Below are 70,262 nucleotides of genomic sequence, written 5' to 3' on the forward strand. Positions count from 1 at the left end.
AATTTTTTTATTCAATTGAGCAATAATAAAAATACGTGAATTTTTTATAAAAAACAAGTAAAAGTGCTATAGTTGGACATGCTTCTTGATAGTAATTTAAAGAAAGTAAAAACACACTAATTTAGACAGAAAGATTTTATACTTACAAAGTTGATAGTAAAAGTGATATGTTTGACTTCGCAAACTTCAAGATATTTTTTTCTTACACTAGTCCAGATTCTTTGCTTACAAAGGTGTTTCTTTTGACAATCAATTTTTTCAAACTTCAATGTCATTTTTAACTTTAATCAAGATAATTTTTTTAAATTGTTGCTTAAGTTACTATCGACATTGATTGTAGTAAGGTTACTCGACTTATTAAAAATTCAACATTTTTTTTCTTTGGTTCAAATTTTTTTTATTAAATTTATTGCCCGTCATCCCAGATTTACTGATTGTGCTCTCTTATTATTATAGTTGTGTTGCTTAGTCATTGTGAAGAAAAAAGTAGGGAATTATCTATGAAATTTATTGGGTTAAGGGAAAAGTTGTAAGACACCGGCAATTAAAAAATAGAAAAGTTGCAAAGGTGATGAAATGGAAGCAGCGATGGAATGGAGGTGATAGATGGAACAAATAGAGATGTTTTTAGCATACATAGATTATTAATGAGTTATTACTAGATATTTGATCCGTGTTTTATCGTGAATTAGATATTGAACAACACATATAGGGAGGATTGTGGAATCATTGTTCTTTACATCATCGAGATGATATTGAACAACAAAGAGATATCATAATAGATATAATTCAAAATAGCATAATCATATCGAACCAAGATTGCAACGTGGATTTTGAACGACTACATGATACAAGTTAAAGGGAAATGTACACCCTACTTGCACTCAAGTCGTACTTGAATCTAATGTGTTTAGTGAGACTACATAATGAATACATGTCAGGGCCTCTTTTATTGATTATTGTTTAGTGATTTTTTCAGAAATGTACACTTTACTTTTTTTGTTAGTTTTTATTCTTTTCTATCCTTAATTTTACAAAAACTATTTTATGCATTGAGCTCATGTTAGGCCCGACAGGCGGGCGCTTTATGAGCCTGGATCATTCGATGGATGTCATGCGCACTAGTCTTAAAACAACCTTGTACTTTAGGTAAGTAACTAACATTTTGTCTTTTCTTGAAATATGTATTAATATCTTGTCCTTTATTGTAGATCTTTGCCTTAATGCATCTTCCATCTTTGGCTAGTGTGGTAAATCAAGGTACAATACTTGCCAAAGACGATGAGTTTCCTCTCTTGGTGAGTTGGACAACTTCTTTAGAGATGGTATCTTGAGATTTTCGTAAGAAGAAATCATCAAGCGACTATTCTAGACTTTTGAATGAGGTGCAGGACGATCAGGTAAACATTATATGTATAGAAATTGGATTTAATGATAGTTTTACATGTACTTTTTTTTATAGGATCGTTCTTCTTATAGGTTATATGGAAGCCATGTAAAGGTATCAAATTGCCTTCATATTTGAATAACCAACTGCCAATATCGATATGCATAACATTTCTTATTTGTTTTAATGAGTGTTTTGCATGTCGACCTGATTTATGTTGTAGGTAGCTTGGATTAACGGAGGTTAGATTGAATTTGAAAGAGTTACAAAAAAATAGTGTACAAAACGAGGTGTAGGGGAACTAAAGGTATATTGGAAGGAAGGTGAATTTTTTAAGTATATTGAACATTGGAGATGCAGGAAAAATTATGTCATCGAAGATCCCTCTCACCCTTTTCACTTTGTGTGGTTCATCAAAAATCCCTCTCTTCCCCGGCACCCTGTGCGGTTATTTCCTCCTACTTCTAGCTCTTCACCTCAAGTTTCTCAGGCTATTTTTACTTTGTTATAATTTTTTTGTGCTTTGACCTTTTTTAATTATTATTTTCCCAATATATTATCATACTCGATTGTTTCATCTTTATTCATATTTGATTCTCATAATTGTTATTGTCTTGCAATAATAACAGTACATGCACCAAAACTAACATCGAGGCAGAGTGGTTAATTCAATGTTTATTAAAGAACTCTAAAACGCGTGGGGAAAGTACTGTAGCTTTCCCCACGGTTTTCTCCGCCAAAACATATATTGTCTCTGCAGTTGAATGTCTTACTCGCTTTCCCACAGAATATATTACCACTGAATAAGTTTGGAAGAAACGACATCATGATTACAGCGTCTTAAATGCTTTGAAAAATCAGGCTGTCATTTTTTTGTTCCCACTGTTTTTCGATCTTTGTGTTTCTTCTGTGGAGTTCATAAGATTCAAGGAATTATTGAATTGTCAGACATCTTATCACCTTTGAAATAATTAAAAGGAAGAGGCAATAAACTTATATGTTACACGTCTGCAGGTTCTTTAATTTAGAGAGTGTCAAGTCAACCAGTCTTTTTAATGCTGCATTAAATGCTTTTGGGTTTTATTTAGATAAAGTAAAGCTGCTAATCTTTTTAGTGGTGCCTTAGATAAATGTGGCGTGTACATGCTGTTCGGTTTTGATTGTTTCCTGTTCAGTTTTGGTTGGGATTTCTGTTCTGGTTAGTGTACGTGCTTGGCAGAGAATTCTAATTCTTTTATTTCATGGGATGGTGCTGTTTTGGAGTGCTGTTTTTAGCTGGCCGATTATCTCAGCTCTCACCTCTCTACTCCCACCTCTCTTATAATATTTGAACACATTGTCAGCTCTCCTCTTCCCCAGCCAAAAGCCACACCAGCAATCACCATCCACACGACAGACCAGCAACAACAGCAAGCATCTCCACCGTGCAAACACCATCCTCACGACAGACCAGCAACAGCAGCAAGCATCTCCCCCAGGCCAGGTAGCTTCTTCTCTTCTTGCTTATCCAGGCGAATCATGCATCTCTCAGCTCGGACCTCTATAGTAGAGTCGAAGTATACTAAGTGACGGGCGAGAACAAAAGCATCACAGCTGGTCCACTAATCCATCCAAGCTGACCAATAGCCGAAGCCAAGGAGAGAACTCCGGACCCTATAACAGCTGTTATGATGTGAGCACTTGCAGTCCACACAGTTCCTGTTTGAAGAAACAACAAAAGAAAGACTCAGGATAAAAAACACGACCATATGGCTAATATTTTTTCTTCTTCTTTCAGAGTTGTCCAGAATGTTAAATAAAGAAGAGTGAACTTACCAGTTCGTTTGGGGCGGCCATCATCATCAAACCACTTGGAGCCACTTCGTGGATTGCTGTCAATTGAGACGCTGAAAACCTGGTGAGGGAGTTGGTTCTTGGCGGGTGTGTTCTCACCCACTGCAGAATGCATGAGTAGTTAATTACCTGTTGCTTGCAATCTGCTTTGCCAAGGGAGATAGCCATTTCGTTAATTATTCTTTTCTGATAATTGTTGACAGTTGGTTACATATATTTGGTGCTCCATTTCATAAGCTCTGCCGATGGAAAAAGCCTGCTTCAGGTTGAGTTTTTGTTTGTTCATGTTTTTTAACTCTGCTCATCTTGCTGTCTGCGTATTGTGCAAGGGCTGTGCTCAGTGATTTTCGACGTTTGCATCAATTAGCCACCTGGAAAGGGGCTGATTTTTATTTCATTAGGCATTTTCTAATATTTGAACACATTATCACCTCTCCTCTTCCCCAGTTGAAAGCCACACTAGCAATCAACATCCACCGTTGTTTTTCTGCATTCTCCAGTAGCTGGAATGGATCACCAACAGCTCCACCGTGGACCACCATCTTCACGACAGAGCAGCAACAGCAGCGAACACCTCTCCTAGGCCAGGTAGCTTCTTCTCTTCTTGCTTTTCCACAGAAATCATGCATGAATACTGTCAAAAAAAAAAAAAAACCCTGCAGAATACATGAGTGATTAATTACCTGTTATTTGCAATCTGCTTTACCAAACGAAATAGCCATTTCGTTAATTATTAATTTCTGATAACTATTAACAATTGGTTACATATATTTGGTGAAAAAATAATATTCACAGCATTAACAAAAACAAACCCGTCTTCTCCTTTGTAATTTCGCGGACTACAGTATGGAAAAACTAACTAAACCTTCTATAGTTGTTTCTGAGCTGGATTTTATTTTTTCTCCTCTCTGGTCTGATAATTATTAACATTTCGTTACATATATTTGGTGTAAAAATAATATTCATCGCATTAACAAAAACAAACCCGTCTTCCCCTTTATAATTTCACGGACTATAGTATGGAAAAACCAACTAAACCTTCTATAGTTGTTTCTGAGCTGTATTTTATGTTTTCTACTCTCTGGTCAAAATGTACTAGCCCAAACAATAAAGTAACCAGCTCCATTTACATGTACCACGTAAAGAAGTGAGCTTTTCCACAAGGAATTATTTTTTTTTACAGAGAAAAATACAAACTTTCTAAGGAGAGAGGTTTTGGGTACTTGAATCGAGCTGTGGTCTGGAGCTGAGAAAACGGCACTCACAACTGGTGAAGTTTTCGCCTTTTCTCTAGGAAAATTGGTAAAGGAAGGAACTTTTATTTTTTGCACGATTCTGTAGAGATTTCAAAGTTTGGAGTCAATTGTAAGAGAGGTTTCAGGTTTTGGGACGTATCACCTTTCCGCATTTACGATATGTTTGGTAGTCTGTTTCTTTATACAGCTAAGGTGTGAACTTGGCCCTGGTACATGAATGCTTCTGGAGTTCGAAAACTGAGGGGATCAAAATTTAGGATTTTAATGTTCGTATTTGTGCAATTTGTATTTGTATGATTAATTGATTGTAGGAGGAATCTGGAGTTGAAGTTGTGTTTTTTTTTTTGGCATTGAGGAAACTTTTTGCTTTCCAGGCAAAAAAAATTGGTTGCTTGCTATTGCTGGTTTAAAATTAATAGGGAGACGGGCTGTGGGGGCTTAAAGATTTAAAACATGGGTCCGTGTGTCTCTGAGTAGGATTTCTTAGAATGGAAGGAGATACCAAATAAATGAGATCCTTCGCCTTAACTTCAACATGGTCAGTTGCAACTGTGCTGACAATCTTTGTAGTTGTTTCGTTGATTGTGGAGCGCTCAATTCACAAACTAAGTGATCTAGGTGGCATCGTCTACCCACTATATAGTAATTTTCTTCTTTTCTCATCTGTTGTTCCAGAGGTTGTGTTTTCTCATTGTTATGATTTAACAGACTCACTTTGACATGCGATGTTTGTGTTTATACAGAATTTGATTGTTGTTCTTTTCTTTCATTCTATTTAAAGTCCAAGGTCTAGAATGAATTCTCTTAAGATTTTATTTATATATTTGAGCGCTTTGAAACTTCAAGGCACTTTACTTGGTTGTTGATTTCTGCCACTACTTCTTTTCCCATGTTTTGATGACTTTGAGTTGCGAAATAGCTTTTATTTCTTTTTTTTGGAGCGCTTTGAGCTTATACTTCAGTTCCGCTCAATCTGACATCATTTAATTCCGTTGAATCTGAAATCATTTAATTGCACTAATTAGTCTCCAAGTGCATTTTCATAAGCTCTGCCGATGTAAGAACCTGCTTGAAGTTGAGTTTTTGTTTGTTCATATTTTTTGACTTTGCTCATCTTGCTGTCTGCATATTGTGAATGGCCTGTGCTCAGTCATTTTTTACGTTTGCATGAATTGGCTGCTTGGAAAAGGACTGTTTTTTATTTCATTAGGCATCAGGTGTCTTTGAATTTGTGTCTGATTCTGCAGTTTGGTCATGCATCCTTTGTGGCTCTTTTCATCATTGCCATGTTCTTCAAAACAGGAGCTTCTCTGTTTTCTCTTTTCTTTTTGGTTTTGGCAGACTGTCTTCCTTTCATCAAGCCCTAGCGCATATGGTTTAATTTTCTTTTCTTTATCCGTCTTCGTGCGCCCATGTCAAATGCATCTGTCTCACACCACATTCTGGGTTCTGTGCTTTTGTTTGTTTGGCAGTTGTGCATGGTGATCAGTTTTGCAAAAAATCAGCATTGCGGACAATTGTTTTTCTGCATACAAAATCTTATGCCTTAGCTAAGCTTTGGGGACTTCTTTTGTCGGTTTTTTAAAATATTTGCACAGATGTTTTTTCATTACATGCCGCAATATAGAGTGGCATATCATTTTTGTAATTATATATGTTTGTGTGGTGAGTAAGGTGGCTGTTATGTATACAAATATTGCTCAGAAAATATTGGTGGTTCGGCATTGGATCTAGACCATTACAGTATGTTAGTCATTTCTTTTTTGTTTTTAAGTACGTAAGCCTTCAACTACCCCAAGAAATCACCAGTCTGTGTAAATATAAGGAGTGAAACTCATCCTTGAAATATTGCTGTTAGAGAGGTGCTGATCATGTGAGCTGCATACCATTTGTTGGATCCAGATAAGAGCACAGAACATCTAGATACACCTGGAATGATAGTCAACATCTGGAGGAGAATGGCAAAGAAGCCACAAAAGGAAGGGAATAGACAGAGAGAAGGAGTCAGAAATATGTAACCAGAGGCTGCACACAAGAGAATGTTGTTGCATATGGTGAAGAATTTATGCGTTGAGTGGTGGGATTCAATCACTGGACAAGATTTGTGATCGTTAATGAGACCCATTTGACAAAACTTATGATTTGCTGTGCTTTGAACATTGAAATACAATTTTTTTTTTTGTTGAGGTTGTGACTGATTTGTTAAAAGGAAAGTGGGATGCCCAGTATATATATATATGGAAGGGCTAAAAACTGGTGTAGCAGAGGAGTGACCGTTCAAAAGCTAAAAAATCAAAATCTTAGCGAGTATAGATGTTTAGTGCTTACTGCTTAACTCCTTGGTTTTGGAACTGCTCTACTAAGTTTGCTTCTTGAAACTTCATCACAGATGCGATTCATGAAACTGTAGGAGCACAAAGTATATAAGAATAATGGATTCATGGAACTGTTGGAGCACAAAGTATATAAGAATAATGAAAACAACAGTATGGCCAGTCATTATGCAAACAACAAAAAGAAGCAATCGTTGCTCATTCGCTATTCTTTCACACTGCTTTTGAAACAAATTACATGCGCATTCATTACAGGCAGCAAAAAAAAACTAGCTTTGCTCATAAGTATTAATTTTCAAGACACATATGATTCATTATATTCAATATTAATTTATATATCTTTCTTAGCATCACAATTGAAGCTTGGATTATATTATATTAATTAAGACATATTTTTAGATATAGGCGTTGGCTTTTCCATGGTGCTTGAGGGGGAATTTTTTTTTTTTAAAATATCCTTTTCCATCTGATGTAAAAGAGAAATTCAAAGTATTCAATGGTGTGTACAAATAGACACTTTTCTGCATAACTGCCATATATGTGTTGATGATGTGGGTGACATTTCATAAAATGATATGGGATTTATACTTTTGTGATGGGGTTAGGTTAATTATTATTATTTGTTTAGAACATGAGCTTGCAATAGATTTCGCATACATAATGATCATGTCATGAAAGCAGATCACAAATCCTTAAGTTTTTTAGCAGTATTTACATATGTTAAACTATGGATTATAGTATAGTTTTGAAAATAAAAAAATTCTTGCCCTATGTTTTAATTTTAAAAAATTTTGTTTTTAAAAAATTACAGAGATTATAACCCTTAGTCTTTGCAATTCATACGATTTTGTTTTGATTTTATTACTTTCCTTTGTGTTTTTTCTTTAGCACTTGCCAGGATTGTGATAGATTGTAGAAATTATTCCTCTTATTCTTTGCAGTTTAAACGATTTTGTTCTGGTTTTCTTACCTTTTTTCCTTTGTGTTTCTTGGAGCACTTACCGGAGTTGTGATACTAATTTCGTTTGCCTGATTATGTTGCCTCATCTCTTATTTTTATTTTTTTTTGTTCTTTCATGCCTAATTCTCCAAATCTTATGCCCCATGTCTGTTTATTTTTATGCTTGCATATATTAATTAAAATTTAACTTTGTTTTTCAGGTCTTTTGAAGAGACTCCTTTTATTTATCATCAGTATTTTCTCAGGTTTTTTTTTTTTGCCTCTCTCTTATTTACTTTATCCATTTCTATTCCCTTGCATGCTTAATCATAGTTATGGTATTTCTATATTTAGCAACACATAATGTCTTTTTTTAATTGCTTGATTTTTAATTGTTATATCTTCATCCTTTCCTGAACCAACGAGTTGTGTTTTTAGCCAAGCCCACCCTATCATCATTTCTTATGATATATCATAAATTTCAGTTTAATATCATTTCTTCACCTTGCAAACCAGTTCATCTTTAGCCAATACTTTATTTCATCATGTTTTTTTTTTATCCCTGTGTTTACATGGTTTCTTTAGAAAGTGCATGTCATTAGGATTTTCTTTATCCCCGTGTTTTCCTTCACTTGGCCATGATCCTGTGCTAATCATGGTTTTTTTTTTTCCTTTCATTTGCCTTGGTGTTTTATTTGCATGGTTTATTTAGAGCAACAACATGGCAAGTCCTCACGGACATGTTCAACCGGATGAGTATGTGCCATCTTCTCTATACTCACAATTTCTTTTCAATAACTATGAAACCCCTGTTGATAGAATCTTGCTATCCGATAACGCAAGCTCTTCAAATACACCATCTGCTCCACAACATACTCAAGGGGTTGGCACTTTGGTTTGTTCACGCCAGCACATAGATATACAAACCGCCTTCTCCTTATCAAGGAACATAGTGCAAACTGAAAGTAATGAAATTAATGCAGCAAGTCTATCCAATCCTCCACAATCTACCGCCCTTGCTTCACTTCACTGTGATGATATAGTTTCAAATCATGAATCTGAAGGATTCTCTGAGGAAACCCTTAATCATCAATCTACTATAGGCCAGGCATCATATCAGAAAAAAAAAGGCGTATGTAATTCAATCATGTACCTTTTGTAGCTATTTTCCTTTTATTTATGAATGCCTTTTTTATACCATTCATTCAAGTCTCTTAGCTTTATTTTTTACAGGTTATTTAATTGAATACATTGATTTTGGGGATAAAACATACAAGTGTAGCCATTGCAACGCTCTTTTTTGGTTGCAAGAACGCTTAGCCCGTTCAGCCAAAACAAACCCATACTTTACACTTTGTTGTAATAATGGGAAGGTGGTGCTTCCTGCTCCACAAGAAACACCTAATTATCTTGATAACCTTCTTAACCCAAACAATGGTTCATCGTCCAAAAAGTTTCGGCGTGAAATTCGTGCTTATAACTCAATGTTCGCTTTCACGTCCATGGGCGCTGTGGTGGATCATTCTGTTAATTCTCGGCCTGGATCTTATGTTTTTAAGGTCAATGGATATTGCCACCATCTTATGGGTTCTCTTCTTCCCATGGATAATAAAGACCCCAAGTTTGCACAACTTTATATTTTCGATACAGATAATGAGGTTTCTAACCGGCTGCAACCATTCTGCAATGAAAATTTTCAATCAATGTTGGATAGTCAAATTGTTGTTGGTCTAATCAATATGCTTGATTCATCTAATCAATTGGTTCGTTTGTTCCGTCATGCTAGACAAAGGTTTGGGGATGTCGAGGTTCCAGAATTCAAGCTTCGGTTAATTGGTAAAAGAGATGATGACTCAAGGCAATACGATGATCCTTCTTTAAATGACATTGGTGGTTTAGTGGTTGGAGACATTGGTCATTGTCGATCTGATCGAGACATAATTATTGAAAGTTTATCTGGGACACTTCAGAGGATCTCAAAGCTTCATCCAAAATTTATGTCCCTTCATTATCCACTTCTTTTTCCATATGGTGAAGATGGTTTTCACAATGATATTCCATTAGCTCATCAACAGCAGCAACCACCTAAAAGAAGGCAAAAGGTTTCAATGAGAGCCTATTATGCTTATTTCATTCATGAAAGAGAAAAACAAGAAAGCACTCTCATAAAAGGTGGACGATTGTACCAGCAATTTTTAGTGGATGCATTTGTTAATGTTGAGGAAGAACGTTTGGATTTTATACGTGCAAACCAAGAAAATCTTAGAAGTGAGCATTACAAAGGAATACATGATGCTATCACTAGAGGTGATATTGATGGATCAACTACAGGGAAAATTATACTTCCATCATCTTTAACAGGAAGCCCTCGGTATATGGTTAATAATTACCAAGATGCTATGGCCATATGTAGATGTTATGGAAATCCTGATCTTTTTATCACATTTACCTGCAATGTTAATTGGCCTGAAATTCGCCGAGAAATTAAAAAAACAAGAAGCTATCAGCCTGAGGACAAACCTGACATCATATCAAGGGTGTTTCATTCCAAGCTAATTGATATGATGTCATTCATCAAATCCGGAAAACCTTTCGGGCGGACAATTGCTGGTATTTCTATTTTATTTCTTAAATTTCAAGTTTCTATTTTTATCCTTCTACAAACATCTGTTTTTACTTCTTTACGTGCCTTTTCTCTTTTTAGATGTTTGCGCTGTAGAGTTTCAGAAAAGAGGTTTGCCGCATACTCATTTGTTAGTTTGGCTAGCTCCAGAATTCAAATTTCATTCACCTGAGGATGTTGACTCTATTATTTCAGCTGAAATACCTGATAGGCATCAAGATCCTATTTGCTATGATATAGTTTCAAAATTTATGATGCATGGTCCATGCGGCGCTGCAAATCCAAAGGCTCAATGTATGGAAAAAAATAAATGTTCCAAACAGTTTCCAAAAAAAAACAAAGATGCAACCATCTTCGGTGAGAATGGCTTTGTTTACTATAAACGACGCATGCAGCTTATGAGTCACATTGTAAAAAATGGCATTTCCCTATCAAATTGTCATGTTGTCCCGTACAACAAAGAGCTTTTACTTCGATACAATGCACACATTAATGTTGAAATTTGTTCTCAATCTCTGCTTATCAAGTATCTTTTTAAGTATGTTAGCAAAGGAGCTGATCGATGCAGAATGGTTATGAAAAAAGATACTGATGATGAAATACAAGCTTATCTAAACTGTAGGTTCATTTGTCCATATGAAGCAGTATGGCGGTTATTCCAGTTCCCAATCCATTCAAGGAACCCAGCTGTTGAAAGACTTCAAGTCCATCTGCCATTGCAACACCATGTGTTTTTTTCAGGTAATCAATCCTTATCATCAGTTCTTAGAAGACCTGGCATTCATAAGACAATGCTCACAGAGTGGTTTGAGCGCAACAGAGTTGATGTCGATGCACGAGATCTATTTTACTCACAGTTTCCAAGCAAGTATGTTTGGGATGCTAAACAAAAAGAATGGATTATTAGATCACGTGGATTTTCCCTTGGTCGCATTGTGTATGTCCATCCTGCAGCTGGGGAATTGTATTTTCTCAGAATGTTACTTAATCATGTTAGAGGAGCTAAGAGCTTTGAAGACTTGCGGCAAATCTCTGGTACAATGTTTCCGACTTTTCAACTTGCATGCAAGGCTTTGGGACTGTTAGGAGATGATAAAGAATGGTCAGATGCATTTAGTGAGGCTATTCCAACAGCTTCTTCTCCGCAGCTAAGGCAACTTTTTGTTAATATTATTATGTTTTGCGAGGTTGCTGATCCAAATAGTCTTCTCGATCACTTTTGGCACTCTATGCATGATGATATTGAATATCATTTGAGATCTTCTTTTTCAATGTTGAACGTTCGTTTATCTAATGACGAACTTAAGAACTATGTGCTATATGAACTTGAACAACTTTTCAATGCTTCCGGGACATCATTAGAAGATCATAAACTTCCAATGCCAAATGGTCGATTGATGGATGAAGTCAGGAACAAACTTTTAAGGGAAGAGCTTGACTATGATCTTGCTGAGCTTAGAAATAACCATTCATTGGCTATGCCACTTCTTAATCCATCTCAAAGAAACATTTATGATTCTGTTATTACATCTATACTACAAAAAAGACAAGCACTCATATTTGTTCATGGTCATGGTGGAACAAGAAAGACTTTTTTATGGCATACAATTATTAATCGGGTTAGATCTGAAGGTTTAATTGTTCTTGCTGTTGCCTCATCTGGAATAGCTTCTCTTCTGTTACCTGGAGGGCGAACAGCCCATTCTAGATTTAAAATTCCATTAGAAGTTAATGAGAGTTCAACATGCGAGATTAAACACAACACTCACCTTTCACGACTACTCGAGATGACATCACTCATTGTTTGGGATGAGGCTCCAATGAATAATAGATACTGTTTCGAAGCTTTGGACAGGTCACTACGAGATATTCTTAAACTTAACAATCCATTTGGTGGCAAGTCTGTCTTATTAGGTGGAGATTTCCGACAAATTCTTCCTGTTATACCTGGAGGGACAAAAGAAGAAATAATTAATGCTTCTTTTACTACCTCATTGCTTTGGTCTGCATTCACATTCCTCACTTTGAATGAAAATATGCGACTATCAGCTAATGGTTTAAACCCAAGTCAAAAGGATGAACTTAGACAGTTTGCAGAGTGGATCCTTTTAGTTGGTGATGGACAGATATGTGATTTGGCTGTTTCGGATGATCATGATGCATCATTTATCAAAATCCCATCTGAGCTTCAAGTTCAAGTCACTGATTCTCCAATTGCAGCTATTGTCTCTGCCATATATCCTGACATTGAACAGGCTCATCTTGATCCATTCTATTTTAAAGACAGAGCAATTGTTACACCGAAGAACCTAACTGTTTCTGAGATTAACAATTTTATCCTTGATATTATACCTGGTCAGAAATACAACTTTCTTAGTTGTGATTCTATCCAAACAACTTCTGGTGATATTGACAACATTGATTTATTGTACCCAATTGAATTTATCAACCAGCTTGACTTTAACGGTGTGCCCCAACACAATATTTCTTTAAAAATTGGCACACCAATTATGTTGCTTCGAAACCTTAGTCCATCTGCTGGTTTGTGTAATGGAACAAGGCTTATTGTTACACAACTTGCCGAACGAATTATTGAAGCCCAGATTATTACCGGTTCTAACATTGGAGATCGAGTATTTATTCCACGAATTGTCTTTCCAATTAATGATAAAAAATGCCCCTTCACAATCAAACGGAGACAATTTCCTATTAGGCCTTGCTATGCTATGACTATTAATAAAAGCCAAGGACAATCACTTAAGATTGTTGGTGTCTTCTTGAAAGAACAAGTTTTCAGTCATGGCCAATTATATGTTGCTTTATCAAGAGTTACATCAAAGAATGGACTTAGAATCATCTCCTTCGATCATGAAGGAAATCCATCATGTTATGCGAGAAACATTGTTTACAAAGATGTCATTCAATTATTACCAAAAGGTAATATTTGTATTCATTGTTATATCTTTTGTACGTTCAAATTTTCTAATCACAAACTTGAACATCTATGAGTCTTCTTGCAACATTAAAAAAAATCATGTTTAGTTCCATTTTAACTATAATATATTTAAGTTTTTGCTTCTTTTGTTTTTTGCTGCATGCAAACAATAATTTCTCATGCTCCTCTATTTTTCATAAAGTTTTTCCATGCTTTTTTCAGGGTAGTCTCTCACTTCGTCTGCTATTTCTTTTTCTGCTTTGAATCAACGCCTTTCCTCCCTGCCTTTGCTGTTTCATGTAAGTAATTTTTTGCTTCACAACCCTTAGTCCATGCAATGCACATTTGATACATTTTGTCAATATCGCTACCTACAAACAACAATCCAATCTTTTTTAGATTTCCAGATCACAAATCTTATTTTGACAATCCAATCTATTTATTTCTCATGTTATAAGATTTGTTGTTCATACTACATAGAAACATCTCGATCCCTTGATTAACTATATTTGACAAGAATTTTAACTTATGAAATAAATATTTAGAAACTATGCATATGGTGTTTGTGATGGCTGCGCTATCTTTCAATTCTCCACTAAAAATTAAAACATCATCAACAAAACATGATAGCCATGATGGACCTATAGATTAGTAGCCGTAGACTTCATAAACTTTCTCTAAAAGTCACTTGAAAGAACGGTGGCATAAATATAAAATTAAAATCACAAATCTATTAAATCCACCATCTTCTTCCTTTAGTAAAAACTACCTCCTTTAAACCTAGAAAGCCACTTGATAAAATCATATGAACAAAAAGTGAAATAATATCAACACCGTCTCATTAGTGATGGTCATCTTTTACTTACCTTAGCATTTAGCTTTCATTAATGATGTTCCATTATGGAATTCCATTTTATCTCTTTTCTCTAATGTCCTTGCAAAATTTGAAATCAAAGAATACGTCAATAAAAAATTAGTTTCATGATTTTAATGTCCATTTAAACTCTTCTTTCCCTATTCACAGTCTTTATGTTCCCAAAAAAATTGAATAAGTGAACGTTTTTTCTCTTTTTTTCATGTAATAAAAGCCCACACAAAATGTTGAAAAAATTAGTCTAAAAGACCACTTAATCAATGAGGGTTATTTCTTTCTGTTTTCATATAAAACCATATTTCTATCAACACAATTCTTTCTATTTAATGTATAAGAATGTCTTAGATACTTTGAGAAATTATAGTGTCATTTTTTCTTTCTCTGTAATTACCTTTTCTTTTCCTTCTATAAAATTTATAAACTTGGAATGAATAATAAATTATCTCACATCTCATCACCTTTAAAATTATTAAAAACACATCAAAATAGACAATACACTTAAAGATCTTCAAGTTTCATTTAGAAAAGATCAAACCAGCCACTCATTTTAATAATGCATTGAATACCTTCAGGTTCCATTTAAATAAAGTGAAGCCACGCAGTCTTCTTAATACTGCATTAAATAAATACGACATTCCCATCATTATACACACATGCTTGCCTTTCCGTTTTGATTATTTGCTGTTTTGTTTACATAAAGAGCGTATTGTTCGTTCTTCCCCGTGCAAATATATTCATAATTAGTTATCATTAAATCCTCAACTCTCCATCTTGCTGTTGTTATAATTTGTTTATCACTCATCTCCAATCTCATTCTTTATAAAGCAAGATCCCACATTGTTTTTTAAAAATAAATTTAAATTCAATAACGTCATATTGTATATATATAATCATAGTGGTTTTTGCCAGCTAATTTTTGCAAAACAAAACTCCATGGGTTTTCTGCATATTCCTTTCTTTATAACATGAGTTCTTCCCCGTAAATACTGTGTGTTCTCAACACAATTCATTAAATAACTTTTTACCCTTCATCACACCGTAACTTCTCTGCTTTTCTTTATTCAACAGCTGCTGTAAACTTATTTTTCACTGTTATGTTATACAATTTCGCTTCTCTGTTACTCCACTTTTCCTTATAACTCTTAGCATTTTTTCCTAAAATCTTGACATTCTAATTATCATATTTGTGTTCGATATTTTTTATTTATAAAAATGATAATTACTTAAAGCATTCAGCATGGAAATCTTGCTCCATGAGAATTTTCACAGTAACATCCTGCAATTACCACATATATTCAAAATTTTGTGCAATTAATTGAATCAGAATATTAGTTTAAAATAGACCTCAAGAAAATTTAAATATCAGTAAAAAATTATCATATGCGTCCTTCTATGTTCAAATGCAAGAATGACAATAATGCAACAAGAGACAACCACAAATAAAAAAAAAATTGCAACAAGATAAAGGACAAGCTTTTCTTCACAATATAAATTGCAAAAATACTAACTGATAAAAAATACATCATACGTAAGTTGATTCCAGTCCCAGCAAAAACTTGAGAGCTGCAATATTGCTACAACATAACATCATAGCTGCACTTCATACAACTATCTGATTAGGTGAGTGAATCTTATAGTCCTTTGGAAACTATGTTCAGATATAAAGCAAGTAAATAATAAACACAGCAATAGTAAAAACAGGGATAACAGAGGAATCAAACTATGAATGATTGAATTCTTCAATTTTCTCTATCACTACACACAACTAGATGGCTGCAAAAAAAAAACTCTCAGCACAGTAACTTACATTTAATTAACATGTCATCAACAAAATGTGGATCGTAAGTCAGCACAAAACTAAAGAAAAAACCTGCTTCCAATCTTCGATCCTCTTATCAGCTAACCTCGAATTCCTCCAATTAATTATTCATTCACAATAAACAAAACAAAAACCAGTGCAAATCATTGTTCATTTTTTATTAATTAGATTATTGAACACTTGAAATACCAAAATCCTAACCACAAATCAAACCTCCTATTGCTCCAAAAAGACAATTGAGGAACACCCTGAAAGTTAACTTTCCAGAGTATTCCTAACATTACAAGCTTCTTCTAGATTATCCTGAATGGATCATCTATCCTTAAGGACAAAAATTCCTTCCCAGCATTGGAACTCTTTCTTCGCTTTGCCAAGGAAGTTAGAACTATAGAGGGTAGCAGGAAATTAAGAGAATGGGTTTGATTAAGGAAGAATTGTGTGTTCCCGTTAATGTCTGCGAATGGAGGAAGAAAGTCGTCTGATGTTTTTTTTCTGTCAACAAATGTAATGCCTGGAAAGGTTGTCACTTGGAGGTGCCGAAAGAGTACCTGTTGCATGTTTAGATTTCTCCCATACCCAGACAGCTAATTTTTTCTATGCTATAATTTCTATTGTGTTAGATGAGATTTAAGTAATAATTTTATCTACAACTCTAAAATATCTCAACAAATTTATTTATATTTCTATACATCATGCATATAAAGTTATTTAAATCAACTTAATTTCAGATTGATTAAGCTCATAATTCGACTGCAAATATAAAATTTTAACCAAGCTTTTCTCCAATATTTTAACATCTCTGTACGAGAAATGCTATCACTATTTATAATGCGTGGCTATACAAATCATTTCAGAACACAATATAAAACATCTATTAAACTAATTCTTGATTTTTGTTGTTCCTAACCATTAATTTGTTTCATATACTAATTTCAGCTCTGCCATACATGTATAGAAATAATCAATTGCAATACACATGTATTAATAATCTGACTAACATTTCATGCAAATAAATAAGATTTAAGATTTTATGATGACACTTTTCTGCCATATTATATTTATATTTTCAGATTTAAATTCAATTTGGATTTACTGTTGTCTTTATATTTTAATCTCATGTTTAATTATTGACTCATTTGTTCAATTTTTACTTGCTTTTGTTTTTGTGCAGAGTAATGGCTATTCATTTGCACAACATTAAAAAATATGTTTTCTACCCTTTAATCCGAGCTCGAGTATGTCGTGTTTGGATTCCAAAACAAAATGGACAAGCAACAAACTTCAATTGTCTATTTGTTGATCGTGAGGTATGGAACATATCTACTAATATGACTTTATTATTATTTTGTTCAAATTCTTGCCTCTACATGCATTCTTTTCTTTTTCATCCGTAACTTTTAAGAGCAATCAAAGTATTAAATTGTTGTATAATAGAAATATAATCAATCCCTGACCATCCTTATATTCAAATACTTATATAATCTACTACCAAGTTTGCTCCATTTATTTATCGCCGCACAAATACTTTTATTATTTCTATAGTCTTTCCAAACTTAATAAACTAACCATACCTATGTACAAATGCTAAGAATAATTCATTGATTAACAATAATAGTTTGAAATTCTTATGGAACTACAATTATGCAGCTAAGCCATTCAACTAGATTTACAGATAGAACATAGTGCAATACGAAAAACATCTTAAGTTTTTTCTAATATTATATGAAACAATGATTTTATAAATCAGACCTCAAAACTAGACACTATAATTTTAGCATGCTCAGGTTTACTTTTTCTCCTCATCCATCATTCTGCATATTTTAACCTTACCGTTATCCATCAACACAAATTATTTGCCTTATTTTGATGAACAAGGGTGGTGCAATACAAGGATCAGCCAAATCTAGAGATGTTGCACATTTTTCTTCAATCATTACTGAAGGTGAATATTATGAAGTCAAAAACTTCTACACTTTTGAAAATCGATACATGAATGCTGTTGTTGGTCATGAAGCTGTTATTGATCTTAAGTCTGACACCAAGGTCAATCGCCTCAATTCTCTCCCACTTTCGATTCCACGATATTACTTTAATTTCACAGATTTTGCACATGTCCTTAACAAAGAAAAAGGATCAAGACTTCTCACAGGTATTCTTCATTCTTAACCTTATGTACCCAACTATATAATATGTAGTTTTTTTATTACACTAACACAATTATTCAATTATTTATATAGATGTTCTTGGTAGGCTGAAAGGAATACAACCAATTGAAAAAATTTTAGTTTGGGGCCAAACACTTGAAGATAAAAGAGAGTTCATCATTGAAAATATACGGTTAGTAATAAATTAAAATTATTTATTATATTGAATTCCTTCTAGCATTAGTGTAATATACTTTTATTTTATTTAGAGGCGAGGAGCTTCGTATTACTTTATGGGGTGACATTGCTCGAAGCTTTGACGACGCTTCTTTGACAGAACAGGATTCTCCAATTATCGTTGCTTTTGCTGGTTTTCGTGTCTCTGAATTTAGAGGTATTCTTGCTTCTATAATCAAGGCTGCCATCATTCAATTTTATTAACTTTTCAGTTCATATTTCATAACCTCTTACCATTAAATATACACCAATAAATATGTATTTATTATTTTTTTTTTGTAGGATCTGCAAATCTAATTGGCACTGCGGCTTCACTTTGGTATTTTAACCCGAACATACCAGAGTTATTAGCATACAAACATTAGTAAATTTCTATATTCTTCGAACCTTTTACATTTGTTAAAATCCAATTTACATATTGATGTTTAAATTAATTCTAAACACCTTTTTCTTTATCTTTACGTAGCTATGCTCAAATGCCTGTTGACTTGCACCAGTTGCCTCCATCATCAGGAGCTGTTCTGTCATTACAAGCTCAAATAAATGAAAATAGAAGGATAATAAGAGAGATCCTCTGTATGGACCCATTCGAACACAAGGTATCTATTATGTTATTTTGAAATATTACTTATTGCAAACAAAACAGGACTGTTCAATTATTTCTACAAGAAAATTTGCTTATGAATGACTTAGTGCCATCTTGCATATGCAAAGTAGCTGGTTGCCGCATATTGTTGATTTATTGCTTAACAAAAAAGCAGGAAAAACTTCTTCTCAGGACTCTACTGCAAGGACAAGCTTTCATCGTTATTGTTCTGGCAGCCCGTTTCTATTCATTCAATTTCCAAATATTACAACTAAATCCTATTGTTATAATTACACTACTATTAACAATCAGCAAGACTGCATCACCTTCATTTTTATCAAAAAAAATTGTATGACTTTCTACTTTAAATGACACCTGCAGAATGAAAGATTTACATGCAAAGCTTTCATAGTTGACTATGATCTCTTCAAGGGATGGTGGTGTCAAAGCTGTCCAGATTGCAACAAGCCACTCTCTGGACTCCCTAATAATTTGCGATGCATGGAGCATGACTATCCAACCTCTGCACCAACCCCATGGTTCAACTGATATGCATATCAAAACATACTTGCGTTTTCAGCTGAAACATATATTAACCCATGCTTTTATTGCGTTATTAACCGAAGCTCTTTTTCATATCTTTTAGGTTCAGAATTAATTGCATCGTCAGCGATGGTCAAGATGTCACCAACTTTCTTCTCTCTGGCAAGACAACTGAATATTTTTTCAATGCTTCAGCTCATCATTTGGTGTTCGACAAAAAATTCACTGACCCATTTATTGTTCCACCTCAAATGATTGAGAAATTAAACAAAACAAAAATATTTCAGCTTCGATTTGGAGCATACAAATCTCTTCTCAGCAGATGTGAAATATATATTTGCAACATCTTCGATGACATTCCAGCTGAAGCATCTGTCAGCCCAGCTAGCCCCATTAAAAATGTTGGCACAACAGCCTCAATAACCTCTGCTGCTGGAACTTCCGTGACTTTCATCCCTCCTACATCGAACCCTGCGGATCCCTTGAATGTAGATCAATCCCAAATTCACACTCCAGCTTCACAGCAGCACACCTCTCCACAAATAGACACATTCCATCACAGCTACCATCGCCAGTCAAAAAGAGCACTAACCTTCAATGATGCTGAGCCACACGACAGGTTTGTTTTGCTTCCCTGCACATAACAAATAATTCATGTATTATACCAGCAATTTATCATCCTGCACGCTGGCGCTTCAGTCATCATAAATCTTGATTTCTTATTTCCCAGTGCAAAGATAACACACCGGCCGAATCCAATATCTCATTTCCATCATATGCATTCCTTTAACAATTTTTCCTTAACTGATCTACAGCTTTATAAATAGTCTTCCCTTTCATTCTTAATATATTATTTTGATATCACAATGGTCACAGAGTGATGTTTTAGTGCCTGCCAAACTAATATGCATTCCCTAATATAATATTCATCCCGCTGAATCCTTTTAAGCTATATCATTATTTTTATTCTTACCTTTTTGGTTTCAAGATATTGATCTGCCACACACCACTATCTAATAATTCATCTACATTCATTTCCAGTGGCTTTATTTTCCCTCCTGATACGAGATTTAAGTTTCATGTCCAGTGGCTTTATTTCCAATGATTTTTTCGTTAACTTTGATGGATTATGACTTCTCAGCTTTATACTGCACGATTTATTTTTCCCAGTAGCAATATATTTTTGCGTATTAATTAAATATCAAATAATTTGTATTTAAATTGTATTTTGTACTTTTATTATTAGACAGTGAGAAATTAATAGAATATTGAACAACTTTTTTTTTTTGTTCCTTGATGATTAATTTTTCGTTTACAACACGTGTAACTATCCATGATCATACCATACATGTGCTGGATATTCTTTTACAGTTTTTGCCACAACTCATTTCCTTTAACAGCATTCAACTTGATTCTTGCTGGCACTGCTATATCCAACACTTTTTATTTTATTAAGCACTTTTTTGTTCTAGAATTATTGGATGACGAATATTTTTAATTAAACATGTTACTACTTAACCACAATATTCATTATCTTTTAATCAATTTAGAACCTGCTTGCACAATAAGAAAGTTCTTTATTTTCCCTCTTGATATGAGATTTACGTTTCATCAATTTATAATTGATAAGAAGGTTATGGCAAATTGCCAGCAGCAGCAATAAAGAAACCTCAATAAATTGTTTACACTTCTTCTGCTAATAAATAAATTGTTTTCCCTTTCATTTATACTGTTTGCACTTGCCATTCCTTACGCACTTCCTTTCAATATATCATTCAGCACCCAACTTCCCCAACCAAGACACTTGAAAGATTCTGCAGATTCATCAAAAGAACAACTCTGCAAAGATGATGACAATCCTGCACCACAACTTTCAAAAAAGCAGCACCTCTCCATTTCATCACCTGAAAAGGTAAGCATCTACTTCTAATTACTTTGCTTTCTTTATGAACTCACATGCTCGGCAACAATCACATATTTATTTCTCATTTCTGATTTATCTTTAAAAACATTTAATATTTATTGCTTTACATAATTTATAACTTACAATTACACTTATTTTCTGCAATAGGAAAACGATTAACGTTCAGTTAATCAATGCTTTCTTATCCAACATCGCAACCTGATTGGGCATCTTCATCTTCTGCGTTCTTAATGCAACTTCCCGCTCATTGCCGTCCAATTCTCTATCTATATGTATAGAACCTAAAGTATTTACCTCTGGATGCTTTTGTTACACTTGAATTTAACGATCTCCGCTTAACTTTTGCAACTTACTTTATGAATATGCTGTCTATTCCTATATAACATGTGCAGGAAAAAAAAGTACAAATTTTTAACTCCACTAATAGAGGAACTGCCCCGATGCTCACAACTGAGCTCCTGACAGACTCATCTGAACAAATCGTATTTAACAAACCAAGTCCAGCCAATATTCCATTCGGGTGTCTCTTATCTTTCACCAGCATCAATATACCTGCCAAAACACTCAAACTTGACACATTTTCCGATCCTCAATCCTTCCTTTCTATCAACATTTCGATCAATTTCGTACAATTAATCTTGGTCTCAATCGAACCCTCATTCAACACATCCACGATTAAAGAAATCTTTGCAGGCTACCTCAAATTTGCCTTGGATGGCAAATCAAGATCCAAATTCACAAGAATACCAATGGCCTCAGACCCAACAGCATGAGTTGTAAAAGGACCCAACAAAGAAGTCACGATTCTGGTGGACCAATTATTAACTAAAAAACTCTAAAACGCGTGGTATTTTCACTGTAGTACTCGCTGTAGTTTTTTTTTTTTTTTTTTCGGAGCAGTTTTATTTTTTTTTACTTTTGTGTTTTTTTTTCTGTGACATGTTTTTTTTTCTGTTTTTTTTCTTTTTGCTTTTGTTTTTTTTTTTCTGGAGCATTTTGTTTCCTGCTTTTGTTTCTTTTTCATTCTTTTTACATGTTTGTTTTTTCTTTTTTTTTACGCAAAATTCACTTCTTCTTTTTTAAATTTTTTTTCAAAATTATCTTTACTAATTTTTTTTTAAGTATTGAGCTGGTTGAAAATTTAATTTTTTTCTTTTTTTCTTTAAAATATTGTGAATTGCTATAATGTACTCATACATTGTTTTTTTTTGTGATTTATTTATTTATTTTTAAATGGTCTTTGTAAATTTTAATTTTTTTATATTGAGTTGATTGAGAATTTTAGCTTTGTGATTTTTTTTTATAAAAAAAAAACAATGTAGATTGCTACAGTGTTTCCCCTACATAATTTTTGTTTTGCTGGAGTGTTTTCCCACATATTTTTTTTAAAAAATTATCTTTATCTAATTTATTTTTTCAATATTAGCTTTTCCTATATGTTTTTTTTTTTTTTTTTTCTTTATATTTTTTACCACAATTATCGTTTTTTACATTTTTTTTTTCAGAATTATTTTTGTAGATTTTACTTTTTTTTCTATTAAACTGGTTGAAATTTTAGTTTTTTTTTTTCTTCTTTAAAACACTGTAGCTTTCCTCGCATGTTTATTTTCTCGCTTTTGTTTCCTTTTTTTTTACATTTTTTTCCCATTTCTTTTACCCAAATTTACTTCTCTTTTTATTTTTTTTTAAATAGTCTTTCTAAGTTTTTTTTTTATATTAAGCTGGTTGAAAATTTAACTTTTTAGCTTTTTATATATATAATAAAAAAAAAGCACTGTGAATTGCTACATCGTTTTTCCTCACATAGTTTTTGTTTGGCTGCAATGTTTCCTCCACATGTTTTTTTTAAAATATTATCTTTATCAAATTTATTTTTTCAACATCGAATTCATTGAGAATTTAACTTTAACTTTAACTTTCCCCACGTTTTTTGTTTTTGTTTTTTTAATTTTTTCCCAAAATTATCTTTCTTCTTTATATTTTCTTTATTTTTTCATAATTATTTTTATTTATTTTATTTATTTTGCTATTCAACTGATTAATAATAACTTTACAGACAAACCCAAAATTTTAAAAATTATTATTTTTTGTAATATTTTTTATACAAAAAAATGACCCGCGGCATCGCGCGGGTTAAATGGCTAGTTATAGAAGAATAGGGAAAAGGAATCCTCTAATACTGAGCATCATCTGATACTTTGGATTTATGGTGTTTTTCAGGGCAGTGGCAAGCTTTGATGAGATTACATTTGGTTTTCCAGGTCATGCTTAAAATTCCCATTTTCAAATTCTAAAGTACAGTTATATTGTTCTTAGAGCTAATTAAGTATCTACTGATAAAAACATATTTAATTTTATTAAACATGGATAAGCACGATGGATGTGAGTTTTATATGCTTCTATTATGTTGTATTGTTTTTAAAAAATTGAATTTGTAATAGTCCCTGATTGTTACAAAAGTTTTTGCCTTGGCAATAAGTTTTGAAAATTCTCAACTCATGATGCAATAATTTTCATTTATAGAAAGCTTATATCTTCATTAATTTTAAAATTTATAGGATTATTCGAGATACATATAAGCTATTTTTTTTAGATATTTATATGCCACCATTTGATTTTTCATTGACCTTTCTCGTCACGATAACAAATTTGGAATTTATAATTTTTATTTATTTAAGGTTTATATATTTATTAATTTTAAAAATTTATAAGGTTATTTAAAATATACACAAGCTGCTTTTTTGAATACTCATGTGCCACTATTTGATTTTTCATTAACCTTTGTAGTCATGATAACAAATTGGACTCCTTTCGATAGAAGAATTTATCGGAATACGAGAGGAAGCCTTGTTGAAGAAAATAAGAATGGTTTAGCGTATAATTCAATGGGATCAATATATTTTGTATAAATATTAACATGCAATTCAATGAGTAGAATAATAAAATTGCATAATTATTATGAGCATAAACCACGCTACATTCAATCATTTGCAGTAATGAAGTAAGCACTAAAAATTTAAAAATAATAAAACTAATTTTGAACCCTAAATAAATATTTACATAATTTTTTTTTTAAATACAAGTGTTATTATCATATTTTTCAAACTAAAATAAGGAAAATGACAGGTTATGGGATTCTTTGTAACTCTTATAATTTAGCAGTGTGACATTTTTATCTAAAATATTTTATGCTTATTTTGTGCAAATAATACAAGGAAAAATACAAGTGTTATTGTCAAATTTCATTTATTATTATCTGTCTTTTAAACTGTTATTGTTTTATTATTTAAGAGTTTCTACTTCATGTGTTTTTATGTTTTTCAACTAAAAGAAGAAAAATAACAAGTTATGGAGTTTCTGTCACCCTTATAAAATATTTAACAATTTAGCACTATTTTATTAAATTATCTTATGCTCATTTTGTGTAACTAAACAAGGAAAAATTCAAGTGTTTTTGTCAAATTTCATTCCTATTTTTTGAATTTGTTATTTTTTTTATTTAAAGATTTTATTTTATGTATTTTAATTTTTTCAAATAAAATAAAAAATGACAGGTTATTTGTTTTCTGTTACCATTATAAAATATTTAACAATTTAATATTATTTATCTTAAATATTTTATGCTATTTTTCTAAGAAATGGGTTATCTTATGCAAATTTTACATCACGTGTAGGAAACTCATGCCAGATTAGATTGCTTGGATTCATTAGGGTCCATTTTGACCCGGATGACCAGATTTTTAATTCAAACCGACTGATGGATCCTCGGGCGATCTAGAAAAACCATCGGAAAAAAAGAAAGAGAAAAAAACTAGAAAACAAAAAAGACGCACAGACCAAAATATTCCTCACTCAATCGATCGGATTCTGAAACCCTAGCAGAATCCGAATTGTAATGGCAGACGAAGACGGCATTGGCAGATCCGAGAGTCGACTAGCGTCGATGGACTCGGTGGAGTCACGGTGGGTGTTTCAAGACGACGACGATGACGAGGATGATTCACTGATGGACGACGACGACGAAGAACATAGTCAATTGCGGCGCGGTGGTGGATTAGACTCTGAGGAGGAAGACGAGGAGGACACGGCCGAGCAGCGGCTGATCCGAACTGGTCCCCGCATCGACTCCTTCGATGTCGAAGCCCTAGAGATCCCCAGTGCCCACCGCAACGACTACTTCTACGAGGTGAAAGTGAAAACATTTATTTATTTATCCTTTGATTGAATTTGACAAGTGAAAAAAGAAAAAAAAATTGATCTGGAAATGGAAAATGCGTGGCAGGAATTGGGCGTGGGAAGGAGAATAATACTTGCATTTCAAACGCTGGGAGTTGTATTTGGTGATGTTGGGACAAGTCCTTTGTATACCTTCCATGTTATGTTTAACAAAGCACCTGTTAATGGGGAAGAAGATGTCATCGGTGCATTGTCTTTGGTTTTGTATACTTTGATATTGATTCCCCTTGTTAAGTATGTGCTTGTTGTTCTTTGGGCCAATGATGACGGCGAAGGTACTGGTTATTAATTATTATTGGTTGCCTCTCTAGTTAGTTACTGATTATGGCTTGTAACCATTGTACTGCATGCTATATTTACTGCATTGCAGGTGGCACTTTTGCGCTGTACTCTTTGATTTGTCGCCATGCTAAGGTCAATCTTCTCCCTAACCAGCTTCCTTCCGATGCTCGTATATCTAGCTTCAGGCTCAAGGTCCCCTCAGCAGAACTTGAGAGATCCTTGAAAATAAAGGAGAGACTTGAGACATCACCCCATCTCAAAAGAATGCTTCTCATGCTAGTGCTTGCTGGTACCTCTATGTTGATTGCTGATGGGGTTGTTACCCCTGCTATGTCAGGTCTGTTTTTGGAGTTTATTATAATTAAGTCATGGTTTATATGAGCAAAAAAGCTATTTTAGATTTTTTATGTACTGATATTTTTTTATGTAGACCATGTTTGCTGTCTTTTTCTTTGGTTCCTAGTAGCTAGTACCTTGTGATTTACCCAGGTATCTTTGTCTGTCTTAATGCAGTAATGTCTGCTGTTGGTGGCCTAAAGGTTGGAGTAGCTTCAATTAAGCAAGGTGATCTAACATTCTGTTAACCAATTTTTTTTCATTAGAGATAGGGTTTCTTCCCAACTTTTTATTCATGAATTATTCTTTTGATGACCGGACATTTGGATCAAATCATTTCCTTTCCTTCTTTCTTTTGTTTTGGAAGTTGGGTTCTGGATCTGGACAGCAGGTTATTGTAACCTGGACCGCTGTCAAATTAATTAATTAATTAATAAATAATCGTAACTTTGATAACCTAAAAACTTGTTTGTTGTGTAATTTATAGGAGATCCAAGATAGGGTAATCCTAGGTGGAGTTTGTAATCAGATTGTCCATTGAATGATAGAAACTTAGGTTGTATATTTAGTGTTTGAATGCCAGAAAAAGTAGACTGGGAAGAAGATTTTTTTTGGTCATTTTGTAAATTATTCGAACATAGAATGTCTTTGGAATACATGCCGACCCGGCATCAAAAGCTGGTGCAGGAATAAGCTGTTGTTGTGTGGATAGTTTATATAGCAAAATTGTGCGAGATCAGTTGCTGGTTATATGGTTCAGAAAGCGTTCAATACTACCGGAGCTGATTTATACACTGAATTTTGCACTTGTCTTAGTACCTAGTAGCAACTAGGAGAATGAGTTTTTCTCTATACTAATGCCCTCTGCAACTTAATGATTGTAGTGCTCAGCTTGGGCATGAATCAAGGCACTGGTTCAGTTTGGGCATGGGTGAACTTTCCTAATAGATCATCAATTTGAATTTACACCGTGGATTTGTTGGGCAACCCCCCCTCCTCACTGCCAAAAAAAAAAACAAAAGAAATTTCTTGCATGTTCCAGGTTTTGGAAAACAATTTATTGGAAAATGATTGAAAATAATTCCTTTTTGAAATTAGTTTGACTGCAATCAAATTAGCAAACCTTGCGTGCCTTCTACTACACTGGCAAATTTAAATGTCCTTGCCTTTTGTATTCTTGTTGTTGTGGAAAACTAGCTATAATATTGAGTTAATTGTTTTGTTTTGTTTTGTGCAGAGCAAGTGGTGATGATTTCGGTTGCTTTTCTTGTAATTTTATTCAGTGTACAGAAGTTTGGGACCAGTAAAGTCGGACTTGCTGTAGGCCCTGCTTTATTCATATGGTTTTGTTCTCTTGCAGCCATTGGGATTTATAACCTTGTTAAATATGATAGCAGTGTCTTGAGGGCATTTAATCCTGTTCACATTTATTACTTCTTCAAGAGGAACTCAACTAAGGGCTGGCGTGCACTTGGAGGTTGCTTGCTATGTGCAACAGGTAACACATTAAAGTAGGATTTTTGGGTGCTTGAATGCGATGGTGCTTGCCTTTTTTGTTTAGTGGTACTACGTTCTTATTGATTCCACATGTAGATTTGGTTGGCTCTCTATTTAGTTCACCAAATCATTTTCTTGTTTGTGGTTGGATAATACTCACACTAGCTGTTATGAAGTTCATCTAAGCTGAATAATGTTGGATAATGGGTGTATGAAGCCCATGAAAGAATTTAGGTTAATGTAGCAGGAATTATAAAGTTCATCGATAAATGGTGGTTGTTAGAGGATAACTGGATTTGATTGACCTAAAAAGTGTGATCTTTTGGGAGTTAGTGACAATAAAGATGGGTTAATTTTCATCAACTAATTTAGGAGAGTGCTGGATAGCCTTGCCATTTCTCTTGTTGAATGGAGATTGCATTTGGAATAATCTTGAAAGTATGATGGAGTGGAGTTATGTTGCCAAAGAGTGGAGTCACTTAAACTACTGAGAAACAGAGGATGGATCCCCAAACCTCACTAAGCAGCATACTTTTGACAAATAAAGAAAGGAATTTCTATAAAGAGACAGGCTTGTACATATACCAAGGAAGGAGAAAGAAAGAGTTTAATAGCAACCATCTTACTGTCTTAGCTCCTCAGGTTTGCTTGGGATGCTTACTTAAGGTTAAATATCTATGAACTATAAAAAAACTACGTCTTTATAGGGTTTGATGAACTTCTATTTCAACTAGAGGAATGGGACTTTGTGGAATGAATTCTTTCTTCCTATTGCCATTGCTTTGGTCCGGAGATGGCTTGTAACTTGTATGGATGGCGGCAATGAAAATAGAGATGGAGGTGATTTGTTTTGGAGTGTTAGGCGAAACTCCCCTTTTCTATTGTTTTTCAATGTTTTTATCACCTATACAGTTTGCATAATGCTTCTATTTCTTGTGTTTTTTTTTTTAAATGGAGGGGGAAGGGGATAATATAAACCGGAGTTTCAGTTTCTTTAGGAATCTAAATGATAGAGAATTGGAGATTCTCTTCTTCCTATTCTTAATTCTTTTGTTTGGCAAGTGATCTGATCACAGATGATGTTCTTTGGAAAGTCTGGTGTTTTCTCGTATAAGTCTTTTCTTCGTCATTTTCCCCATTTTGCTAACTTTTACCCTCTTCTTTGTCTCGCCGTTTCTTGGAAGGTACCCTCTAAAGTCTCTAAAGTAAGGGACTTCTTGTTGATGATTTGTTGCAAATAGGAAGGCCTCACAAGGTCTTGTCTCTCAATATTTATGTTGTGGCAACAAATTGATGAGCATCACAGTAACTTATTTTTAAATTGCCCACTTGTGAGGATATGTGGTGCAGATTGTTTATAATGGTGGGGATTCTTGGGTTTCATGTGATAGTGTCAGATTTCATGTTAATCACTTTTGTTTCTGGAGGAAGAAAGATAGTATGATGATATGGTTTTGTGGTGTATGTGTTGTTCCATGCTGTACTAGGTTGGATCAGAATGCTAGAATTTTTTAAAACCAGTACATTTAAGACAATTCTATTTTGGGATAGGATACTTTGCCTCTCTTCTTTATGGTGTCATGCTTCTGGTTCTTTTAGGGACTTTCCCTGGCTGATATTCAGCAGGATCAGGCTATTTTTTTTTTTTTTTTCCATTTACTTTCTTTTTTGAGAGGATGATTTATTCTCCATCAAGCTTTTGTAAATCCCTTTTATGTTAGTATGGTTTTCTCTAATTTAAAAAAGAAAAGAAAAGGTTGAGATGGGGAGTAATTTGCATAATATGAATGACACAATGTCTACTGTTGCAGGGGAGGTATGGCCCATACCTCCAATTCCAAATTTGACAAAAACAAAGGAAGTTTAATTCTTAATGAATTGTCCTCTTTGATTAGAAAATTAGTAGCAAATGTAGCCTTCATGAGAAAAATAGGGCCTTTGCATGGTTATCTGGTGCTGGCAGGGATTGAGAGATCTTGACTTGAGGTGTTCCTAGCAAAGACAGAATAAATTTCAATACCAGTTTTGTCTATATAAGTTTTTTGCTGTTTAGCAGAGCTCTCTTAAAGCAATTGTTCTCAATCAATGGCACAAATTGTGTAATGTGGAACTTGTAAATAATTCACACCAATTTAAAGAATGTCCTAGTCTTAATTAAATGATGAACTTGGAAGGTGATGTTTGCAGCTGCACTGCTCTTTTATGATTGCTGCTGATGGCTTCTTCCTTCGCTGTTTTTTTAAGGATCTGAGGCAATGTTTGCGGATCTTTGCTACTTTTCTGTGAGATCAGTGCAGGTAAAGAAGCAAGAAAATACCTGTTTAATGTATCAGATGTTGAATCTCAAGTTTCTCTGATGTCAAGTGTCATGAAGCCTTTCTGTTTTTATATTCTTTGTTAGGTTATGATTGCTACGATTCTGATTTATTTAATAGTGATCATTTGCAGCTTACCTTTGTATTTCTCGTTTTACCTTGCCTTTTATTGGGTTATTTGGGTCAAGCTGCATACCTAATGGAACATTACTCTGATGATCTGGCTGAGCATGCTTTCTATTCTTCAGTTCCAAGTAAGCTTCACTTTTTATCTGTATTGATACAGTCTTATGTAATTTCTTAAAATAGAATCTAACTGCAACTTGCACAGCCTTGTGACTTTTGTTCTTCTTACTTTGCATCGTGTATTGGGAAAAAAATTATTTATTGTGGTATAAAGTTGAATTTAGTCCTGTCTTACATTTGGAAACTGTTAGTTTCATTTCTGTTGCAACAATTTTTGGTGTGTGTCTTGCAGGTGGTGTTTTCTGGCCTGTCTTCCTCATTGCTAATTTAGCGGCATTAATTGCTAGCCGGGCTATGACTACTGCTACATTTTCATGTATAAAACAATCAACAGCGCTTGGTTGTTTCCCCCGTCTTAAAATCATTCATACCTCGCGGAAATTCATGGGTCAAATTTATATTCCTGTCATAAACTGGTTTTTGCTGGTAGTTTGCCTGGTGCTCGTCTGCTCTATCTCAAGCATTACTGAGATAGGAAATGCATATGGTAATACTTGTTTCCTAGTTTGAGTTGGATTTTTTCCTAGCATTCTGATCTCAACTGTTCATCAATTATTGAGTTTGCTTTTTTGTTTCCATTCTTTTTAATGACATAATGAATGTCTTGAAGAAAAAAAGTGAAGGATACCTAGGAGTATAGAATAAAGCACCAACAATGAAAGCAATAGGAAGTTTTTATATCTTACATTCTAGCAAGTAGACATCGTAGAGGTCCAATAACACAATGTCCCTGTTTTAATTTCACCATCAGCATGCCTGTCACTTCAAATGCTCTGGACTTAAAAAGACTTGAGCGGAACCTTCTGGCATGCAATCATGCTACTGCATGTCTTTGACAATTCCCACCAGGTACTAAGCACTGTCCTAGATATAACCCAGTGAACACCAAATGAAGTATTGTCACCTTTACTTCAGCAGAAAAGAAAAAGAAAGGAATCAATTGGATGGAATTAACAATCATGAAGGCATGTCATAATGCTTCCACCAACACTAAATGGAAATGCTGGTGCAAACTTCCAGTTTCTACTTCCATAGATATAACATAACTGGTGAATTGTACAACTTTTCAAAAAATATTTTGTCTTGAAGTGTCCACTTTTAGCAAGTCTTTTGACATATTACCCTTGGTATTCACATGAATTGTGTATGCTTGCACCATTGAGCAAAGTTTCTCATAACTGTGACTGCCCATCCTGAATTGTGATAAAAGTAATAAGCCAGCTTTCAATTCAGCAGTTCTGTATCTCTTATTAGCTGTTTCTTCCCCCCTGTTTTACTGTTTGTCATCGTTTGAATTAAATTTTTGTGGCCTGCTACTCAATTCCTAATCATTGTGTTGAATACCATACCATTTGCTATCTTTGCCTGGGAACTAATACTTTTTTGTCCACTGATACTCGAGTATCTTCTTTCAGAACTAGAGCCCATTTGTTTTTGCATTTCAAAAGTGCTTTTGAAAAAATTTAAAATTGTTTTATTTTTTTCTTTGCTTCAAATTAATTTTTTTTGGTGTTCTTAAATCATTTTGATGTGCTGGTATTAAAAATGATTTTTTAAAAAAATAACAATATTATTTTGATGTATTTACAAGGAAAAAACACTTTGAAAAACAATGGCTATCATACTCCCAAACACCCCCTATGCAAAAAAATGAGTAAGTAATGTTAAGCCTGGATTCTCACAATCTTCAAAAACTGACTCTAAAGTCCCCGATCAATAAATGAAATAGTTCTTTTGCCTTGGATAAATTCCTGCCTATCAGTTTGGTTGAAGAAAAATTTAAACTTCAGGGAGACAGGAGTGGAAGCTTTACAAGGAAATGAATAGTATCTTAATATTACTCATGTAGTTGATTATTTGCTGAAATTTCAGTGGTTGGGTTTTTCTTGTGCACGGTTTGTGGCAGCTACATTGTTGTGACTGTTGATCGCTAGTCAATGTTTTGGTGATAGTTTATAACTTCTGAATCATACTGTGAATATCTAGGAAATGAATTGACTATTGAGCTTCTTCCATTTATCTTTTGGCTTATCTTTCATCCTAGCTGAAAAGCTGTTACACTACTGCTATTCTTGAGCAGCCGATTCCATTTATAAACTGTTCAAGTGAACCCGTGTTTTGCTTCAATTATTTTGGTGTTTATGCAACTTGTTGATGCAATAATCTGCTCTGTGTTGAAAGAGTCTAGTCACTTCAAAGTTTTGTATCAAATTATATGCTTTTTATTTGTACTTAATAATGTGAATGTTTAATTATTCCAATGGTAATTTGTTATTACAGGAATTGCTGAGCTGGGGGTGATGATGACAACAACAATTTTAGTAACGATTGTTATGCTTCTCATATGGCAGATAAACATAATTATTGTCCTGAGTTTTTTGGTTATTTTCCTAGGAATAGAATTGGTCTTCTTCTCATCAGTTCTAGGAGGCGTGGGAGATGGAAGTTGGATCATATTGGTCTTTGCTGTAGTTATGTTTTTTGTAATGTTAGTCTGGAACTACGGGAGCAAGCTCAAGTATGAAACTGAAGTTAAGAAAAAACTGTCAATGGATTTGGTGCGTGAATTGGGACCCAATCTTGGAACTATTAGAGCCCCAGGCATTGGTTTGATATACAATGAACTGGTCAAAGGAATACCAGCTATTTTTGGCCATTTTCTTACCACTCTTCCGGCTATCCATTCAATGATTATATTTGTGTGTATAAAGTATGTTCCAGTTCCAGTAGTGCCTCAGGGCGAAAGGTTCCTTTTCCGACGAGTCTGCCCAAAAAGCTACCACATATTTCGTTGTATTGCTAGGTAATGAGCTCAATTCTTGCAAGTGGGAAGATGTTTGATGCATGGAAACATGTGACTTTCTGTTAGATGACCTGGCAACTTTCATGATGATAATTTTATTGCTACTTGTCATTTTTTCTTGATTGTTTAGTGTGGGATTTTCATGGGCATTAATCTTCTTGTATTAATCAATGTTCTGTTTTTCTTTTTACCTTCTCACCCTTTTAATTTTATCGCTGAAACAGGTATGGGTACAAGGATGTTCGTAAAGAGAATCACCAGGCATTTGAACAGCTGTTAATTGAGAGCCTTGAGAAGTTCATTCGTCGGGAAGCCCAGGAACGTTCGTTAGAGAGTGATGGGGATGATGATACAGACTATGAGGATGATTACTCTAGTACAAGAGTTTTAATAGCTCCAAATGGAAGTGTCTACTCGCTTGGCGTGCCTCTACTAGGTGAGTACAAGGACACAAGCAAGCCCATTTCTGAAGCAAGCACATCTGAGGAGGCAAACATAGGGTATCCCACAGATTCTGCTTCTGATGCAGAACAGAGCCTTGAAAGGGAACTGTCTTTTATTCACAAGGCTAAAGAATCTGGGGTTGTATATCTTCTTGGCCATGGAGACATTAGGGCAAGGAAAGACTCCTGGTTTATCAAGAAGTTGGTCATCAACTACTTCTATGCTTTTCTGAGAAAAAACTGTAGAAGAGGAACCGCAAATTTGAGCGTGCCCCACTCGCACCTCATGCAGGTTGGCATGACGTACATGGTTTGACAGTTGATCTTGATACTAGTGCTGTAATTCTGATAGCACGCCACTGCTGTTGATTGGAACCTGAACACTTTGGTTCACCCATGGTTAGGGCAATTTCTCGATCTGAGATACATCCATGCGTTCTTACATACTTCATCATCTTCCTGACCATGTCCAGCTGTTTGGATCGGATCTCCAACCCTCCAACCCGCCGAGATCTTTAATTGGGAAATTTTGTAGTGTTGATAGTTTCTGCTGTGCTCAATGTAATTGATTTTTTTACTATACTGAGAGATGAATTTGGAATTGACTCCTGTAATTACCATTAAAGTGATGTGAATCTGACTTGGTGCAGAAATTCCTTTTCTAAGTGTCCCTAAAAGAATTGATTACCTTATTAAGTTAGATGATTTTCATACGATACTGCCATGGTGTTACTCTCTCGTTTACTCCACCCATTGTGGCTTCGAAACGAGCACCAGATTTTAAGCAGAACTATCGTTGGAAAAATTCCCAAGACAGGGTGGATTTCACTTGTTTGCCTCTTATTTTATTATAGAAAATGCATGTTAAAAGAAACCAACACGTTATTATCCTTTCAAGTATTATTTTGTCTTTGATGAGGATTCACAACCAAAGCTATCGATGCTGTTTGATTATTATTCCAAGAAAAAAAAATATAGAATTAGTAAAGAAAAAATAATTGTTTTAATGTTTAAAATGAAGTAATTATCTTTATAGTTTGTCTGGATATGATAGATAAAACAAAGTAAAATATTAGAAAAAAAATCTATTTTATCTTTAATATGTATTATTATTACTTATATATTTTAAAAAATAATTAGGTATTATTATTTTTTTACTTTAATTTATATTAAGTACTAAAATTAATAATATTATAATAACTTTACTTATAAAACCAGAACTAAATGACAGGTCAAACTTCTTTTACTCGTGACCTAAATCATACCTTGGATTGACTTTAAAGTCAAGTTTTAAATTTATGATAATAATTATTTTTATCCATATATTAACTCAGGTCAATCCATGTTGACCGTCCCAATCTAAGCCTTGTCCTTATTAACCCTTGAATTAGGTTTTAAAAACTATAATAATAACTTTTATACTTTCATTGACTGAGGTCAACCTGGATTGATCTACTAATTTATAACTTGAATCTTGTCCTGGATTGACCCTAAATCAAGTTATAAAACCATAATAATTACTACTTTTATTTTATATTAACTCGAGATCAATTTGAACATGTGACTCGAATTTTGTCTTGAGTCAACCTTCGAGTCAGGTTTTGACACTATAATAATAATTATTTTTTTTTTTTATATTAACCCGGGTCAACAGTCAACCTCACTTGTAACCCGAACCTTTCTTTAAGTTAACTCTCAAATCAAGTTTTAAAACTGTAACAATAACAACTTTTATTCTTATGCTAAATCGAGTCAACTCAATTCATGATCTAAGCTTTGCATTGAATCAACTTTTAAGATTGATTTTAAAATTATAACAATAACTATTTTTATCCTTGAATTGAATGTTTTTCAGGGAAAAAATTAATAAATAGTCTAAACCTCCTATTTTAAAAATACAAATATTCATTTTAAAATTATTTCAAAAACAAATTTAATTTTATATCTTTATCTTTCTAATCAAACATATTTTTATTTCCACCATCTCCATCCTATTTTTATTTCCACCTCTCCATCCCTTTTGATCTAGAACGAAACATTATCTTAAATATCATTCACGTTAACATAATTTAACCTCAAGAGCTGAATTTATTAGAGAGAGAAAAAAGGATTAAGTATGTTGTTAGTCAATAATGATGATGATGATAAAAGATAAAACGAAAAAAAAAGGGAAAGAATGATTTGGCTGTTTAAATATGTTATATTTATAATGTTATCAATTTCCATAGCTGTTGGAAGTAACTGCAGACGGTTTGGACCAAGAGCCATTACTGGAAATCGAAAGATGCTGCTTTTAAACCCAAGAGAAGTATCGTTGTCACTGCAACATTTCAATGTCACCGAAAGTGCTTCTATTCAGCTCAACTTCATCTTTCACGTTTCACGTTAATGAACATTTTCGCCACCAAGGTTGCTTTTCTCACATCTTTTCATCATTTGGTCACCAAAATCAATGTCATAATCTCTCCCAATTCCTTTTTTCTTCTAGTATTGCAATCTACCAACTCAAAATTACAATGCTCGTGTCAAGCATGAAGAATTACCATGGTTTGAGTCTCTGCACTTCTATCACGCCTACCTCCATCGAGAATCTGACCAAGGTGGTTTAATTTTCTCCTTCTGGTCCAAGAGAACAGAATCCAAATAAATCTTGGGGTCTGGAAATGCTCCACGGACCTTTTTCTGTTTGGAGGAGAATTTCAATCTCAGAAGCAATGAATTCATCATCACTCCAATAGAACTGAAACCCATGAGGGCTCCAGCAATTGACGGTGTCAGAATGGTCCCGGTTATTGGCAGTAACATTCCAGCTGCAATCGGAATTCCTACCTGCATGTAGTATACAAGCAGCATCAGAAAAAAAAAAACATTTAAGAAGAGCAACGTGAAAACTGCTTGATCCTATTGAAGTCATAGGAGATGCATAGAGATTCGCTAAGCTTGTTTAATTATGGGAAAAATTGCCAATTTGAGCTACAAGACCTTGGAAATAAATTTACCTCACAGTCAATGGATTCTATAATTTTGAAGGAATCAAAATACAAAAAAGAAAAGGTGAGGGTGTGTGCAGACAGTAGGCTGTGAAAGAGTTGAGCCAAAGAGTATGTTGTCCTCAACCTGGTGAGTGGGAAGGAGCTTCAGCTGAGTTTTAAGAAGTTAGCAAGGAATTCCACAGATGCAATCACACCGAATTGAGCAAGCAAAAATAGATATTTGCAGGTATGTACTAGGTCTTGGAGTTTAGCTTGAAAAGCAACAAAAGATTTTTAATTGCATCTGAGTAGAATTCTGGGATCAGGATAAGAAAGAAGTACATGATACGCAGGAGGTGGGGGTGAAAGTTTAATTTCGAAACGATGCAGATGCAGATATCTACTGTTTTTACACTCATTCAAAAACAGTGGGGAAAACAAGAAACTGAAAGGAACGGAAATAAAAAGAAAAAAGAAAAGTCTGACATGATCGAATAGCACATTCACAGAGATGAGCAACTTGAAAATCCCTAACTTGGACCTTGTGTGGCTGTGATAATCACAACAATCAGCAACAGGCATAAACATGCAACTGCTCGGCTTTTTCTACCATAGTTAATTATTAGGCTGAAATCAGCACACTTACAAAACACAGATAAACTTTAGAATTACTGTTCTCTCTTTCAAGGTGCATACTTCCAGGATCTGACATATGGCCCCTTTCCCCCGGAACTGCTATTATTATATATTTTTAGTACTGAAACATATGGCCATTGCTTGAATAAAGAACAAAACTTACGATGTTATATGCAAAAGCCCACCAAAGATTTTGCTTCACAGTTTTCATTGTTAGCCTGCTCAGCTCCAGTGCATCAAGCACCTGCCAAAAAAAATGATACTAGTCAATAACACAGCAGCACCAATAGGCTTATATATATACCGAGGTCAGACCAGCCAAGTCAAAATCTTTTCCAGCATCAGCTTAGAAAATCAAATTCTAATATTGGTTAGTCAAAGCAGTGCATGAAGACAATATAGCATGGAAAAGAAATGATGAAATTCAATATAGATCACATGACTGCTGCTTTGATCCAGACCAAGGTAAAGAAGTTACTGCTAAGGCTGTTTCTAGTCTTCTCAGTCCTACAGGGTTACCTGAGAATGCTGTAAGAGATCTAAGATTGAAATTGTAATATCATGTAAAGTAGCCCACCAGCACGAGATGGCATAGTTGACCAACAAATGTTGGATACAGACTGAACAAGGCAAGGACATGCAACTTACAGAGACATTCATTCTGTCAATTAATATGAGACATGGCAAGGCACAAAAATTGGATTGCATGCTGTTAAGCTGAACACAACACAATCAATCAGAACATGAAGTTGTGTTCAAAATAAAACTTTTCTATTTCAATATACTGAAATGGTAAATATATTTCCATGTTATAATGCTACGGCATCCTTTCTCAAGTGCATTCCCACATCTTTATCACCTTTTCACTTAGCATGATGCTCCCATCCTCCCCATTTTACGTCTCCCTGGAAAGTAATATGTCTTGGAACTTCCACTTGTAATAAACTTAAATGAGCATGAAGCTCATGATCTTCATTTCTCACTTTCTATTGTCAAATCATGCCACTTCTCAACAATGCCTCAATAAAAAGGTGCAAGGGTCCAGATGTGTCTGATAACTTGTAATTTTTCCTTTCATATATGGCTCATATTCCCAAGATTCAGTTTCTATATGCCCAATTTCACATGGAAAGCCAAGGTACTTTCTAAGTACCTTCTAAGAATTAGGCATTAATCCAGAAATGGTTCTCAATATCAAAACACAATATGCTTTAGGTGAGGTTTGCTTTTGGTTTAGATCAACCTAAGTTAAACATCATACACCTTAAAGTTCATAATATAGGACAGAAACCTCGCTAGGCATTACTCTCGATGTTCTTGTGATGTACTTTCTTTTATTCATTTTATCATATCTTTTTCAACTCTCTTTACTTTTTCCACTTACACATCAAATTCTTCCAGGATATCATGGTCTTGGACATAAAATTTAAAGTTAGAGTTTTTATTTTTAAGGGAAGATCAACCTTATGTTTCAATAATCAATGTAATATCTCAACTCTTTTACATTTATTTTGTAAACATTATTGAAAAATTGTATGAAGTAGAAAAATTCTTTATAGTTATATGAATTTATGGTCTTTATTTGCTAGATTAGTACAGGTGCATGGCGAATATTATTTGTTTTTGCTAATATATTGAAATTTATGTTAATTTGAGCTTTGAATGTTTTCAACCACTTTTATTAGATAAGAATCTTGTTATTTTGATTAAACAACGAGCAAGTGTTATCATGATTTTAATTTGGTAAGATTATTAAAATACACGAATTATTATAAATTTGCTAAAAATTGCTAAATGATTGGCAACATGTACAGTAGCCACAACAGGTATTTTACACCTGTCGTGATTTTAAACCATGGTTGTCCCGTTCTGTCCCTCCCATCAGCTCATTTAGGGAGAGAAACCCAGAAACTATATTTCATTAGAGCAAATATCTTTAATTGTAATTCTGGCAGAGTAATTTGCAATAAACAGTGAGCATCAGCAGGATACTCCGACATTGGAAAGGATGTGCTTCACTTGCAACCACATATTTTCTTTCTTTGTGCATAAAATATTCGCATATCACAACTCTGTGACTACAGTTGTGCTTGAGAACCAAATATTCAAAGGCTATCTGAAACAGGGATGGTAGAGGAGTAGAGCTACAAAAAACTGCTGTAATGTGAATTTCAATCACAGGCATAGATTCTTTATTTAGGCATTAAAGAGAAATGAAGAGTTCACATGTCGGCTCTTGGTGACTACAACAGTGCTTGAGAATGAAAGATGTGTAAGCTATAGGAAATAGAGATGGTAGAGCCATGAAAAACTGTATGCTGGGTTAAATGTCAAATGGTAACAAAGGTCTTATAGCTCTGACTTGAGAAAAGAGAATGCTTTGTTTGAGGCTATTTGATGGAGAATAACTGAAAAATTTGCAATATAATGCTGTCACACCATGACAACAAATATAACAGGAAAATTAGAGGCTATATTTTATTTTATAGTCTATCTTAATTATACAATCTACTTATTTTAGGCTGTTATAATCTTTAAGAGTATTAGGTGTTTTATTATGTTTATTATTTTATTATATTTGTTATTTTATTTAGGACTTGAATATACAAGGATACCTATCATCATGTTTAAGGATAGCTGAATTATTATTCAGAGTTGAAACTTCTTTCCTACAGTTGTTTTTCTCCTCTCTTTCTCTCCCTATCTCTTCTTACTCTACTCCTCTACCCCTTGCTTACCTCTTCTCATCCCCAATTCCTCTGTACAAAGGATATGGTGTTTATCTAGGAATTCACTATTATTACAGAACTTTCTCTAACTTCGTATAGTAATTATATTGCAAATCTTCCATTTATTCTCCATCACTATCTAATTAAACCTCTCATTTTGACTATCAGAAGGAACTTTTGGTATGTCTTCTACCATTTACATGCATTAGAAAAACTTAAAACTGTCCAGAATTTCAGAGTTGATATGGTAAAGGAGAATCATAATTAAAAGGCAGTGTTATGCAGAAGAACTACTACATCAAGGACAAAGATATAATTTTGGCAGCTACGAGTATGGATGGGGTCATGAGAGAAGGCAAAGCAAAGCACCTGGGTTCCATATCGCTATGTGTCTATGCTTAAAAATAAAACTGCCCCCTTATCTCCTTTTGGGACAAGCAGAAGAAGAGACAACATTTACTTCACAACCAAGGTTTAAGATTATCTACTTCTTTCAAATTACCTGTGACAACCTGTTGCCCATCAGCACAATGGAGGATACCTCACTGGCAGCTCCAACACCTTCTCCCATGGCAACTCCAACATGTGACTCAGCCAAGGCAGCTGCATCATTTATTCCATCACCAACCATGGCTACTATATTCTGATCCTTCTGAAGTTCACTGATGAACTTCTTCTTTTCATCTGGCTTAACTCCAGAAAGCACCTGCCATTCACAGCATGTTTTCAAAATCAGCAAGCAATGATGCATGATGTATTATTATTCATACTATCAGTTTTCTAACATCCTATAAAATCAAATAGACAGTCATATGATCAGTTCTTCAAGCCTGGTCTGTTGGTTTTTAGTTTATCCTCTTCCAGGAACCTCCAGTCTTGGTTTCGTATTCGAATGCTTGAAACTAAAACAACCATAGTTTGACATTTGAATGCTTGCATCTCCACCTCATGATGCTCAAGTGTCCTAAAATCCTAATGTGGTTGCTTAAAAATGAAGCATGTATAACACATGAAACATAAAGAATCTCAGCTTCCATCATGATTAGTGGAGATGCTGGTTTCTGTGAAAGGATTTTTGAGCTGCATATGTGAGTGTTAGCATTCATATGGTAACAAATCTCCTGCTCACAGCATGCATGCTTATATGAATTTTAATTTGGCATGTCTAAAGCAAAGGCATTCCCAAGGTAAATTATGACTGGCATCACATTGCCATGTCTCCTTGAAGCAAAAGCACAATTAGAGGCATAAGTGTTTCATGTCTCAGTCATTACAATTTCATAATGGAAAGAACTACGAAAAACTTCACAAACAAGATTCAAATATGAAAAAACTAGAATAAATTAATTAGATGATTTGGACATAATCTTCCAAAGCAGAAGCATCCTTTTTTTTCTTTTTTTAGTAGGATAGTGAATACCCAACTAAGTTCTAACACCTTTTGATTATATCAAACAAGTGAAAGTGGCAAATTCTATTCAGTAGTTGTTCAAGACAATTTGGTGTGCAACCTCTCACCCTTTATTTTAGCATATGAGAGAAAATTAAAGTTTTCTTACCTTCTCTTTTGGAATGCCAACAAGCGAAGCAACATGCTCAGCATTTTTCTTTCTGTCACCAGACAGCATGTACACATTTATTCCCTGACAGGACAAAGATTCAACAACTTGACGAGCATCTTCTCTAATCTGATCTTCAAAGTATATAAGTCCAGCAAGTTTATTATCTACTCCAACATACACAACAGACTGATTATTAATATCCTCCACTTCTTGAAATGGATTCTCACAAACACCATGTCTGCAGAAGCAAAATGTCTCATAGTTATAATTGTAATTTGTCAAAAATATCAGATATGTGTATCCCTCTATTGGAAGTGCAAGCATGCTAGATTTAAGTACTCCCATGGCTATTCACGCCTCATTTGCTTTTACCCAGGTGAACTTTAGAAAAAGCTTGTCACATGTAATAGAGGGTTTATCCTTTGAGAAAAATGTGATATAAATTATCAAGTAGCAAGGGATAAGGACATAAAATGGCATTATGCACGGTTGCTAGCTCATTGAAGTAGTCATGGTCAAGTTCAGAATATTGGGTCAAGGTCATTTGAATATACCATATTCGTGTTACTGGTATTTAATTTGAAATCATGGCAGAGGTGCTACCACAGTTTGTTGCATCAATAAAACTGTCCAGAATACCACAAACAACCTTTTCCTATCACAAATATTGTTTTTGCCATTCTTGAAATTTTATGAAGTACAATTAGACAGATATGAAATGTGGATAGCATATGGAATTGAAGCTGATATGACAATTTTCAAAGCGAGAGATAAAAATCAAGATCGCTACTATTTAGCACAACAACACACTATTTAGAATCGTAGACTTATCTTAACTTACAGGCTATGGTACTTTCTATAAAGCAAGGAATGAGTGAAATACCTTTGAATCCAATCTAGTGTTCCAACAGAAACCACCTTATTCTCAATGGTAGCTACAGCACCAGATCCAGGTTCCTCCATGAATGTTCCATCAGTCACCTGCTACAAATAGCTTTTCTATGAGAAATTTTGAAATACCTATGAAGCAAAATACATCATACCCCACCACAATTTCAATCTTGTATCCATATGCCTTGGCTGCACAGGGATATTTAATGGATATGCAAGGATAGGCCAAAAATAGGAAGACAACATTTTAGGGATCCAGAGAAGATTAAACTTTTTAACTTTCTTTTTTCTTCTTAACAAACATGGATAAAGCTTGTTTTAATGTCTGCAATTAACTACACATTTTACAGATGAAAAAAGGGCCAGAATATCTCTCTTCACTTCAATCTTTCCTCCTTCATAAAGGAATTTGTATCTTTGCTCTAATCTAAACAGAAGGGCTGGGATGTTCCAGAGGAATGATAATGGAACAGAAGAGATGAATGGTCTATTCAAGGCTATCTTGGCGAACATGGAATTCTCCAAAAGACTAAATGAGTGGATGACTTAGCTGAAAATGGTGTTTGCTGAAAAAAAGAACCAGCATCTTTTATTGAAGATGCACAATCCCTCATGTTCACAATGAATGTTCCTGAAGTGAAATTCTTCCAAAAGTACCTTACCAATCATATTTCGTTGAAAACATTAGTTTTGAATATCAAAAAATTATTTCAACTCAAAAGCTTAAACTATTAGATGAGGTCCTAATAATGATTTTATATTAAAGAATGGGATAGTGAGATTCTAACTCTTGATTGTTTGGTCATTAAAGATCTGATATTATATCAAAGAACTATCTCAACACAAAAACTTGAGCTATTAGATGAGATTTCAAGAATAATTTTATCTCTCTCTAACATCAAAGACACGTATAGATCCTTTTCAAGGAAAATGTTCCTCTGGAGGTCTTTGGTTGTTTTTTTGTTCATGATCATCAAAACTAATTGGAAATTAGATTCAAGAGCACTAGTATGTGTTTTTATTGGGTATTAAGAAACTAAAAAAGGCTACAAGCACCGCTATCTACCCCACTCATGAGTTAATTGTCACTATGGATGTCACTTTTCATGAAACCAAAGTATTTTATTCAAAGTCATTTCTTCCGAGGAAGATTAATAACACATGAAGCTTACTACTAATCCATGGAAGAAAATAGGAGATTGCAAGATGGCATATCATCAAACAAAAAACAAAGGCTGATGGAACAATTGAAAGGTTAAGCAAGGTTGGTTGTTATGGGATTCATTAAAACTTATGGAGCATATTATCAAGAGACATTTGCTCCTGTGGCTAAAATGAACTCTGTTAGAAATCTTCTATTTTGCATGAAATATACGATGGGAATTTGAACATGTTAGATGTCAAGAATGCCTTTTTCCATGGAGACTTGTGAAAGGCAGTATATATGAAATTCATATTGGCTTATGATGCTGCCGGACTTGTGGAAACTGAAGGTTCTGAACATTCAAATAGAGATCTGCCACAAATTGGAGGTTCCTAAGGCCCATTTCCCAGGAAGTTGAAGAAGAAAAAGGAGTTAAAGATGATCCCATGAAACTTTGAACTAATTTTACCAACAACCAACCATATTTAGAGCAAGCAATATCTTTGAATTTGTGATAAAGAGCCTGGTGTGAAACAAATAGAAAACATACAAGAACAATTTGAATGGTAGGAAGTAGAAGTTGAAAAGAGTGTTGGTAAAGAAGTTCATCAGGTGGAATTCTTACACACAAATTTGGAGCAATAGGCTCACCATCTTGATTTCATTGTTCATAAAAGCATTGCTTTTCAAGAAGTCAGTTTCACCATCCCATTAAAATTGTTGGTTGGATTTGAGTCTTGGCATTCAAATGGCACGAAGACCCATTGAAATTGTTGGATGGATTTGAAACTTGGCAATTCAAATGGCATGAAAACCCAGAAGGTAATTTAAAGTAGAGGAATGAAGAATGGAACACTTCTTACTATGCAATCCTAAGAAATTGTGGTATAATAAGGGAAGAATAATGGAAAATAAGTGGAAGATTTTCAAAATATGTCATGGGAATGATAGATATTACATTATCTTTAATTGTGTCAATTATTTGGAAAATCTAATCATGATTTTTAGCACTGATAGGACTTTTTACATGGTTTAAAATTTGTTCTGTTTCATGTTGTGTTATAGAGTTTCATTAGGGTTTTGGTGCCTATATAGGGGTGTGTATTATTATGTTCAATAGGCTAAACGATTGTTGACTAACGAGTCATCTTCTCTTTTTACCCTCTCTTCCTGTATATATTCACCTGCCCCTTTAATCCCCTTCTCATCCCTAATTTCTATCTCCTTTCTTGTCCTACATCACCTAGGTTCTCAAAACTGCCATTCTTGATGTATCCATATTGCTCTAACATGCACATCTCTTATTTGTTTCCATGCTTTCCAAGAACAATAACATCAAAAACTTCCACGAGATGCATATGTACCTTCACACTCGTACAGCTAGCAGCCTGCGCAGCTTCTACTATAGCTTTTCCAACCGGATGAATGGTATTTGATTCCACGCCTGCTGCTAACTTCAAAACTTCAACTTCAGACCACATAGCATTTGGCTTTAGTCTGCATCACAGCATGAAATTTTGAACTTCAAATGCACTAAAGCAATCAAATTTAGCATAATAATTTATGAAACTTTCATTGTTGGGTTAGCCATACGCTATGCATGTATCACCTTCCACAGATGTATCTAATAACTCAAGTTTCACACAATTAGGATTCTGGTGATTCTTACAGCCAAAAACTGTTAAAGGACCAAAATTAAAGATTTTGAGATTTAGTCTTTGAATTGGTTAATATGGTCAAATCAAAGATCACCAAAGGAGGAAGTTGAAATCGCTCACTCTTTCTATTGTACATCAATAAAGAGTTGCATAAGTGAAAAAAAAATAAAAAGATTCTTGGAATACTCGAAGCATAACCATTAACTCTTCAATTGGTTATAGCAGAATTCAACAGGAAAAATTACTTTAAATGTGCACAGAATTGAATGATAAGTAGTATTTCCGAGATCACTGAGTTTGACAGCTGGGAGACTGGCTGCAGTCAAGCAGATGCATTTGATTCACCAAGGAACAAACAACTTCTGCATGATGTTTGATTTGTTAATGAAACAGTTGAAAATGCATAACAACAGCTACTTAGAATGGGATCACAAAACTAAATCTGCAGTCTGCTACAATTGATACCAAGATCAAAAGTGGATGATACCAGTAATTGTTAAAAAAAGAAGAAAGAAAAGAAAAGAAAAGAAAAGAAAACCCTGAATTTGGTTCATTATATTCCAACATTGACATGAATAAGAGTATTTAAGCACAAAAAAATTGTTCATGCTTGTAAGGTCAAAACTGCTCAAACACATTTATCAATATACATAAACACAACCTTGAGGTTAAATCAATGAATATGATCACAGTTAAAAATAAAAATAAAAATAGAACATATAATCTACTACAGATTTTTCATGATGGAACTCTAACATACTAGCTGTGAATCAGAAATAAATCTCGTGTAAGTGTGAATTTGTTAAATTAACATCACAAGTGGAAAAAATATTGATCACAGGAATCAGATAATCTCTCAATATAAAGAAAACCTCTGCCACCACTTACTGTGAATCTGTAATTTCCATGCCTCCAAGAGAAACAACCTTTGTTACAACAGGTCTGCCAATTGTTAGGGTCCCTGTTTTGTCAAACACAACAGAATTCACCATTGAGAACTTCTCCAGAACATTTCCTCCACGCAAAAGCAGTCCTCTTGTTGCTCCCAGTGAAGTTCCAACCTGGAAAGAATGAAAAAATATTGAAGCCCGTGATCAATCAAAGTCCAACAATTAAATGTGAAAACATGATGAAACTGGGGTACTCCAAGGAAGATACCAGTACAGCAGTGGGTGTGGCCAAGCCAAGTGCACATGGACAAGCTACAACCTGCATTCAAGATACACATGCTCACTATTGCATGGAATAGAACAGGCAGAAGAGCAAAGCATTCCAACACCATGGAATCAATAAGAGATTAAAAACTCTTTCTATTTTAATGAAATAATCAAAAAGACTTTTCTATGGAAACTCCTAGATTGCAAGTTGAAATGAAAGACAAGGTTGGCAGTCAAAGTGTTGACAAAAGTTGTGCTATGCTGTAATTGAGTATCCATAGTGCACAAATGTATCATGATATTTGACTACCAAAGTGATTTGTATCTACAGTCACAATCATCATATCAATTTTATTTTATGTAAACATTGAAAGCATGGTCCTTTGATCTTTTTGAAATCAAATCTTTGGATACCATCCTTGGCATCGTTATAAATAATATCTCCATCAGCGAGACAAGGAACACATTATGAGCAATGTCTTCTCACTTTTCATTGGGTAAAATAGTTTACTCATTCTCCATGGCATAAATCATTGTTTTTTATTTGAGGAGGATTGGTGTAATATTCGGTAAAAAATTCAGACTCCAAGCATTTTCTTTGATAGAGTTTGTTATGTATATGTCTGGACAAATGCCCTGTTCAAACCTTAATAACCAAAGCCATAATAAAATGCAAGGAAGTGACTTGAGAGGAAATTGAAACCAGTGGAAACCCCAAGAGAAGCGAAACAGAATTTGTTCAACCAAACATAAAATAATTATTATACAAATGGGCCAAACATGGGTAACTATGTTATGTGATAGCCATGAGAAGAATATAGAGCTCTTATAAAGGGTTTATTGCTTACCAAAACACTGCAAGACAGCTGTAGAGCTAGAGAAACTGGATTTCCTTGGTTCAAAGCTGCAGGTAGAATACGTGTCCCAAACATGCTCCAGAACATAAATGTAGCTGCTGAGATTGCCATTACTCCATAAGTAAAGTGGCCAGAAACCTGCCAAAATGAAGAAAATAAAAGGAGAGTGAAGTTCCCGTGAATGCCTACATGCACACAAACACATCTCAAACTCATGTATGCTTTTGGTACAAAAACTAAGGCAAGGATTAGGGGAAAGGGGGGCGGGGGTAAAGAAAAAGCATCACGACCAACAATAATCTTAGAATTGGATAATAGAGAAAGATTAATAAAAACAACACGTGCAAATTAGTATCAAGCTTAAAAATACTCATATTAATTAATCCGACATGTGCATGAATGTTTCAAAAACCAAGTTTGTTTTTGAGATCAGTTGACCATAAAGATGAACCTCCCTCCAAAATTTGCACTAAGTCCTCCTGGGCTAGCGAAGATAGAGCGCGTTTTGTTAGAGTAGGAATAAGGGCGAATAAGACCTATATATGAGCATGACCGAGAAAAAACCCAGACAACCATGTACACATAAGCGGGAGTGTCAGCTTACCCAGAAACAGTGAATGCCAACATAGCAAAATATAACAAGAGTAAATGAAGATGCAGAAAAGAAACCTTGTCAGCCAACCGTTGTACTGGAGCTTCCCTGCTCTGTGCTTCTTCTACTAAACGGACAATGTCTCCCATGGCAGTCTCACCCCCTGGTCTTTTCACTTCAATTGTAAGACTTCCATTGAGATTTATACTTCCAGCTGATACTTGACTCTAGAGCATACAAAAATAACTCTGTTATTAGTAATATCAAAGCAGGTTCCACTGCTATAATTAATGTAGCGCAGGAATGGTGGGTGCATTTCTGAAACGAATCATCATGCAAATGCACAGCACTGCTACATGACACTGTCAGAGAATACACATTAGTTGCATATAACTGGAGAATAATACCCCAGGTAGTTTGGTAACTGGCAATGGCTCCCCTGTGAAACTTGACTCATCAATGGTGCTTCTGCCAGCTCTGACTGTTCCATCTGCTGGAACACGATCCTAAAACAACAAAAGAATGCGTGTCAGGGGGGTCACATGGCAAATATGTGACCGCAAGTAACAAGTATCTCAAACTTTGTGCCACCATTGAGAAGCCAAGGGAAATGGAGGGAAAAAGAAAAAAAGCTTAATGAAAAGCAAGACATGTGTCATAGAAGTAGTATCTAACGAAGGCAAATCTATGAAAGAGCAGGTTATTAAACAAGACTTTTAATGTGGTAACTCATTAAATAAGACAATTATTATTAATATTAAAGCTGCAGGTGATATATGAACAAAAATGGAGCCTTTACTTACTCCAGGTAGGACAACAATTTGGTCTCCGATAGAAAGGCTGCTGCAAGGAACTTCAACAATTGAGCCCAGGTCTGTTGCATCACCATTGACCACAAGACGAGCTTTTGTAGGTAAAACACTTAGAAGTCCAGTCATATCACTGGCTGCTTTAATTTTAGCTCTCTGTTCAAGATTCCTTCCTAGCAAGACAAATGCTATTAACATAATCGGTTCCTCAAAGAATGCCTTCCAACCCTGTTTATCAAAGAAACCATTAACATGATTAAAGTGTCAGCAGATAGTTTCTTAATAGACTAATCATCCACTTTAAATGCATGCATGCTGTTTCTTAGAAAGTAAAATAAATATTACGGACTTCAGTTAGGCCCAGGAATAGAAAAATCGAAAGCTTAACAGAAGAATCAGTTAATAAACATATCCCATGACTTGTAGTAATATCTCATCTACACAAGTTCAGCGAATATGCCTTCTTAAAAGTATATCTTAAAACATGATTTAGATGTTCAACTAGACCATGCATCTAAAATCATTTCTTACTGTTTGTTTGCATATAAAAATCAGGTTCCTGTTGACTTGTGTGTTGATCCAAAATGAGAATATCAGAATGTACATGTTTCAGAACAAAATGCAAGAAGATAGTAGTAAATTGATTCGAGAACAATCAACCAGCAATTTGAAGAGAATATAATGCAGAACAACTAACTGCGAATTTGAGTTAGAAAAATGCCCTACATTTCAGAGTCACAAGTTTACCATTTGGTAAGGAAAACAAAATATAGCAAGAACTTGTTTTGCACATATATTACATTCTATTTGAGATGCAATACGCAAAAGAACCTCAGCAACCCTTTGTGATCATGTAGGGATATGTAAAAACTGAGCTATCTCATTATTTGACCAGTTGACTGCACATTTCTTATCAATGTTAAGGCTTTCTAGATAGTCTGCAACTCTACATTGTTATGATATGCTTTGTTATCCCATTGAAGTGGATGGGTACAGCAGGCTATCCCTTATTGAACTTCTAGAGAAGAAATGTAGTGAAGACTGCTGTCTAGTTGCAAAAGACCCCCTTTTTTCTCCATTGAAACCACGCGGGTGTGCAGAGAGAGAAGCAACATTGCACTGAGAAGTGGAAATGATGAACAAGCTCACCAATAATGTCAGAACTTTTTATATTTGTATAAAATTTCTTAATCAATATGTTCTAGAACTGGATCCCCGAATGTAATATATCCAAAATTTTAATTAATTACCTCACTCAAGGCACATCAAGTCCTAATGCCATCAGGTTCATTATACAGTTTTAGAAAAAACTACATCATTGACCTATGTTACGCCACGAGGATCAAATTTTTTTTGAACATACAAAGAAAAATCCAGGTATTGCCAACATTTTTCTAGTAAAAAAAAAAAAAAACCATTTAAACCATGTCAAGGTTGATCTAATGTGACCTGATAAGTCCAAAGATAATCTAGACAACCAATAAAAACATAGTTTGATTCACAAAAATTCAGGAAAATCTTTTTAAAAAAATAATATTGAAACGGAAGCATATTGAATCGATCTAGGCCAACCTGAGTTAACTGTCAAATCCGTCACTCAGATCATAAGACTATGATAACCTCATAAAAACAAATTATAAAACTCAATTTTCAATATTCATTGTTAAAGGTTGAAAATGAAGAAAAAAATCATCTAAAAACAAGACACAATAAAACGATCTAAGTCTACTCGTGTTAATTTACAAAACACGTGACTCGAGTCATAAGACTAGGATAACTTCATAGAAAGCAAAATAAAATAAATTATGAAACCTAATTTATAATCAATTCACTGCTAAATGATGAAATTAAAAAACTCCAATTAAAAAAGACAAAAAAACTCGAGTCAACTAAGTTAACCCGTTAAACCCATGTCGAGTCATGAGACCAAAATAACCTCATAGAATGCAAACTCAAATAAATCATAAAGCTTAATTCTCAATCAACCTAATGTTAGGATGAAATTGAAAAAAAAAAAATTATCAATTAAAAAAAGACAAAAAACTCGAGTCAACCAGTCAAACTCGTGACATGGGTTATTAGACCAAGCTAACCACGTATAAAGCAAACCACAATAAATTATAAAATCCAATTTCCAATAAACTAAATATTGAAGCACAAAATTAAAAAAAAGAAATATAGATTCAGCGAAAACAAAAACAAAGACAAAAAAAAAAAACTATTGAAATGACTAGTGTTTTGTGAGGTGGTACGCTGTAAAAGCACCATCTCTTTTAGTTTATACTACAAAATAATTGCTTTAAATTAAGTGTCCTTTCTTAATAAGAAATTTTCATTTTGTTAGATTTGGATGCTTTTGTAGGCAAGGTCAGATGCATACTTCAAGTCAAGTCTAGGGCATCTAAAAGAGTAGTTTCTAATTCCTTGTTGGATAGGGGTTTAACTAGGATTAAATGTTACTGAAATATAAAAATATTTGGACAGGTTATTAAAGCTTAACCCCAAACATAGGGCCGGTTAGATTAATGAGGGATAAGGCTACCACCACCAACTCAGTGCTGTCACTTTCATCATCACTTCCAACAGTAGTGCCACCACTGCTTCCACCACAGTAGTACTGCTGTCATTTCAACACCATACAACCATAGTTTCATAATAAAACATTTCACGCATTTAGCACTCTCAATTAACTTTCACAACTTTAGTCCTCAAAATTCACTCCCTTAATATATATTGCTGTAGCATTATGCCCCTTGTTATATAACCTCAAACCAAATGGTATTTTCTGTGGGTCCAAGCTAGTCTTAGATTTACTTTCGGTGATCTGGCAAACCCTTGCCTATGCAATTTTATTGTGATCACAAGCCAATAACATTACACACCCTAACAATGTATATTGTTTTTCTAGCCTTGTCTCCTAGGCAAACCAAAAGCATGTTACATACCTGATTCTGTGCCAGCAAGACAATTATCTCAGCTGCTAAATAGCCATTATTTTCTTATCAAAATTTATCAATTTCATTCCCAGTGCAAAAGAAAAACCCTAAATCCCTTATTATACTTTATATCCTAAATCTCTTATTTATATTGAGTACATTATCTATAGGGAAGCTATATATTGAGGACATATTATTCAAATTTCATTCTCAATTAGCGGTGGTTCAATAGCCCAGCTTAAAATTCAATAGAGGGAAGAACTGTGAATGTAGCTACTAAAATAAAATTCCCAGGGCTCAAGTGTGATAGTTGATGCCTTGGCATCCCATCCATTCAAATGAGCACTTTGAATAGTCCAAGTACCCTTGTGCCACAGAATCATATTCTATGGATAAAGAAACAACCATTTTCCCACCAGAGCATTGCTTTTGAGTTGAGTGAAGCCTCAAGAACCCTTCACTCCTGGGATTACTTAAACCTCCCAACTCATCTGGTCATCATTTAGCCTTCTCCTATGCCATACAAAATTCCTCCTAATTCTCTTCATCAAACAGCCATAAAGACTGGAATCTTAAACAGTGACAAGTAATACAAAACAATACTAGATAAGGTTGTGACTGAATAAAAGTAACCTGACCCCCAGTGACAGAATCACCTTCCCGACAGTCCAATCTCTTATAGACTCAATAATCAGATCCTGAAAAGAAACAGGTGCAGCTAGCAAACTCACCCAAGGAACCCTCCAAAAGGGATCCCAGAATGCTCCACTGCCCACTCCAAAATCCACAACTGGCATGGCTAGCAAACTCACCCACAAAATCCTGTGCCAGATATAATCTTGCCACTCTGCTCTTAAACATGTCAAGTATTCTTTTTGAAAATGCATCAAAAACCTGCAAAATCATCAGCACGTCCTCAAAACATCCTCCAAGAGAAGGATGGTATTATCTACAAATCGCAAGTGCGAAATATTTGCTTCCTCCACTCCCAATTGCAAGCCTTTCACAAACTCTTTCTCCGCCTATCTGTCAACTGTCCGAGTAAAAGTGTCCTGCACTACTTGTGAACAGCTAGTAATAATTTTACAGTCCTTTTATAGAAGTCAAACTTGACTCTTCATTGCTTTACTAGGTAAGCAGACATTTCAAGACACCTCAAGCCTGCACATAGTTTACGCTTAGAAAATAAAAGGGGGGCAATGTTTCTTTCAATAAAACAATTTAAAATGCTTTCCTGATAACTTACTTATGGATCCAAGAACTCTAGGGTTTTGATTTGTGGATAATGCTATTCATTCATTAGCTTAGCACTACATCCATGGAGAGAAATATTTAGCATCACCAAACTTCTATAAGTCATATCTCAATTTCAAGAAAGGTTTAAAACAAAAGGAGATATCTGAGAAGACAAAAAGAAAAAAGAAACTAAACTGCATATACTCTTTACACTAGAATGAAAAATTTTCACTACCTTCCAAGCCACCTACTTAACACCGCAACATAGTTCTAGATAAAACTAGACATGCAACAAGTCATATGTCATGAAGCACATAAAGTCAAAAGCTTAATGAGCAGCCCACATGGCTTTCCCATTAGAAAAATAAAGACAACAATTGAATCCCAAATGAAACTAGAACTGTATAAGAATAGAGAATATGACTCACCAGCTTTGGTACTAATGCAGCTATCGAGCTAACAGAAAATGACGATAATGCCCCAAGACCTACTAAAGTGTTCATATTTGGAGCCCCCTTAAAAAGGCTTTTAACACCATCATGAATAAGTTGTCGTCCAGGACCAAGCAATGTAAACAAAGACAGAGATAGATGGAATCCTACAGAATGAAATACATGGATCCATGAAGCCTTAGTGGCAAAAATATGAGAAACATGGCCAAGGAGGCATACAGCACAGAGAGTCCAAGAGACAGCAAGCTGATGACCTACAAAAAAAAAAAGAGCATTTAGAAAGATTTATGCATGGCTGGATAATCACTATATAAAGCTTTTAACATAATTATTTAATCTAACCAGTAAGGTGTATGAGGATATGTACCACTTTCTTTTAGGCGATCTCGCTTTTCATCCATTTTCTTTTCAAAAACTTTGAAGACATTATCCCTTCCTTCATCTGTACAGAAGCAACCATCAAAGCCACAAGGATGTTAAGCGTATTCCACAACAAGGGTAGAAACACGTTAAGAAAATGAATAACAAAACTAATCCTCATAGTAGAGATTGAAGGCTATTGAAATTAATTGAGTATGATACATGAAGCTCAGAGGTGGCATAAAAATTTGGTCCCTTGAAAAATAGTACCAAAGTATGGAACCCCGAACAGGTTTCATCAAATTGGACCTAAAAGGCAACAAGGTAGAAGATGTAGGATACATTGCTAATCAATATGAAAAAGATTTGTTAATAAATTTAGAACCAGAAGAAAAAAAGAAGCCCAGAAAAGGACTAGTGCACCCTGTACAAACGAAGAACAAAACAGAGCACCTAAACTGAAGTAAAAATATGCTAAAGAAGCAGATTCTTATCCTCAAGCATCAAACGACAGTTGAAAGAAACCCCTAAAAACCACATTACTGGATCTACAAACCCACAGAGCAATTAACTCAATAGAATCATATTATAGTTTACTGGTACTTCCTTGTAAGTATATTTCCCTTCAGAAGATCTCACATTTCTCTCTAACTACAGCCTCAAAGAATAAAGAACATCGAGCAACTTTACAACCCAAACCAGACACCCCATTCAAATAAACTAGCACAAAATGAACCAGATCAATTGATGATAGAAAAAGTCTCCCATACAGCCACCGAACAACAACTGAGTAACTGAACAACTAATTCTGCAGAGTTGTAAACATATTACAATGGCCTTTGTCCACACCAAAAGAGGAAATAGGAAAAGCAGTCTGCCACACAGATCTTCCATTGGAACATGCTGCCTTCATAACTACAATACACAGAAGGTTTAACCTCAAAGCAACCATTTTCTGTTCAGCCACTAATATAGCATATCTTCCCTAAGGCAGCACAACAGTGATAAATGGCACTGGAAGTATCCACCAGAGCCATTGCACAAGACATGCTATACTGCAAGGTATAATATTGTCTCCATTACCCTAGATAAATTTGGCAAGGATATTGATTTTCCAAGTATTTAAAGTATTTTTACATGGTATGTATTTTTAGCAAGAGAGTGGATGTGGCACAGTTTCTATTGAATTCGTAAAGCATAAACCAACAAATTAAAGGGTCTCTAAAAAATCATATTGTATCTGAAATGATAGAGAAGAAATACTTAGCATCCTAATCTTGAGTTAAGAAGATGCAATCAACTAAAACCACATTAACATAGCAATCAACAAGAAGGAGTAATCTTAAGATGAAACTGTCATGTTGATTAAGAGAAATCCTAGTTCAAAAACATCTAAAAATTAGAAGTTGAATATTACAAGCTGTTTAAAACAAAATTGAACTTGAGGGGAGGAATATATAGAAATTATGGTTAGTAGTTGTAACAAATTTATGTTCTAACAACTCTAGAAATCCATTTATTTGTTTAGAAAGTTTGTCTACGACTGTAAGCAAATACTATTCGAGATCTCATTTTCTGGTCATGGTTACAAAAATCAGTCTGCCAAAATCAGTTAATCTTAGAGCAATTCCCTACTGTGCCATCTTCGATCAGGAAACAGTGAATAGTAACGAAAGATTCAGATTCCTAGATTTTTGCCACATTCAACATCAACAACCATCAAGGATTATTTGCTTGTTTTGAGGGTCAGTCATAAATGTATTTACAAACAAGTATGATAAAAGAGAGATGGTCACTCAAAATTTTACTACTATACACAGTAGAATCTAGACATGGCAGCAGCAGGACAAACTCTCTCACTAACCCAGCAATCTAGATCACATGCTCAAAAACAAATGATGAAGGGGAATTCAAGGAGCTCTTTACAAGGCTACACTAAATTTCAAAGTAATGCTTTCATTGGCTATAATGTAAAACAGCATTTTCATAAACTATAAACCAATTAAATAGAATGAGAGGCTAACACCTGTCATTTAACAATGCAGAATAGCTAAAAAACAGCATATTCACAAACTACAAACTATTTGAGATTGAGGCTGTCCACTTTTCTGAAAATCTGTTAATGTTCTTAAAAACGTAATCTGAACAAAGATGAAATGCTTGCCTACTGAGTCTTATATAGAAGAATTGGTAAAACTTTCTATTCTAAACAACCCAGAGGAAGAATAATAAAACTCTTCCAAATCTCAGTGACTCTAAGGCTGACAAGAAAAGAAAAAAAAAAAGTTTTTAAAAGCAAAGAGGAGAAAGAAGATTACTCAACAAAAGATTGTCACGGAAAACTGTGGAAGATTCATTAGCAAATGATTATGAATACAAAAAACTGAAAATAGAACAAAACATGACCACAATTATTCTGTACAAGATAACGTCTAAGAGTTGCTTGAGAACAGAAATCAACCAAAATCATCTGGACAGCACAAAAAGGTAACTTTCTGACAACTGTTAGTAAGAAACATCATTCGATTGACCATATGACAGGAGATGCCACTCTTCTTAAGAATACAATCAGTGCACTAATAACTCTACAGTCCGTATAGCTGATGGGTCTTCCTCCAAGTTAAGGGAATAGGCCTGAGCAGACTCTCAAGAAGATCCTAAACTCTATCCTCCATGTCCCTAACCTAGACTTTGCAACCTACTCTCAATCAGCAAATTGACTCGTGATCTAAATTGTGTTGCTAAATTCTTTCCTCATTTGTGTATATTTCAGGATCTGGATACGGGGAAGAAGATTGGCAGTGCTAAGATGTGTTCTGGGCTCTATCTCCTCAAAAGTGAGATTCCTCTAAGAAGGCAAACTCAAAACATGACCACTGCTCTTTCTCTTAAACACGAATACAATAAACCTTTATAAATGAATATCCTAGTTTCCTGATGTTAGTTAAAGCAGTGACAAATTCAGATTGTGCAATAGCAAATCCTCCAAACAAATGGCTCTCCAGCACCAGTGCTTTTCTCTCTTCAAAAATCCACCACAAGCTGTCAAGACTCGCCTATTGAAGGAAGAAATCATAATATTAATAAACACTTTTACGCGTGTCGTTTCTCATCCACTGTAGTGGAGAAGATTTCTGTAAGATTCTTCTCAAGCAAGCAAGTCACTATGAAATTGAAAACTCAATGAGTTAGGAACATACCATAAAGAATTATGGTCGCTCTCACAAGAAATCTTTAGCTTTTCTACAATGAAATATCTCCTTCAGTAGCTTCCTGACCTGCCACTAGCCCACCAAACTTCACATGAATCACACTGAAACTCAGGATGTATGGGGAGTGTCACCCTGGTTAAGATTTAAGAAGGTGTTTGGGGGTGTAGTTGCGGTTGCTTTTCAAAGTACTTTTCGCTCGGAAAAACATTAAAATAATGTTTTTTTGTTCTTTTAAATTTATTTTTGACATCAAAACGATCCAAAAACACTAAAAAGCAAATAATTTGAAGCAAAAAAAAAATCAAATTTTGATGAAGAGTAGGTTGAAACTCACTTCCAAACACCCCCTTAGAGGTCTTCTTCCTGCACTATTCAAGCATCCTCTAGCTGGTATGCTAAGTTTAGTCCTACATTAATTTGGGAAGCTACTTTATAGTCCTTGGTTTAGTTTTTATCGTACAAATGGGCAATTGATTGTTTCAAAGAGTGGAATGTTCAGCGTACACTTTTTTGCAGTTTTAACACTAAGAAGAAAAATTAATTTAATATCCTTTACTTCTTGTCATGTTTCCTGATTCCTCACATATTTCTTTGATGTTTTTTTTTTTAAAAAAAAAAAATTGCACTCTTGTTATTCCTGCCAAAGGTAAACTCTCTTTAGTCATCTTGAGCACTTGGGTGATACCAAAACACAGAACATATTTTCATAAATTATACCACTATCAGAATCTCAAATGCCATACACAAGCATATGAGCATTATGGCAAAATTAAAGTATAGTAGGTAATCTAATAGTTAACAACATTGACTAATTATTAACAATCATAAAATGCACGAACAGGGCAAAGTACACATATTCAATAGTTCTTTTCACATTTCAACTAGAGGGAGGAGCGTAATCACAACAATGATGGTGATGAGAAGGTTTACCTCGAAGGTTCGATATGAAACCACAACTGGTCAGATGCTTTGCAAGTGCCTCACCCAGTTGTTTCTGCCAGTTGGGCACAACTTTTGCTTCAGTTACTGGCCGCACTATTGCAGTCTCCGTAGCAAGATTGACACTAGCAGAAAATACTTGTGACTGTTCATCAAACAACATAGATGGTGATTACATAATCAGAGCACAAGCTACAGAACAAATTAAAAGCAGAAAATGAATTCATTGATTCTTTTGCGCTTTGTTTCTCAGATATTTCAAAAATAAGGTACAATTATTAGTCACATTCTTAGGTTTGCGGTAAGCAAATGAAGCACCAAAAAATAATTTCATTGTCAAATAAATTAAATAAAAGAAAAGGATATCTTACTTGACTTTCAAGAATTCTCTTCACACTAGCTGCACATCCCCCGCATGTCATTCCCTGCATCACAGCCGTGGCGTTTTAGCTTTTTTTTTTTATATAGATAATTTCTAAAATTATTTAATGATAATTGAAAAAATAATTTACAATAAAAAAACAAAAAAGCCAGAGTCTGTTTTAGACTTCTTACCCCAACATCGAGTATTATAACATCCGGCGACAGCTCTGGAGCCTCCTCCGCGCCGACCGCTTCCGCAACCGAATTTGACTCCGCGTCTCCGCCATTAGACCCACCACCTCCGCCGCCGCCGCCAAACTCGCCGCCGCCGCCGCCGCCAAACTCGCCGCCGCCGCCGCCGGACGTGGTACCGAAAGACGCCGCAGAGCTGGAAACGCACTCCAAACGGAGGCGTACCAGTGGCACACCCGCCCTCAAGCCTTTCAAAGAATGAGAAGAAGGAAGTAAGTCGTTGTTGCGGGAGTAGATGGAGCTGAGTCGGCGAGTGACGAGTTGAGTCGAGGAGATGCGGAGTAAGGAACGGGTGGTGTTGGTGGTGGAATGACGGTTAAGGGCTTTAGATAGAATGAAGAGAGGCACTGTCGTCGCCGAGATAGCCACCGCAGACTCCATTTTTTTTTAACAAATCCTCTCTAATCTTCTCTTGTCTTTGTGTATCTGTATTTATATATGTATATAAATTATAAATTACTATATAGTTCATCTCCGCATTTTTCTTATTATTGTTTTGGATTAATTACATACAAAACCTCTAATTTACTCTTTTTTATTATTTTTTTCACTGTGCCACTTTAACTCCGTTTGATAATATTTACATCTCCCCACCTTCACAGAAAAAAAAAATTCAATGAAAAAATCAAATTATTTATAAGATTTTTATTATATTTTATTTAATAAATAAAAATTCCTCGCAAATATAATAATTTTATCATTAAATATATAATTACTACTTTTCTATCAAACTAATAATAAAAATTTATTAAAAATTACAAAGAGTTAAAACTTTCATAGTGATATTTCATCAAACATCTTATTTGCTATACAAAATCATTTTTATAATTGAATTTGTCACTCTATTCTCTCATTTGACATTAAGTGATTTATTATTTGAAAATATAATTATGATTATTTTTCAAAGTATTTTCATACTAAAATACATTAAAATGATATATTTTTTAATTATTTTTAAAATCAGTACATCAAAATAATTTAAAACATATAAAAAATTAAATTTTACAAAAAATATATTTTTTTTTATGAAATGTAGTTTGTACACTGTGTTTCCAAATAATTATATAAAAATAAATATAAAGTGAAAAAAGCCAACCATACATTTCATGATGAGTGCCAACACGACATCCACATTTGAAACATGCGGTGACTAGTGCATGAAACCAATAATTTTAGCCTCAAGGCTGGCTATGCTTTTAAGCTATTTCTTATCTTTCCAACCAATTCATTGAGTTCTACTTCATTTTCTTGAATAATTGAACATTAACGAATTTTGGAAATGATAATTGCACGCACAATTTAGACTCCACTAATCCATATACATGCAGTCATCACAAGTTAAATCTGTTTTTTTTTTAATGTAAAAAAAAATAGCTATAAGGTAAAAAAAATTATAATATTATTAAATCTAATCAAGTAAGTTAATTTTAAAACCTCTTAAACTAGTTTTTAATTATATCACGTAAAAGCTAATTTGATTTTAATCAATCAATGATAGGGCTCTAAAGATAAAATAGATGACCGATAAAAATATAATTTAATTTTTAAAAATGCTTCAAAATGATTTTTTTAAAAAAAAAAATAGGTGTATTTGGACTGCCACTTTGCACTTAGATTATACTTTTTAGTTTTTACAATAGGAGTAGTCTTATATATAAGAAAAACCGTATATATACTTTCATTAATAAAATCGAATCTGTATTTGATAAAATCCCACTTTGCTAGCCATTTTTAATTTTCATATATGACACGTGATATCTTTTATCAAAATATTTTATCTTTTTGTTTTTGGAGTTAATATATGTAGAGAGAAAGAAAAAGAGAACATACGTATTATATAATAACACTTAAAAGTTTATTTAGAAACGTAGTTTAAATAGTGTTTTTTAAATATTTAAAATTATTTTTTTATATTTTAAAATTATTTTGATATGTTGATATTAAAAATAAATTTATAAAAATAAAAATTATTATTTTAATATATTTATAAATAAAAAAAACTTTAACCCAAAAGTATTACATCATTCTCTAAAAATACATAACAAATTGCATCCCAATGTGCTCATAATAAAAAGGAGGATGAGGAGGGACCCGAGTAGAGTGTGTTTGGTATTGATGTAGCTGTTATGATTTAAAAAAAAATTATTTTATAAAAAGTACTTTTAGTTGAAATTGGTTTTAAAAAAATAGGTGTTTGGTTAAAACTGTGATTGAAATTGAGGTTGAAAAAAAAATAGTTTAATGTGTTGGTTAATAATGCTTTTGAAATCGAGGTTATAAAATAATTTAAAAAAAAATATATATATATATATATATATATATATATATATATTAATATTGATGGTTTTAAATTTAAATATTGTAGAATTAACTACTCCTATTACATCATGAAATAAATAATACTTTATATAAAATATTTTTTATTATTCCATTAAACTATTTATAATTCAATTACGTACAAAATTTAGCCGATAAGAACTATAGTTTTCATAATTTTATGAGTGTATAATAAAATTAAATAAAATATTATCATGTATAAAATTGATATTACAGTGCGAAAGAATTTAATTCACTCTATACTAGTTTTTCGGGAAAAAAAAATATTATTTACATCACAATACGAGTAAATTTAATTAACTCCAAACTAGTTTTTTTTAAAAAAAAAAAAACTGTTAAACAAATTAACATACTGAAAAAAAAAAAAAAAAAAAAATTGTTCACCTGAACAGTGCAATCACTCGTGAATAGTATGTGTTTCACAGGTTGAAGCTTGTAAAAAAAAATAGTATTTTACTGCATCCAAAACATTGTGGTCCTGCTGCATATAAATGGTGGGACCCATGATTTTTGATTGTTTAATAATTTGTAACCAAACAACTTTTTCCTGGTTTTTAAACGCTAACGCGTAATTAAACGGACTTGTAATTAAATTATTAAACACATCGAGGAATTGAAAGGTGAAAGGGCCTCTGGGTTATTTGAAAGTGTGATTATAATTATTTTTTAAAGTATTTTTCATTCAGAAATATATCAAAATAATATATTTTTTATTTTTTAAAAAATTATTTTTGATATTGGCATATTAAAATGATTTAAAAATATCAAAAAAATATTAATTTAAAATAAAAAATAAAAATAATTATAAATTTATTTAAAAATTATTTTTAAAATATAAAAACAAATAATGACCAGAAGTGATGTGAAGACGAAATTTTCTCATGTTGGTGCCCGTCCCTTTGTCTTCTCCGAACAATTAAAAGGAAGCCATAAGCCGTACCTATCGAACGCACATATAAAAAATTGATATTTATTTCAGAATGTGATTCCACTGTAAAAATCGAATAAAAATAAATTATAAAGTTAATTTTTTATTTAATTTAATATTTTAAAATGAAATTTAAAAAAAAATAATTAAAACAAAAAAACATTATCATGTTATGAAAGTAAATTTATCTAACTCATGATTCGAATAACCTGGATCAACACACTAAACCCATAAATTAGGACACAAACTCCAATGAGATTACTAATTTTTTTTAACAAAAAAAACTAATTTTTATCTTACTATATTATAACAAAAATAGATAATCACAAAATCAACACATCAACTCAATATCATGACTTTTTTTAGACCACAATAACCTGATGACAAGTGAAACGAAATAGATTATGAAACTCAATTCTCCATTAATCCAATATCAAAACATGAAATAAAAAATAAAAAAAATAAACCCACTAAACTCATGAATTGAGTCAACATATGAACAAGTCCATATACTTTCTATAGCTTAATAACATGGTTTTTTTTAATATAATTTTATTAGCTATATAATTAAAAAAAATAAACAATCACAAAATCAAGTTCAATTAAAAAAATAAAGAAAAAAATACATTGCCAAACCTGTGAATTATGGCAACACGAGTTATCCCATCAAACTTGTAATTAAAGGCTTTTACTCCTCAAAGTTTTATAACTTGGGGGTTTTTTTCAAAATAATTTTTTATTTAACTAAATAATTTTTATTTACGAGTTATCCCATAATGTCATGATATTTTTTTAGATATCAACCCTATACCAGGATATTTTTTCAATACAAAGATAACTATATAAAAAAAAATTAAAATAAATTATCAACTTTAAATTATAATAAACACATAATAAAATGATTAATTAAAAATAAAAATAAAAATCAATGAAAAAAAAACACAAAAAATGATAAAAAATCACATAATATCGTGGATTAATGTTATGATCCACAGCGTTAACGGCTGCAGGGAAACAATGTTTTTCCAAACCATTTAAGTTTTGTTGTCATTTGTTTTCTTGTTCATCAATTAAAAGGTTTTTTTTTTATCAATGTGATAAAAAAAAAAAAAAAAAACAGGCATAACCATTGAAATGAAAATATTCAAATTCAATTATCATAAAACTCGGGCTCTCTTAATTTTTTTTTTTTTTAATGAACTTACTGGTTCGTGATAGGTTTAATTTTAAGTATTTAAAATAATTTTTTATACAAAAATTATTCATGAAATAATTGAAAAAAAAAAGAACAACAACTATAGTATTCAAGAAAATGACGGAAAAAGGAAAGTATTACATTTGATATCTACACATTAAACCCACAATATTTATTTATAAAAGCTAATTATTAAAATATTTTATTTAGAGTTATTGATATTTAAAACATAAGATAAAGTGGAACTGATAATTAATTAACAAAAATTAGATGAAGTTTGAGTTACTGATTATTTGTACAATACTTTTTTTTAAAAAAAATTAAGTTTTTTTTTCTTTTAATTTTATTTTTTAATATTAGCTTTATTAGAAATTAACCCTTATAATTTATTACAGTTTGCTTTTTATGAATTCATTATAATCTCATAATCTGAGATCGCGTGTTTTGTGAGTTAACTCAGTTAGTTTAGTTTTTTTTTATTGAATTGATCTTTTTTTTTTTTAACTTCTTTCATTAATATTTAGGTTAATTCAGAATTAATCTTTATACTTTATTTTGATTTTTTTAAGAGGTTATTTTAGTCTCATGACCCGAGTTAAGAGTTTGACGAATTACATGAGTTGATTTGGGTTTTTTTAGGTTTTTTTTTAGTTTATTTTTTTTTTCAATTTTATCTTTCAACAATATATTGATTGTGAATTGGATTTTATAATTTGTTTTGATTTACTTTCTATTGAGTTATTTTGACTTCATGACATAGGTTTGATAAGTTAATTACATTGACTCGAGTTTTTTTTTTGTTATTTTTAATTAATTTTTTCAAATGCATTATTTCAACATCGAGTTGATTAAAAATTAGATTTCAATATGTTTTTTGATTTGTTTTTTATGAGATTATTATGATCTCATAACATGAGTTGTGGATTTTACGTGTTAATATAGGATGACTTTAGTTAATCAAATATATTGTCATTTCAGTAGGTTTTCTTTAAAAAATATTGTCTTAAGATTTTTTTAATAAAACTATGTTTTTTTTATTATCTAGGACCAGGTCACTTCGGTTTAATTATTACACGATTTAATTTTTTTTAAAAAAAACAAGCTAACAACGCTGAAACATTTTTTCAATATTTTTTTTAAAAATTGATTCAATCCATATCACAATAAAATTAAATAATCTATTTATGAACTATAATAACACCTTAAATGATAGGATATTAGAAATGCTCAATGCTTGTTGGGCATCAATAATGCTATTTTTCCTTTAAAAAAAAACGTGTTTCAAAATTTTCACCGGCCATCTTCGAAGCACTTTTTGTAAAATCTCTTTGAAAAAATAATAGTAAAAAAAACGAATTTTAAAAAAATTAACATCAGGTAAAAAAAAAAACACCAAATGAGAGCAGTGTTAAAATTTTTTTTGCTGCGTCAATGCTATTGAGATCAGCGTTTATTTTTAGTGCTCTAATTTCCATGGTTTTGTTCTACAGCAATTCCTCGTTAGGATAGCGTCACGGAAAATTAAGAAAAGTAACCTTCGAGCATAATAGTATTCCTTAAAACACGTAATGTAATTTGTCCACGGTTTTTTTTTTTTCCAAAAATATTTTTAGAAAAATTAAAATTTTTATTTTATTTTTTTAATTTCAAATTAATATTTTTTTTTAGTATTTTCAGATATTTTAATGTGCTAATATTAAAAATAAAAATATATATTATTTTAATAATATTTTCAATAATAAAAAACATTCCTTTTTGTTTTTTTTCTCCAATAAAAAAAAAACAGAAAATCACCCTCACTCTCTCTCTTTTTTTAAAACACCAGCATATCATTACTTTTTTTTTTTTTTTTTTTTTTAATCTTTGAGCATTCTTCTCCGGCTGCTAAACAAATCCTCTCTGTGCATGTTTTAGAATACAGTAGATGTTGTATTTTAAATTATTTTTTATTTAAAAATATATTAAAATAATATTTTTTTATATATATTTTTAACATTATTATATCAAAACAATAAAAAAATTATAAACTACAAATCAGTTCGTTTCTTAAATCTGCACTGTCAACAATGACACGTCACACATCCCTATAATTTGCACTGTCATTGTCGTCTTCACGTTATCTCCTCGTTTGAATTTCCAAAAAAAAAAAAACGTGTCAAACTTAAATCTATAAAAATAATTTAATTTATATAATGTAAAAATAGATGTTGAAAATTTAATAATAAATTAAAAAAGAGAGACAAATAAACGAACTCCGGAAGAGGAGACTAAGAATTTTCAAAATCAATCCCTCTTCACGTCTAGTAATTTTGCTTCTAATGTTCTCCTAAACAATATATTTTTAATTCTTTATTCTTCTTTTCTTGTTCAGGTGACATTTGACAAAATCCTCCCCGGATAGTTGTTTTTGAATTTATTAGAAGGTGTTATGCTTCTGACTTGCAACCTTCTATTATTTTCTTTGACATTTCAATGCATACTATTCCTTTTAGACAAGAATTCAACAGATATTATAAAGAATTAGGTAAATTAGTGAACCCTAACAAAATTCCTGCAACTATTAATATTATAATTATTAAACCCAATTTAGTTTAATAGATTAACTCAGACTTCATTCATCATCCTCAAACTTAATTGAATATAAAAAATAATTAAAACAATTAAAAACATATCTCTTAAATTACCTAACTTTTTTGGTAGAATTTTTCTCATAGTATATTTGCAAGATAGTATTTAATTACAGTTATGCCCTTTGTCTGTTTCGTGATAAGTTGAATAGTTTAGCATGTTTGAAATTATAATACTAATTGTTTTTTTAAATATATATTTTTAAATGTATTAAAATAATTTTTTTTTATTTTTAAAAAATATTTTTGATATCAGTACATCAAAATAAATTTTAGATAACACAAAAAAATATTTTAATTTAAAATAAAATAATTTTTTTTTAAAAAAATACTTATAAAATATAAAAACAATCATGCAAAACCCCTAGCACTAACCTCCGTAAGAATTTTGAGTATTGGTGAAGGCATCTAGAGCGATCGATACAAAAACCAAAGAAAGTCAACTGAAGCATATCTTCTCAACTCATGCAATTAATGTAAGCAAATTCCAACGACCACATCTGAAAATAACAGCGAGCCTCTATGTCTATCATGACTCGTGATCGGGCTCTCGTCGTCCACTCGTCCTCATTACTATCCTCCTAAAAGGAACACTGTTTCATCCAGGGATGAATCCATGATGTGGCATTCAGGGGGGCAAGATTATATAATTTTTCATTTAGAGGGACCATCTCATAGAACTTATTTAAAATTATATACAACATCGGGAGAGATTTTGATAATCATACGAGTCTTGGACAATCAGATTTGGTTTTTTACTTAATATTTTATAATGTACAGTTTTATACTAATATTCATAATTTTCAATTCAATTATTGAATTGAATTAAAATTACCAAAAATTTTAAAAAATATTTTTTTATTTTAAGTTAAAATTTTAAGTCAATTAAGATATTAGAAAGCATTATAATACATGCTAGAAGTTGTTGCTATTTGTTTTTTTTTTTTTTTTTAATGATTTGTGGACTTTTTATGTAGCAAAGATTCATTTTCTATGAAGACAATATTTATGAAAGCAAAAAATTCTTATCAAATAAGATTAACAACTCAACAATTCTTATTTTAAGTGGAAATAAATTCGGCAATTTTTCCTAGTGCTACAAGGAAATTTAAAGGCGGCCACAACAATCCTATGCTATCGAAGAATAACTAATTATTTTTAGTGATGTTTTTTTACATTTCTCATTTGCAATTCTCTATATATTATTAGGTAGGTTTCATTTTCATTTTCAGTGTCTTGGTTCAATAATCATTATTTTGAGTATTTATCAACAAAATTTGATTTTAGTTTTTTTGGGCTTGTTCTTTCTTGCTTGTGTATTTTAGGGTTCTTATCCTCCAGGCTCACATCATATGGTGTTTTTGCAAAAAGAAATTCTACAATTAAAAATATATTAAAATGATTTATTTTTATATTTGTTTTTTTATTTTTAAGAATTCATGGATAAGCCCTAATTTCACTCAGTTTAGTCCTCCATTTCCCTGCCTAAGTTGATCGGGATGAAAGGCACATTAAAATCATTAAAAAAATCAAGTTTAATGTTTTTTCAAGCGAAAAATAGTTTGAAAAGTAGATTACATAAAACTCTAAAGCATGTGGTGTTTTTACTATAAAGAAAACATTATGTTGCACTGTTCACACACTAGTATATTACCGTTCACTTGCTGTATATATATATTTTTACTTTTGCATTTCTCAAATTTTTATTTTTTGTGATTTGACCCTAAATTGAATGTCAATTACTTATCCGAGTTTTTAGGAAAAAGCAACATTGAAAGAATGAGGATCTAAATAAATAAAAAAAAGATGGCTGAAATGGATGGCGTGTCTAGAGTTTTCAAACCAAATACACTTTTAGTCCTTAAGCTCTATAAAAATATAATTTAGGTTCATTTTGAATGTCTAAAATTCAATTTTGGCCCAAAACTTTATTTTTTTTTATATTTTAGTTCCTGATTAGAGAGATAAGTGAGAGGGACTTGTTGGATTCCAACATTAGAGAAGAAAATCACATTTATAATAATTTTAGCCACCAAAATTGTCTATCTTGGTACCAATGTTTTGTATTCGATTAGAGGGGTTTATTTAGGTGTTTTTAAAAGCCTAAAAAACCAGATATAAATTACCTTTATCTAGAACTTCTCAAAAACTAGATAGATTTTATAGTTATCATTACTTTCTAGTTATCATAAAAATAGGCAGTGATTTATTTTCTAATTTTACCCTACCAATCTTAATCACTTCACCAAAATATCCCCTGCAACAAAGATGAATAATAATAATGAACTAAAATTTTCGTAATCCTTTTTCTTATATATATATTTTTTTAAGTATTAGTAAACTTTTCAAAATAAATAATGTGTTCTCTGACAAATCTTTTGATTCAAAACGAGTTGAAAAGTAATGCAACACAATGATTAAAATTCTCATAGAAAAAAAAAATGAAAGATGCAATTTAATATTCTGATAAATTATAATGCAATTATATTATTTTATATTTTCATTTTATTAATTTTTATTAACTTGTTTTTGAAGTGTAATTAGAGTGTTGATAGTGATAATTAAAGTTTTAGTAGGGTACTCATGGGTTATGAGATTTAGAAAGGTCATTTTATATTATTTAGAGATTTACGTACTTATAAAAAAGAATAAAAATGAAGATTAAAATAAAAAAAGAATTTAAATAATTTCATTAATATTGGTATTTTTTATTCATTAAATATAGGTGAGATGGGATTTATATATTAGCATTGGGATATTGTTATTGTTATAACGTTAGCCTTATATTAAGGTATGATGGGCTAGTCGATTAATTTTTTTTGAAAAAATTTATTTTTTATATATGAATTATGGATAAAAAGATTATACTAATAAAAGGAATCTTTAAAAATATCATAAAAATCAATTGAATATTTAAAATTAGTTAGTTAACACCAAATTTGTTTTTACTAATTATAAGCCCTTTTTCAATCAAATTTTATATGCTAGCTTTTCATTTTTATGGTCTAGATATTTTTTTTTTATGATAAATAATTTTAGTCTAAGTCACAATGAGAGCCCGCAAAAATAATCTAGTATTAACTAACGGTTGTTAAATAAAAAGAGAAATTATAAAATTGATGGTTTCAGATTTAAGCAAGTCAATAACCCAATGGAACTTTAAAAATGACTATGAGGACAAATCTCATGGGATGATAGCGACATTTACCGAATAACTTACCATCATAATTTCAGACGGTTTCAGTGACTAGCCCAATTTAAAATCTGAATTTTGAATTTTAACTGAGGTATTAAGTGATTCGAGTCAAATTTTTTTATTTTTAAATCATAATAAATTATTTTAATAAAAAAATAAAATCAACCTGATTTTAGACATGGTCTTGTGGCAACAGGTCACATTGAGTTTTTTATTTATTTTTTTATTTTTTTAACCCTTGATCTAGTTTCCAGCCCCAGGTTACCGGATCTAGGGTCAACTCGCCGGGTCGAGCCGGGTTTTCAAACTATACTTGCAACAAAAAAAGGAAAACAAACCAAGATGCTACCTGCCGTATATGAATATACTAGATTATTTTATGGTTTTTATTCTTTTTAATTATTTTATTAATGCTGTTTAATTTATAATGTTTTTTTTTTTATGTATTATGATATATGAAATGATATCATAGTTTTTATACTATTCAAATAAAAAAAAAATAGAATTGGAACAAATTGAAATATTGAGAGTAAGATATGAATATAGTTTTGATTTTGTGACATGATGAGAGTTTTTTTAGATAAATATATGGTATGATGCACATGTATTAAGGAAAGTCTTGATAATATTCATAATTTTATTTATATATTAATTTCTATAATATAATATAGATTTTTTTTAATTATCTTTTAATGTATATACAGAGGATGTGGTTTTAAAATTATTTAAAAAGAATATTTAAATTGTATTTGGATAGCGTTCTAGTGAATAAGAATATGTTTAATTGGAGGGAAAAATAAAAAATAAATGTATTTCTTGAAAGATTTTGAAATAAATTTTTATATTTTTAAAATAAAAAAATATAAATTCCCTCTATTCTAACTATTTGTCTCTTTTTATTTAAATAATAAAATATAACACTCAGTTGACGTGGAAAAAAAATACATGTATCAAGGTAGTCATTAAGTTATTTTTATAACCTATCCTCTATCTCTATATATAATAAATATATCATAAGCTTTAACTTAGCAACAATTAAAAACTCTAGCTGGTTTTCTTGTCCTATTTGTTTTTGTGTTTTAAAAGTATTTTTTTTTAAAAAAATTTTAATTTTTTTTTTACTTAAAATTAATATGTGTTTTTAGATCATTTTGATTTGAGGTGATGTCAAAAATAATTTTTAAAAAATAAAAAAAAAATATTATTTTGATATATTTTTAAAGTAAAAAATAATTTGAAAAATAACTAAAAATATATTTCTAAACACGAGTACTGTAAAAAAGGCTCTATAGTATCACTTAAATATAATTCGAATTAAATTATTTCAATAATAACAGTTGCTTTAAATCAATAAAACTAATAGGATATTAAAAACCTACTAGTATAAAGGTATAAAGAATAATTTGTTGATTTACATTAAAAAAATAATCTTGCTTCATTAAATGTAAAACAATAATTTACAACAACCATAGTAAAATTATATTATCCTAAATTGAGCTATTTAAAAAGTAAATAAACTAACTATTATTACAAAAATATCAATATATTTTTTTTTAATTTATGTAGAGTTTCGGACTTATATAATTTTTATGGCCCTGAAATTATCAACAGTTTTACTTTCTATCAAAGT

General features: G+C 32.6%; 3 protein-coding genes across 5 annotated transcripts; 2 read left to right on the forward strand and 1 right to left on the reverse strand.

Annotated features, from left to right (window-relative positions):
* The first annotated feature begins 8,470 nt into the window (after nucleotides 1-8,470).
* On the forward strand, nucleotides 8,471-23,672 carry LOC118053800 (uncharacterized). Its single transcript, XM_035065174.2, has 12 exons — nucleotides 8,471-8,885; nucleotides 8,983-10,359; nucleotides 10,454-10,666; nucleotides 11,018-13,309; nucleotides 17,943-18,149; nucleotides 18,416-18,538; nucleotides 18,664-18,700; nucleotides 18,848-18,980; nucleotides 19,349-19,506; nucleotides 19,614-20,129; nucleotides 21,290-21,422; nucleotides 23,655-23,672. Exons 1-12 carry the CDS (start codon nucleotides 8,471-8,473, stop codon nucleotides 23,670-23,672), a joined length of 5,622 nt encoding a protein of 1,873 aa, XP_034921065.2.
* A 1,450-nt stretch (nucleotides 23,673-25,122) lies between these two features.
* LOC118053742 (potassium transporter 7) lies at nucleotides 25,123-34,257 on the forward strand. The gene is made up of 10 exons (XM_035065086.2): nucleotides 25,123-25,620; nucleotides 25,717-25,945; nucleotides 26,041-26,289; nucleotides 26,466-26,516; nucleotides 27,526-27,786; nucleotides 30,030-30,082; nucleotides 30,234-30,354; nucleotides 30,579-30,833; nucleotides 32,627-33,149; nucleotides 33,374-34,257. The coding sequence occupies exons 1-10, from the start codon at nucleotides 25,330-25,332 to the stop codon at nucleotides 33,906-33,908; spliced, it is 2,568 nt and encodes an 855-aa protein (XP_034920977.1). The 5' UTR covers nucleotides 25,123-25,329; the 3' UTR covers nucleotides 33,909-34,257.
* A 1,403-nt stretch (nucleotides 34,258-35,660) lies between these two features.
* LOC118053868 (copper-transporting ATPase PAA1, chloroplastic) lies at nucleotides 35,661-58,797 on the reverse strand. Of its 3 annotated transcripts, none has more exons than XM_073411509.1 (17): nucleotides 58,290-58,797; nucleotides 58,106-58,159; nucleotides 57,726-57,879; nucleotides 53,591-53,665; nucleotides 53,443-53,477; nucleotides 48,594-48,827; nucleotides 48,198-48,296; nucleotides 47,868-48,017; nucleotides 47,190-47,336; nucleotides 46,343-46,393; nucleotides 46,073-46,245; nucleotides 44,891-45,023; nucleotides 42,375-42,475; nucleotides 41,489-41,729; nucleotides 40,432-40,635; nucleotides 37,364-37,444; nucleotides 35,661-36,421 (listed from the first exon to the last, which is right to left on the reverse strand). In XM_073411509.1, exons 1-17 carry the CDS (start codon nucleotides 58,728-58,730, stop codon nucleotides 36,167-36,169), a joined length of 2,628 nt encoding a protein of 875 aa, XP_073267610.1. In that variant the 5' UTR covers nucleotides 58,731-58,797; the 3' UTR covers nucleotides 35,661-36,166. The 3 variants fall into 3 exon arrangements, with proteins under 3 accessions (XP_073267610.1, XP_034921164.1, XP_034921163.1); XM_035065273.2 differs by having other exon boundaries at nucleotides 42,375-42,472; nucleotides 53,200-53,477; XM_035065272.2 differs by having other exon boundaries at nucleotides 53,200-53,477.
* Between the last annotated feature and the right edge of the window lie 11,465 nt (nucleotides 58,798-70,262).

The sequence above is a fragment of the Populus alba genome, chromosome 9, assembly GCF_005239225.2.
Source record: "Populus alba chromosome 9, ASM523922v2, whole genome shotgun sequence".
NCBI classification, from domain to species: Eukaryota; Viridiplantae; Streptophyta; class Magnoliopsida; order Malpighiales; family Salicaceae; genus Populus; species Populus alba.

Excerpts from the sequence above, each read along its gene's own strand:
- LOC118053800 (XM_035065174.2), top strand. The coding sequence starts at position 8,471 with ATGGCAAGTCCTCACGGACATGTTCAACCGGATGAGTATGTGCCATCT. Across the intron at positions 18,150-18,415 it reads AGGATCAAGACTTCTCACAG|GCGAGGAGCTTCGTATTACT; the intron begins GTATTCTTCATT and ends TTTTATTTAGAG. Across the intron at positions 19,507-19,613 it reads ACCTCTGCACCAACCCCATG|GTTCAGAATTAATTGCATCG; the intron begins GTTCAACTGATA and ends CATATCTTTTAG.
- LOC118053742 (XM_035065086.2), top strand. The coding sequence starts at position 25,330 with ATGGCAGACGAAGACGGCATTGGCAGATCCGAGAGTCGACTAGCGTCG. Across the intron at positions 27,787-30,029 it reads TTGCTTGCTATGTGCAACAG|GATCTGAGGCAATGTTTGCG; the intron begins GTAACACATTAA and ends TGTTTTTTTAAG. Across the intron at positions 30,083-30,233 it reads TTTCTGTGAGATCAGTGCAG|CTTACCTTTGTATTTCTCGT; the intron begins GTAAAGAAGCAA and ends GATCATTTGCAG.
- LOC118053868 (XM_035065272.2), bottom strand. The coding sequence starts at position 58,730 with ATGGAGTCTGCGGTGGCTATCTCGGCGACGACAGTGCCTCTCTTCATT. Across the intron at positions 58,160-58,289 it reads TTATAATACTCGATGTTGGG|GGAATGACATGCGGGGGATG; the intron begins GTAAGAAGTCTA and ends GCTGTGATGCAG. Across the intron at positions 48,297-48,593 it reads AAATTGTTGTCCTACCTGGA|GATCGTGTTCCAGCAGATGG; the intron begins GTAAGTAAAGGC and ends TTGTTGTTTTAG.